The sequence below is a fragment of the Dicentrarchus labrax genome, unplaced genomic scaffold, assembly GCF_905237075.1.
Source record: "Dicentrarchus labrax unplaced genomic scaffold, dlabrax2021, whole genome shotgun sequence".
Taxonomy (NCBI): Eukaryota; Metazoa; Chordata; class Actinopteri; family Moronidae; genus Dicentrarchus; species Dicentrarchus labrax.
The window spans coordinates 4,197,951-4,260,872 of NW_026136707.1; the positions used below are offsets into that span (position 1 = coordinate 4,197,951).

Consider the following 62,922-nt stretch of genomic DNA (forward strand, 5'->3'; position numbering starts at 1 on the left):
AATTGGCTTCTGATGACACACTGTCAACACAGTCTCATAACGCTGCAACAACCCAAAGAGCCCCACTGCACACAGACAACAAATGCATGGAGGCAAACACAGAGGCAACCTAAAGTAAAGAGTAACACCAAACAACGTTACCAGTTTTTTCCTTGATCTCGCACAGGACGCTGAATAATGCAGGTTTCATTCGGTGACAGTTGAGCGCATGTTTCCTGTGCACAAGAGATAAAAGCACACATACAGTGACTTTCAGCTAGCGTTAGAGGGAAGAAGAAGAGACAAAAACAAAAACACACATTTGAGTGACTTACCCAGTTCTCTTTTAGCATGGCTAAACGTAGCGTAACGCCAAGAGCTAAAGAGGCCAGCTGTTCACAGGTATGTAAGCCAGTAGCTGTTGAGTTTGGCAATATATTTGTATTCGTTTATGATATGATTAGGTCTTAACATGTGGAGGAATATACGCTTTTAACGTCTGCGTTAGCTGCACCTGTTAGCTACCTATTGTAGCCTTTGCTAGCTGGCATTAGCAGCCTAGCGAGCTAACAATAGCTAACGTTTTAAAGCCCATGAAAGAAATGCGTGTTTTGTGAATGACAGCGAAGAAAGCATAAGCGCCGGCTAACGCAACAGCACACGAATCTAATTATAACAAAGCAACTTTGTTTTCATTGGCTATCGATTGCTAATTAAGTTAGCTACTGGCTAAATAATCTAAACAATAGATTGAAGTTGAGGAAACTTTGCCGAAGTCGGAGTCGACAAAGCGCCAAAACAAAACAAAAAACAGCTGACATTAAAAACAAAATAACAAAAATCAAACTTATCACTAACTTTGCCTGTGCCTCGTCCAAACTTTGGTCGGTGATGGTCATTATTTGCTGCAGTATGTCGCCAATATCTCTGCGGGTTTCGTGTCCGTTTTCTGTGCCCTCGAGGCCCGAGTCCCCTCCGTCGGACCGACGCTGGGAAGGTTGATGAACCGAGTTCAGCGCATGCATCCCGGGGTGGCCGCTCATGCCGAGTCCCCGGCCGTTGGAGGGCCCGTTGCCCGTCAGAGGCTGCTGCTGCAACATTTTCAGCGACGCACAGTGGCGACGACTGCTGCCCAACTGTGCTCACAGACGCACAACACAGCCTGATCCGAGGCATAGCACACAAAGCAAGGGTCCCCTAGCGATTGACAGGAAACGGTACAAGCCATGTAAACACACTGCAGCATGTGGTAGAGGTAGACTCTCAGGCAGCAGAGGGGTAACACTGCTGGGTAGATGTTAAAAAAAAAAAAACCCACAGTTCATTTGCAGCAACTCCAGAAAGTGGCTTCAGAAAGCAGAAGTGTGTGTGTGTGTGTGTGTGTGTGTGTGTGTGTGTGTGTGAGGAGTCAAACAAAAAGAAACAGATCTAACTAAATAAAATGTAGATTATGTGCTCTTTTGTCAGCCTACAGTAGTAAGCATTAGTTCCAAGCATTAACAGAGACTTTTAGATGAAAGAAGTTGTGTTTCAATTTGGTTTTAACATGTCAATCTCACTTAGACAGCTTCTCTCACTTGTCTGACTCTACTTCTCCTTTTAGCAGCAAGTCAACAGGATGTGTGCCAAAACCACATCAGTGTCAAACCGTGCGCTTGTTTCAACATGTAGCAGTTGAGTCTGCCATAATCAAATGAGCAGCAGTTAAAGCAGCAGCTGCTCACAGCTGCCTTGACATTTTTTAAGTTAATCTCAAGTGATGGGGAAAAAACACCTTTGTTTGGGACCATACCTAGACTGACCCGAAGCATAGCGGGGGTTTCTTCTGCTTCTGACAGTAAGGTTTCATAATACCATGACTTGTCAGATGTGGGCCAAATAAATAGGGGTGGTGGTAAGAGGAACAGGAAGAGAGGAGACGAGAGAGAGAAGGTAGCAAAGGCAGACAGAAAGGGCGAGAGCTTGTCTCGTCGGTATGTGAAACTGTTCATACCAAGTTTTTTTTCTTTTCTACATAAAGATATTGAAAAGACAAGGGACAAGCTAAAATGGTGTGCTCCGTCGGTGGTGACTTCAAGAGATGATGCTTTGAAGAGACAAAGCTCAAAACATAACGGTAAGAATGAAATTACTAAATGTTTACTTACTGTGGTGGTAGACAAGGTAGCTTATGGGGTAGAACAAGAGATTCTATCTGTCCACTAAAGCGAAAGTTTCAGCAAAATACACAACAGAAATCATCAATCTGCAACAAGAAGGTGACATCTCCTCTGAGCATGTTATCACACATCTTGTTATCATACAGCTGACAGGAATATATGACTTAAAGTTGGATTTTCATCTTAAACATGTGTAGTCAACACGCTAGAACCTGCCGAACTGGTTTCACAAACATTTCTTTGCAAGAGAAAGAGACAGCTGTTCTATAGCTGACTTCAGGGTTGATGTGTTATGTTTGTTTAGTATTTTTCTCAGAGAAAATTAACAATGGGGTCTTCAAAGTGTTTGACCTAAGATCTTTGACCTAAGACCTTTTTCTGTGTTTCTTCTTGTCAGGGTTTAACTAAGAGATTAATGGACTGCGCAGAGATCAAAGTTGAAATGGCTGCGGAGGGGCTGCTGGAACCTCTCGTCATCATCGAAGAGGGAGACGTAACCGAGGGCGTCATCGAAAGAGGTGCAGCGAGCAGATCAGTTGTCATCGCACAGAGCAGCAGCGGAGACTCGGCTCTGAAAAAGGAAGAGGAACATACAGGAGAGGACAAGAATGAAGAAGATATAGCGGGTAAAATGTGTTCAGAAGAGCAGAATCGGGAGAAACAACCAGTCAACGCAAAGGACAACCAAACAGGAGGGGTTGTTGTGAATGAAGGAGACAAAAAAGAAGATGATAAACCAGAGGAAACTGAGAACATGAATGATGGACAGAACAGCGGTGCTGGTGAGAGTGAAGGGAAGACTCATGAGGTGATGAGGATTAATGAAAAAACAGAGAAACCCAGTGACACAGAGGATGAAAATGTCACACAAAATAACCCTGAAGTAGACATAAAGAGGTTAAATTCCTCCGAGGAACAACCTGAAGGGACAAAAAACCAAGAAGAGGATCCAAAAAAGGTTTGTTCTTATTTTCCTTTGGCTTATCCTGTGAGGTTACCCACTATAATAAACCAGTCAGCAGGGCAGGCAGTGAACAGAGTGTTTGTTTGTAATGTTCTTGACTTTACCAACCAGCCACCATGTGCCGTACGAGAACAACAATCTCGTGGTGGAAAAAAACAGCAGGTATCATTTCGTTACAGAGCATGTGGGAGTACGTAAGAGTCAAGTGAGTTGTTTTGCTGTGCCAACAAACAGTCTGTGCCACTCACGGAGAAACCTTTCCTCCCTCCCTCGTACTTTTTTCTTCCACCTACCCGCGTGTTTCTCAGGCTCACCGGTTAACCCCTGACTTCCCGGAGGCCCTGTACGAGCTGCTCTGCACCCTTCAGGAGGGGAGGCGGCTCAATGACCAGCGCTGCTCCTTCAGGCTGGAGAGCGGGATCAGGAGGAGGAGGTGCCACTCTGAGCCCAACACCAGCAAGCCAGCCAACAGAGGTGGGAGCGCCTTGAGAAGAATGATGCAGCTGTTGCATTTGTGTGTGATGCTGACTCATATCGATCAAGCTAAATCAACATGAAACTACCCGTACTTTGTGACTGTGCGACTTACGTGTTTTTAAATCTTTCCTTGACCACTGACCACTTAAAGTCTCCTGCCATCTGACCATCAAAGCTCTTTTCTCTCATTTCTCCACAGTCGTTTTTTCCTCCATGACTTCACTGCAGAAAGAGGAGTTTTTTGAGCTGGTGGCCACATCTCAAGCTCGCCGGCTGGATGACCAGAGGGCGCAGCTTGAAAAGTCTCCGCCACCAAAACCAAAAGCCAGGAGCTTCAGAGGCAGCATAAAACAACTCTCTTTTGTGAAAAGGCCTTCACCAGTTCCTGCGCCGGTTCCTGTGCCAGTTCCTGTGCCCAATGAGGATCTGTATAATATGATTCTCACAACACAAGTAAGCAGTCTATCATGAGGAAGTTGTACAGTTATAGCAGAACACATCTTTGCAAAACCGTGCCAACTTTAGTGGAGAATTATTTGACTTTAGTCATTATTTCAGGCATTCATTTTCACACCTACCTTCCACCCACAGGCTCAAGGCAGGCTGGAGGACCAGCGCAGCAGGGCTCCTGGTCCCATGGACGACGAGGACTTCTTCTCCCTGCTCCTGAGAGTCCAGGGCGGGCGCATGGACGAGCAGAGGACTGAACTACCTTGCTTGCTGCAAACCTGAGATGAAAAACAAAAAAACTGTGGGGCTACAGCGGAAGCCAGCCAGTATTGTGGCTTTTTTTTTTTTTTTTTTTGGCCAGATTTCCTTTTAAAATAGGTTTTTTATTTGTTGACCCTGTTGATGCTTTGTTTTAGGGAATTGCTATTCCTCTTGATAGTGTTGGTCAGTGTTGAAGCTCTTGAGTTTGTAGCAAAAAACGCTAATGTTTGAGCAACAGAGCTTTTGATGTGACTTGAGGGAGGTTCCTGATGCGATTGTGACGTTTACTGCTAATTCTTTCATAGTAAATAAGATCAGTAGATGTGCCTTCTTATCTTGCCAAATTTTTGATTTTTACTGAGTGACTGCGACGAGTGATTGAATGATTTTTTTGTGCGTTCTAGTTGTTAATGTGGAGGAGGAAGTCTTCTAATCTCTATTGTTTCTCATTATTTGTACAGAGACATTAAACACACCAAGGAATGTTGGTGTAGAAATAATAGCTCCAAGGCCACACAGTGCTTGACTGTATATGGATTATTCTCCTCCAGAAAATAAACAAAACGTGTATCTGAGGCATTTGCATTTACCCATTTATTCAATTTGTGCAAAATGTTGTCGGGAGAAAAAGAGATTTAAGACTCTAATGAGAATATCATTTGAGTGTGTATCCTTTATTTTATTCCATTTTCACCAATTTATATTTGCATATAAAACACACAGTAGCCTGTAATTGCAAGCATTTGAGCAGTTACGCTAACAAGGAGGTAAAAGAGGTAAAAACCTGTTCTGTTATCTTTATTATTAATCATCATTCCCTTGCTAGGTCACATTCCCACAAGCTTGTGATGGTGTCTAATCGTTTTAAAACAGCACGTTGCACATAAATCAAAACATTCACACAGAAAGAGACAAGGTAGTGATGTCCCATTTAGGGAACAAATGAGACAAAGATAAAGATGTTAATTTTTAACAGAATAAATGGACTGAAAAGGAGTATTATCTCAAAGTACCTGTATTTTGATTTACACTACTGAGTCATTTTTATTGAAGGTCACATCACCACAAAGGCAAAAAGGAGATTTACACATCCAATGTAATGTAGCATTAACTGTGATGTTCAGAAATGCTGTTTGTAATAATTCAGGAACCCTGTGACCTCCTCTGGTGTGTGTTTAGTCCACTCAGCTCTGAGCAAAGCTTTCTGAGGAAGTCCGGGTCGGCCTGCACAAGTGAGGTTAGAGGTGACACTGTGCCACTTCTTCAAACAGCACATTTATGTGACACTGTCAGCAATACTTTGACCAACACTGCTGGTGGAGATCTACATTAAAAGGAGAAAACATATTGTAAAATCAAATAGAAGAACACTAATATTGTACTTTTGTTGGATTATTAACAAATAATAATAAGGAAGATCAATTAACTCATCAAAAAGTTTACATTTCAGATGTGAAGTCAAAGGTCATGAAATATCTCCAGATTATTGATGACACAGGTATTATTCTGTCACACGACCAGCCTCTGCTCCAGCTCATCAAGTGATATATAAAGACGGATAAACATTTTAAATGAAAAGAAGAAGAAGCATGTAACAAAACAAAAACCACACTTTTCACCAAAATTGCGAAAGAGTCGAACAGAAAGAAACAACAGCAGGCCAACTAACAGATTCAAGTTCCACTTTTAAGATAGAAGTGTGCAATACTTATTTACCCAAGGGTTGGCCTGATATACTCTATATATATCTATCTATTTTTCTCTGCTATGGCCTTGGCTTTCTTTCAAAGACCAGATTCTGACCAGGTCAACATGAGCTCGCCGGTTTTTGTTTTCTTGTAGATGGCTGGTTGACAGTTTCTTCTAATGTGGTGTAGTTTGGGAGTGTCTGTGAAATGGTCATTTAATTGTGCGCTCTAACTGTACTCCGGAGGCTTACTGTCTCTCCATGCTGTATAGGGTTTCAGAGAAAATATTAAAAATATAGATATCGAAGACTTAAAGATCAAATTTTATTACCATAGATTCAGTGACTTATTTAATAATATATATGTTGCATTTATATGAATGCTATGAATTCTTAAATGGTTAATGAAAACCTTATGTCTGTGTTTATCTTATGTTTATTAATATCACTCCACACTCAGGACTTCTGTTTTATGTTTTTTATCAAGCTTTTTATTTAAAACATTTAGATACAGCTTTTTCTATATAGCCCCGCCCGCCGGTCGACGTCATCAATCACATGACTGAAACCAAGCCCTTTTAGACAAGGATGAGCCAGGAGCCAGGAAGTTACAGATAACTAAACACCGAGTTTAACCATACTCTCGCACATTTTATTCTTAAACAGCTACTCAGCCTGTGTGTGTGTGTTGTGTCTCTCTTTGACTGCCGTAGTTTTCCCCGTAAGAGCGAAACCTGTCGTGCCTGACGTCACTGTCTCCTCCCGCTGTTGTGGTCCCAGACCCAAACAAGGATGTTAGATGAAGATGAAACCTAAGGATTGGGAACTACTTCATGCTGACAACCAGATGAGAATCCATTGGGGACATAAATGAGGAGACACACACCGAGCCAGAGGTGAGTACAAGTGGTTGCATGAACTTAAACTGTGTAAACATGTGGCTTTACTTTCCCCTTTGCAGTGAGCAAGGTTGCGACTTGCAGTGACTGATGTTCACTTTTGGCTTTAGTTAAGTTTGCGTCAGTTTTCAGATGTGTTAGGTCTGACTTTTTGTAATCTGGAGCTTCAGATTTTATCTTTAATTTAGGGTTTTGTCTGTATCCGGTGTTAGATATAGACTGTGTTAGTGGTGGAATATAACGTGTAGTTACTCAAATACTGTACTCAAGTACACTTTAGAGGGGCTTGTTCTTCACTTCTGTATTTCCATTTCCTCCTACATAGGGAAATATTACATTTTTCTCCACTGCATTTATTTAATAGATTAAGTTACTTTGCAAATTAACATTATTAGTACAAAATTAAGTCAGCAAATTAATTCTGATGTATTGTTATAGCAGTATATGAAACAGTTAAAAGAAGCTCCACTTTTACCAGCTGCAATATTAAAGTGATGCTTAAGCATTAATGCATCAATGATTAATGCAGTTATACCATATACATATATTATTCTGAAATGGGTCACTCTGTATAATGAGTACTTTTGAGTTTGAGTGTAATTAAATGTTTGTCATCAGTGGTTGAAAGGTCCTTTTAGTAAAGCAGTGGAAAACTACCACAGCAACAAATGTGGTTGGATGTATATTTTTAGAGTAGTGTACATTTGTGTACCTTCCACTTCTCTATACACTCATTCACAAAAGCCTCAGTTCCTTGTGCAGGTTTTAAAGGATAATCTGTCTGAAAACAATACTCATGCTGATATGAGCCTATAAGCGTCTGCTGAACATTTTTACACAGAACAAGGGCTGTGGATTTTGTCTCTCATCACTTAAAATGTATCTATGAAGGAATCTCTTTGCAGTCAATGTGAACAGTATGATGGATTACAGCGAAGAATACATAATGTACATATTAGTATGTCTGTAGAAACATGTCAGTTTTTCCTTTAATTTGCCAATATCCTAAATACCTTTTTGTATTTGAAAAAAAATAAAAAATAAATATATATATATATATATATACACATATACGTTCAATGATTAATCTGTCTCTTGTTCTTAGATGTTTCTGTTCTTATCCTTGCTGATCTTCTGTGAGCCACTAGGGGGCGACACCTCACCAATCAGCTGCTACAATGACCAAGGAGATGCAGTTGATTGGTAATTCACTGATAACAGACCTGGACGAAACAAGCATTTAAAGATACAGTTTATGGTTTGTTTTAACCCGTTAAGTTGTCTCAAGAAACCTAACAAGAAAGCTAAAAACAATCATGCACAAATCAGTTTTCCCCAATGGGTTTTATTTACATCTTTACTACTGTCTCATTCTCTGTTAGGTTTTATATCTACAAGCTGCCTAAAGAACATGGCAGGAAATCTCTCCAAGAGGGCGAGATGTATTTACTGCTGGAAAAAGGGAGTGAAGGATGGACTAATGGGAACGGGACAGTGAATGACACCACGGGAGCTCTGGGCAGGACAGTCGGACAACTGTACTCACAAGGAAAGGTCTGCTTCCATTTTTTTGGTCTGTAACACAAATGGAGCAAATACCGAGTCTAAACATTATGAATTCAGTTTTGTCTTACCAAGAGTTCATTTTCTAGGAGGTCACCCAGGTGAAAATCAGCATCCTTCAATTATTATAGTGTTTCAGTTACTTATTTTTCATGGATTATAATATAAGTAATATTTGTATGAGTCATGTGAAATGGCCATGCAAAGTCTAACTTTTTCTTATGACATGATTTATCTTTCCCATGGTGGTTGAAAATCTTCCTGGGTATTAATATGAGATCTATTTGTATTCTGTCCACAATTTAACAAAAGTATATTTTACTCAAGCAGTATCAGCAGTGAAAACAGCAGATGTCATTTATTTTTGTCAGCTTCTGTTTTCATGATACAGTCATAAGACTTCTCAGTTATATGTAATTATATATAGATAGACTTGTTAAATCCTGTGTTATAACCACCTGACATTATTAGATCAGAATGAGAAACTGAGAATAAGAACTGAAATGTACTTGTTCATCTGTATGCATGTGTTGGCCTGTTTTTCCAAACAGCTGCAGGAAAGGTGATTTCAACTGCATTATCACACGTCTGTACACCCAAACTCACTAATGTTATGCTGTTTTATTCTGTTTTCATCTGAAGTGTGTCTTTTTTTTTGTGTGCTTGGTATGTAGTGTGATGGCTTCTCATTTCGATAAAAAAAGCTGTCTCCTCTCCACAGAACACAGAGCTAGCGTATATCCTTTACAATGACCAGAGGCCACCTGTGGAGTTTGGTGACAGATGGGTTGACAACAGTGGAAGCAGAGGGGGGCACACAAAAGGTGAACACCGGAGCAGTCTAATACCTGCAGAGCGCAGGTTGGCTGAAAGAGATTTGACTTCATACTCAGAATCAGCGATTATGAAGAAGTGCATCACGGATCCGACAACAGTGTATGAATTATGTCAAAGCAAAAATGTCAAAGTCAGTCGCTATATAAAATTAAGGATTTCATAAATCAAGCTTCACTATACACTTTATATTGTTGGCTTATATACTACAGCCATACATTACTTCCTGTATGGGGAAGTACCTAAACACATGCTAACATGATTTACATACTTCAAAAGAGTTTAAAAAAACAACTTCAACAAAACTGCTAAAATTCAGAAACTTTGGAGATTTTAAAACCACACAAGTCATGTATAAGGGCCAAATAAATGACTACCTTAAAGTTGTGTAAAAAGGGAGAGAGCCAATATGACTCGTGAGGACTTTTAAAGTTCCATCTAATTACAAAGTGCAAACACTGTGACAGTTTGAAAGGGGTCACCCTGGTAGAGATGAACCTACAGAGAATTAACATGTAAAAAAAAATCACTGTATTTCTGTTTAAATATGTAGAAATAAATGAGCAAAGTTGGGTTTATTTACTTATGATTTGCAGGGAAGGAAACCCTTGATGACAGTTTGAATATCTCTTCCTCAGGTGTTGTCCTGCTGGATAAAAATCAGGGCTTCTGGTTGGTTCACAGCACCCCTCACTTCCCCCCGGTACAACAGGCAGGACAGTATTATTACCCCAGCACCGGTGTGCCCAACGGACAAAACTTTATCTGTGTTACCTACCCGCTCGACCGCTTCCAGACCATCGGTAAGTATATCAATTTGGCCAAATATAGCACAGCCAGAGTTGCTATAAAAATGCAGTTAACACTTTACAATTCTGTTTAATTCAATGAGAGTGTAAGATTACAATAACAGTATGAGAGCTGAAAGCTAATGAAGATTCATACTCTGCCTTCTGTCTGCTAATTAAGAAGGAATTCCTTATCAAACGTATATCTATATTGGTGAAAAAGGTCCGTTTCGCTCAATATATTAAACATTTGTAGCCTCTAAAATGCTGAGAAAGAAAATCTACTGTATTACAAATTAAATTAGGCCAATATATTGGTTTGTTTACGTATTCAGCATCAAGGTTTCATACTATTTACCATATCAGCAAATGAATCAATCTCCTGCCTGTATAATGGAAGTTCGTAAGTGAAGACAGTCTATTCAACCTGTAATGACAGATAAGATATCCAAGAGTTTCCCTGCTATTGATTGGTGTGTTCCTCTGCCTTAAAGAGCTGCTTATTAAAAACAAGTTTCAACATGTTTCAGTAGAGTTTCCCATGAGAATCTAAATGCTTTTTCTAAGGCTTTCCCAAGAATATTATAATACCCCTGAAACCCCAAATATGTGTCACTTTTTGTCATGAAATTGAAAAAAATAGCCAGATTTTGTTCAATAAAAGTATAAAAAACTGCTACTGATATCTGCCTTTGTCAAAAAATAAGTTACTTACTTGGGATATTGAATCACGAGTTGTGCGGTTAGCGTAGGTGGTAAATTATTATTTAAGAGCTGTCTCGTCTTGAAAAGAAAGGAATTTCTCCAGTAATTATTGTCTTGTCGCCACCCAGTACTTAATAATCAAGTCAGGTATTGACACAACAACGATCCTGATCCAAGATAATCAACGTAAACAGGTGTCATCACCATGTCACCGCGCTGCCTGTGCAGTTCCCTGGCAGACCCAGCAGTTGGCACAGTTGCTATGGCAGTGCCGGGGGTAATGTAATTAGATCGAGGTATGTTACCATAGAGATATCAGCGCTCACACTGCGGCATGCATTTGCTCCATCAGATCCTTGCCTCTCCAGCTGGGATGTTGAGAGTGTGACAGTGTCCGGGATGACGTGGACGCACGGCACATAAATGTTTTGTCAAACAGCATAAAGTGATCACAGCCATATCACGTTTTATTTTCAAGCACCTTGCAGCATCAATTTGCATGTTAATGAGGGAAACTGAGATTTGACATTGAGTTAATAAATACTGTCTGTCCAATATGTGACGACTGGTATGTTGTCAGAAATAGTTCCCTGCTTATGTTTTAATTAACCTAATCACTTAGCACAATTAGCACAGTTATCTATTTTATGTGTTTTATGTTTTGTTGCATAGAATTAGTGCTGGAACCAATTTATCAATTGAAAACTATTTTAATGGTCAATTAAAAGTAATTTATTAGGTAACGGTGTTTTGGTCACCATGCTAACATGCTCACAATGACAATACTAACATGCTGATGTTTAGCGGGTATATTTACCATGTTCACCATCATGAGTAGTTAAATAAGTTGATGGCATTCATCCAATATTTGCCGGGACATTTTACTCAAAACTACAATGTCAGACTCATGGTGGCACTAGAAGAAAGTCATCAAGACGGGTCTTCTGGGCACCATGAATGTCTGTACACATGATCCATCTGATAGTTCTTGAGATATTTTCAGCCTGAACCAAAGTGGTGGACTGAGCTGACACTGCTATCTCTGGAGACATGCAGTTATCATGGCTAACATGGGCAACATTCACTTGTTCCAGCTCTGTTTTATATCATTGTAAATTGAATATGTTTGAGTTTTGGACTGTTGGTCAGACGAAACAAGCAGTTAAGATGTCAACTTAGACTCTGAGAAATTGTGATGGTCATTTTTCACAACTAGCTGACTATTTATAGACACAATAAATTAAGCAGAATATAATGGATTGATTAATCAATAATGAAATGTAGTCGTCAGTTGCTGCCCTAATGGAGCTCATGGAAAGACAGTAAGCAGAGGCATGATGTGTTGAGGTTAGAATCAAACACTGTAGTTACTGATAAATTGCATTTTGTTTTTTGTACAAAGGCCAGTTAAAGAAACAACTCGCATATTGTAATTCACCTTTGTGTCAATAAGTTAATGGTTTATTAGCATGTCTGGGAATGTCTTTGTTCTTTCCCCAGATAACAGACCAAATTTAAAAAACAGGAAAATAAGAGCAGTTTGTAAGTTTGCCTGAGTAACCCTTTAACATAAAAAACAAGAAATCAAGTCATGGTGTCTGTCTTCAGGCTTCTTTCTAACAATGCTGTTAAACAAAGAATCATACGCAGAGAAATCTATTGCAGGAGAAGTAAGAGAATTTTGTGAAATGTGGAAAAATTTCTGCCTGAATTTAAATGTAGATAAAATAAGGTTTAAATAAAGGAAGAAAAATGACATATAAGATACAAAAAATATGGTTCTTATGTGTTACGTATGTGTAGTTATATCATCTGTTGCTGTGCACAGTTGCCGCAGTGCCTCTGCACCAATGTCACCAAGACAGTGCTTTTCATTTACTGTACTTAACGAATAGAGTGATTCTTGAGTGCCGTTAGCAGCGTTTGCCCTAAATCAAATTTGTTTTGCACCACAGGAGAGCAGCTTCAGATCAATCAGCCTAATGTGTACGACTGCGACGTCCCTGAGTCCTTGGCTTCTCTGGTTCCTGCGCTGGCCGCTGTCTGTAAGAAAAAACATCTGTCTGGTCACATCTCTCCACATATTAAACCTGTGTCCAATCGCAGCGTGACTCTGACCTCAAAGGATGGCACCAACTTCATCAGCTTTGCCAAAGGAGCCTCTTTTGACAATGGTATGACTTTGGAGGAATAAAAGTAGTTTAAAATTAGTTCTGGCCTCAGTTCATCTGGTGTCAGCTTCACCTTGAGTTTCTTTTTGCAGGTATAAATGGGCCAAAGTGAGCAGGTTCTAAGTTGTGATAATAATTCACACTCCTTACTGAGAACATATCTTTTAGCATAATGCAGACAGGTTACTAGCAAGAAAATAATAAAAATATGTCCTCCCTCTTTGCCTCATCAGACCTGTACCACTCCTGGGTGGCCCCCACCCTCCAGTCAGACCTCCTGGTCCAGTTCTGGGTTCGCTCCACTGGCATCCTCCCCTCTGACTGCTCGCTGGGCTGGAAAGTCTTGGACATCACGCTCATCAACCCGGGAGAGACGTTCACCTTCAAGGCCAGCCAAGACCACTCCAAGTGGGCTGTCAGCCCCAAGGAGGCCGGGTCAAGGGACGGAGGAGGCTGGGTGTGTGTGGGAGACATAAACCGGAACGAGGCGGAGGAGAAGCGAGGCGGTGGCACGGTGTGTCTGCAGGACCCGGTGGTGTGGAAGGCTTACCGGACGGCGGCACTGCAGTGTGAGGCTTGTGGAGGAGGAACGATCCAGTGTTGACACTCTTCTGGAGCCATGTGGACCAACTGGGTTTAAAGAAACGACCATAACATCTGGCATGTGGGTTTGAACACATTTGCTACAGTATAATATTTCTTTTAATCTCCCTCGTAAAATCAAATTGAAGTGACCCAGGAATTCAGCAATATCTTAAATGAAATAACAAAAACTGACCCTATTTTGGCAGAAAATAGTATGTTCATATAGTCCCCCATCGCTCACAGTAAGAAACTGATTGAGAAAATATGTTTTCGGGTCCTTTAAGGCACGAAAACCATTTCACTTGTTCAGAATGATTATCGGCTGTAATCAAGGGCTGTTACATCACCCTCTTCAAACTATATGCATACAGAACAATGCTGGAGGAGTAGAAGTAGTCAGATGTGACAGGGAGCACAGGGTGTTATAGAAAATATGGTGTTCATTTTGAAAAATACAAAAGCCTCAAAGTGGTACTTCAAATGAAAGCATTTGTTCGAGTGTCTTTATAACTACGGGGTTCGCTTTTAATTGAAACTGATGAAACGATGTTGCAAACTGCATAAGTGCTGCCTCGCTAACTTGGACTTTTTCTTTTTAAACCAACATTATCTGGTTTGTAGGTTTGTTCTCAGGGAGCTCGCCAAGCTTGAAAATGTATGAAAACTGATTTTAATGGAATTTTTAATGTATGAACATTGTGGGATTAATTCAGCACACGCACACATTTCACTGACAACATTCAGGTGCAAGGAATGCTTTAATACTTTGTGTTTCATAAAGGTTTGTTATTAACTGGGTTTGTATGTGTGTCTATGAATTTCAAATGTGCTTTTCTGACACATTCAGAACTTTTTTATTTTGTGCTTTAGATTGTTTCACATTTCACATACATTCATTCTGACCTTGATTTTGCTTGACAATAAAGATGCTGGCTATCTTGAATCTGAATAAAGACTAAAACAGGTGTATTTTGTTTTTTTGCTGATGTGTATTCACCTTGCTTTACCTTATCCATGAGAAAAATGGAAATGTCAGTATTTGACATATAGAGACAGCTTTAATTATTTTTACGGGATACTCAGCAGCATGGAAAGTATCTGTCTGTGTTGAACGTGGAATGTGTTACAGCACATCAGTCAAAAGCAATGAAATTCATATAAAAGTAAATTTATTACCACAAAAATAGGACATCCTGTATGTAGTGCATAAATAGCTTTGATGTGAGACTTCACAGCACTGGAGATGACTGCGTTGCCTCTGTGTATACATTCTAATGCAAAAATGGGAAAGATGAGCATCCTGTAGAGAAAGGCACTAAAACAATCAGTAACATAGCAAAAACGCCAGCACACATCATCTGAAGAATCCTCTCCCTGGTCCCACTGTGATTGTGCCTCAGCCAATCAGGAGGCCTCACCAGCACTGAGCGGGTACAACCAGAGGTCACAAGACTTTTTCGAAGTCCAGACTTTTTTTCAAAGAGGTTGTGTGTTTTAAACCTACACCGAAGTCGACATGTTAATTCATAACATGAAACTGGAGCTAAGGCTTTGTACTGCAGGTAAACAGCAGGGAAGGTGCGTCCTGCTGAGCTGCGTTAAGAATCTGCATAAATTAAGTGTAGCTTATGCTCTGTTGAAAAGTTCAGACCTGGAAAACCTTAAACCTAAAAATGGTGGTGTATTGTTTGAATTTTCCTAACTGTCTTCCTCAGTGGTTTTGGTACTACAGTGATAAACTGAAGCAAAGCCACAAGCTTTTTCAAAGTGCTGCAAGGTGTTTTTAAAGCTGCAATAATCAATTTTTAGCTACTAGGGATCAGAAGAACATCAAAATTGAGCTGTATGACATTTTAATGCCTTATGAAGTTGTTACAGCTAACCTGCTGGTGAAAAGCTGCCTAGATACACATCTAGCTGAGGAAGAAATATTTATCTTTAGTTATATTTCCATCCATCTCATGAAATAAGTGCATATGACTCTCATTTGAGTCTAGTTTGGTCTCTTAGAAAAATATTAGGTTTTTATTGGTTAGATGTTTGACATTTTTCACCAGCAAGTCGCTAACTTAGTGTGTCTGCTAGTTTCTGTTGGGCAGGTAGCATAGGCCTACAATGGGTTTGTTTTTTTTTTTTTTGCTGCTGCTGGAAATAGGGTTGATAACAGCTGTGAGAATGAACCCTGAATGGGCCCTGAAACCCAAACAAATTAGGCCAAAAAGCCATCGAACTGCAGAGTTGATCATTATTTTTAGGTTAGTCACTACAAGCAGCCACTTTTACAATATGAATAGTGATTAAATTCATTATTTATATTGTTAATATAAAAATATTGATTAATGCAGCTTTTAGGTGTATGTAAAATGAATATCTGCTTGAGTCAAAGCTAAAATAATGTCTTTAAAGTGGAAATTTTGCAGGTATTGATGGATTTTTCCTTGATGAATTATTTACTGGACAGTTCGGACACATGGACCTAGAGCTCCTTGCCAGTGTAAACACAATGTTGACATCATACAGACATACAAAATATATAAATATATACAAAACATATATGTCTCCAGTGTTTTGCTACAATGATGCACTTGCACTGTATCTTTTGGTCTTTCTCATGTGCTGTTTACCAGAACCAGATCTGACAGGCTCTTAATATTTAGATTTCATTACGCTTCTTCCCCCAAAAAAGTTCTGACCAATTCAATCTTACATTTGGAAACGTCACTGAGGCACACAACCACGAGGGATTTCCTGGCGACTACAGGCAATTACAACAGATCTTATTCATTGAGTTAGAATGAAAATGCATCAAGTGCTACCTGACAGGGACTCAAGAGCCAGCACCAAAATTACTCAGTTAAAGGCTGTCATTGCTCTTCCTCAGGGTATAAATTAGTAATGCATACTGTTTGGAAAAAGAGGAAAAGTGACGCTGTTCTTCAGCAGCACTCTACACACAGCAGGGCGGCTGGAGGTCTGAAATGTTCGACAAAACCTGCAATGTTGTTGTTGATTAAAACACAAGAAGGATTTGGTCTTGGTGTTTTGGTAGAACAAGCTTCGTAGGAGCATGGGAGAAAGGCATATGTTCTTGTTTTGCACAGAGAAGGCCACATTTACTGTTTGTAAGAGCTCAAACTGCATTCACGTCAGAACTGCGTGGAAAAAGTTGGGTTGAGGAAAATCTGGTGTCAAAATAGAGTCCTGACCAGTCTCCTTCCCTTGGCCTTGATTCGAGGAAAAGTGGCGCTCGTCTCTGTGCTGATCGGCTGTGACCCCAAAGGAGTGTTTCCGCCTTTCCTTCTTAACAGGAAGTCAACACTAGATGACGTCATTGCGTAGAAGACATTTCCTGTAGCAGGGATGACCAGTTCTGTGTTAAGAGAGGAAGAGAGACAGAATTCAATAAAGCTTCTCCAAAGTTGCTGGACTGATGGCATCAGTACTCTAAAGCTGACATACATTGGACCCATGGTGGCCCAGAGGTTAATGCCATCGACCATGAACATTAACATCCCCAGAGCATGTCCTAGCGGGGACTTCTGTTGCATGGTGTTCCCACTCTCTTCTCTCTTTCTACTGTCACTAACAAAGATATAAAATGCTCAAATATATACATATATATATTTGAAAAGACATAATCTGTCAAAAAATTCAAGGATATAAAAAAGACAAATGTAGAAAAGGATCTTGTCATCACTTTTTAATAAGCTGCAATATATATTACATAATTAATATTAATATTGACATTTTTGCATAAAAAAAGATTGCAGATTAATTTTCATTCAATCGTCTTATTGACTGTTGGAGCTCATGCAATAATATGATTTTATTCAAGTAAGCGAATCTGTTTGTGTAAAATGTTAAAAAATCGTACAAAATTATAATAAAGATCCCTGGATCTGCACCAAAAAGTAACCATTTGCTCATCTGAGGTTAGATTTACTGTGGAACTTTCATCGAAATGTGTAAAGTTTTATTACCCTGTGATGATTTTCTCCTAGTATGACATTAGATTTATCTCCATTTGGATAACAAAAATACACCACTGGTCAAGAAATACAGTGTACTTTGTGTACTAATAGTGCTGCTATTAACAGTGTTGTGGGCAGAATGAATTAGTTTTTCCTTTTACTGCACTGGTAGCACATCTTTACCTTTTCCTTCAGGCAGAAGTTGGATCAGCTCATATCTGGACGCCTGTTTTGGGTCCTGATTGTGCTTTTCTAAGGCAGAGCTGATCACAGTGGGGGTCTTGTCATTGCTAGTAACCTGAGGGGAGAGGGGAGAATAACAATGACACTAGGACATCTTGAGTTGCACTAATGATATCTTGGGTCCATTGTATCCTGAGGATCTGATTCTGATGACTATCATTATGGGAAAGGCTGTAAGTGCAGCCTGTCGCAGATAATTTGGGACAGAGCATTTTCTACAATCTAGCTGCTGCTTTAAATTATATTCAGATGGTTTGAATTAGTACCAGTATGCTTCGGTACAGGTTGCCGTCATGCAGGTCCATTCGTATCCTGATGATACGCATGTCAGCCCCCGAACCTTGGATGTTATTGGGGGGGTTGTTGCCACAGGAGGCTGATCGGCGGTGCGATTTTGTGGGAGTGGATGGAGTCAACGTGGCCGGGGTAGACTCATTGGTTGGAGGAGACGTGTCAACATCCAGACAGGACACAGACGGAGATCTCATGTGCTGCGATAGAAATAAAAACAACGGTTCTGATGATAATCAAGGAGGTGATTGTTTAATCTAATCAAAGTAAGAGTCACTATCCATCACTACTACAATAAATAACTCACTCCTGCATACAGCGTCTGTGAAAGGAGCTGATATTAATGCAAAGTTGGCCTAGAAGTATAAGATATACCTTTGTGAGTTTTGACAGCAGATTATTGACCGGGGAGGGAAAGTCAAAGAGGCTGTCACTGTCTCCAACCAGGCTGGTCCGGGAGGTACTCAGGCTGTCAACACATGAAAATATATAAAGACATTCAAATTAAGGTTCAAACTAATGATTGTTTTTTTTTATTATCATGGATTCATAATCATTTAGTCAAGAAAGAGACCAAGGTGACACTAACTTGCTTACATTCAAAAATACTCAATTCAGAATGATGTGAAAACACAGAAAAGCTGCAAAAACTGACATTTGAGAAGCTGGAATCAGTAAACGTTTGGCTTTTTTTGTTAAGCAATTAATTTGTCTTGAAATAATTAATTATTAAAATTGTTTGCTGCGGCTAAGTTTTTAAGTGGACTAGGTAATGGACTAAAGGACCAATCATGCCATCACTGATTCAAGTTGGTGATACAGCGATTTAGTACTGAATTTCCATAAAATTGGGGGACTTGTAAGATACATTAAAAAAAGGAATGATCAAAATCGAGATATGCTGACTTATTCCATTGTATAGTCAAGAACATTGCCATAATGCAACTTAATAATATCGTTCATTAGACTCTTCCTGCCTGGTCAATGCCCACATCTGTCACAGGGCTCTCTTTTATCAGAGATACTTTTCAGACTTTAGAAAGCTCCTCACAGAGGTTTTTACAGTCTGACGATTTGCTCATTATGACCAAATTAAATCCTAATTCACATTTTATTATTGCCTGTGTTGTGAACGTGTGTGTATGTGTAAGAGCATTCGATATAGCTTACTCTGAGCATTGTGTGATGATGACTGTTGGAGTAAGGCCACGGGGGCTTGGCTCACCAGGTGCTTCAATTTCATTGGACAGTCTATAGCTAAAATAGACAACCGAAAACAAAACAAATAATTCTTCATTAAAGAGTTAAGAGCAACAAATATGGTTTAGTTTGTGTCTTTAACATATTGAATGCATTTAAGACATTTGTTTAACCAGTAACTGAGCAAAGCTTATTTACCTTTCCTCCTCTCTTAGTGTAGGTACACTCTGATACCACTGCATGAAGGCCTCGTCAGCGGTGAAAACACAGTTTTTGCAGGAAGACTGCAGGAGCCGGATTTGAGCTAAAACCTCAAATTCCTGTTAACAGAGAGGCATATCACCACAAAGTTTCATAATTAAAAAAAAGCACCCATGTTGGCTGATCTAGTATTACTGTGCCAGCTCTTTTTTTCCTCTCATCTTACACCTCACAGCGCCCTCCTCTTAATCATTTCCTCCCTCAGATATTACCCTACCACTGCTCGCTCTAATATGCTCTTATCCCACGTATCTCTCTTCTTTCAATAAGCTTATATACTTTGTTCAGTTCTTCTCTCTAACAGGTTTTTTGTCAGGGTGCTACAGTTCTTACTCATGCACACCTTGCTTGTTATGTGAGCGCTGCAGAATCAGAAGCTTAGTCCACTGCTGATCTTGTTAAAAGCACTCAGTGTGACAGCATCCACTACATGCAATGTCTCTTATTCTAAGTGTTAAAATAGATAACATTTAAACTTTTATCTCTCACACTGATCCATATTGCAACACTCACCCTTCTCCTTTTGTCAAAGTTGATGTAGCCATTCTGCAAAGGAAGTGACAGGATGTGTTATGTCAGTTTTATAATTGTAAAATACTGAGCAACTTTCAGGGGTTGTGACCAGCTTTCCCCTTGATAGAGATGAGAGTAACTTACATCCAATCTGTCTTTGACTGCTGTGTCCAGCATGGTGAGGTCTGTTAGGAAGATACCCAGGTAGGGCACGGTGCCCTGGGCGGTGGACTGTGTGAAAAAAAAAGAAAAAAAGTGTTTCATCCGTTCCCCATAGGGTTCTATTCACATTGTAAAGAGCCCACACAGCGAGGGATTTCAGAGCAGCCGCCTGCAGCTATTTGTCAAATGATCAGGATTCAGCACATCACACACACACACACACACACACACACACACACACACACACACACACACAACTGACAGCCCCTCTGCTCCACTGTTGCTGCTGCATGCTGGTCGATCCCCCTTACAACCCTCCATCAAAGCACTGAATCACCCCCCACCCCCCGCTTAGCAAAAGTGACATCAGTGTTAATGTTTGAATGTAGCCTTTTGTAGGAAATCAGTATTTTCAAGTACTTTAAGTTTGAAATCCATTATTAAGCTCTCAGCAAAACCATAACGATATAAAACTTGATTCTACTCACATGCTTGTGACCCTAACCATACACTGTATATACAATAAGATAAGAATTATAAGCTCTGAATGCAAGTTTAATCACAGATAAATTTGTCCCTTAACTTTTACAATACTAATGAAACTTTTGCAGGGTCTTACATCATTCCTACATTTTCCAAGGTCTCCCATAAAGGCTTCTGGGGGTGTACAACCCCTCAGGCTAAAATGATTGGTATGCACACCAGAAGCGGGCTATAAAGATAGTGAAAATTGCTCTTTTTTTATGTGCTTGAAGATCTGAAGTTTTGCCTCAGTGACAAATATTGAGGTCATTTTAAGTAACTATCTGAAATGTCTTGGTGACCCCAAATGATTTGACACCCCAGAGAGAATAATTTACAAATGTTAAACTGTGCGTGTGAACAAGAGACGTATTCACACAATGTCAGCCATTTACACCTGAGTGCTTTCATCCGAGTCTTTATTTCCAATCTACTTACCCTGTTAAGATGTTTGTTGTTGAGTCTGTTGTCAAGGTTGGCAAACTTTGAGGTGCCCTCCTGCAAGACAAAAGAAAGGACATTTTCAGGTTCAAAGTTCATTTACTGGTTTTAAAGCTGCAATAAGCTGTGAGCACAAATTACTTTTTAGTTTATACGAGTAACGCGCTAGCAAACCGGCAGATATGGAGCCACATTCAACATTCAGGATTCATTTGAAGTCATGTTTGTGGCCACCTGATGAATTTAATTCCAGTATTTATTCTCATTTAGAGATTTGATCTGGTTTACACCAACTCCCACGGGAAATATCTGTCTCTTGACCAGCTAGCTGCTAATTGTGTTTGTCTGTCGTTTGGTGCTGGGTTTGTAGAGTACAGGAGGTTTATTCCTGCCTGTTGTGGCTGAAAATGGCACTGAGCGGTGAGAGTGAATCTAAACAGTGAAACTGTGCACCATAAAACCAAAACAATGAGCTGAAAGACACTCTGGTTAATAATCTTTAATCTTTACATTCAATGCAAGTTATTATTATTTATTTTTTTACTTGGAATATTCCCTCATGAATGTGTGACATTTATAGCCTAAGCTAATTTCCAATGCTTGATTCTAGATTTTATTTTATAATAATATTCAGGGGTGATAAAAATATACCATTATAAATCATAAAAAAGTACCATAAATGTACATTCATTTAGATATAAACCTAATACTGCCACGACAACTGACATGAACATTAATTCATTTTCATAAATGTTTATAACAAAGCAAAGTTGACACTACTCAGGCTAGAGATCTATCATGACAGCTTGACATTAGCCAGGAAGACATAGCCTGTTAATCATCATGATATATGATAAAGTGTTTTGTTACACTGTTAAATGCTTCAGTGACAGTGTTGTGAATAATTTCTCCAAACTTTTATTAGTCTGAATCATTCATCTTACACTCTGTCTGCGAGTCGTAGTCATTTTTAGACAAGCTGAGAGATGAAGGGAAGCAACTGTGCTGAAAAAAAAAAATCAAAGGGCAACAGAAAATGATGGTGTTTTTCTGGAATCAAAGCTCGAAGTGAAGCTTTCAAAATGAAAGCAAATGTTTGGATGAATTCCTTTGGGGGTATCATGGGTAAAATCGCAGCTAATGCAAAAGTATTGATGCCTGCACTGCACCATAACAGCAAATCAAAACACAGCTAATCCTGCCAACTTCCCTAACTCTCTGACACAGTGCAAACTAAATATAATGTACGTCTTTAGATGGGTGTCTCACACTGAAGTGAAAGTGTTGACAGAATAAGGGCAGTTCTACTCAACCAGATGAGACTGGTTTCTGGTCTTTAAAGGAGTCATAAATCTCTACCACTGAATGTTGTTTTCAGCTGAGGATAAGGCTCGACTTCAGTCTGTGCTATTTAACAAATGTGGTCCAGTAGTGGCACTTGACAGACACGTTTATTAACTCTCATATTGCTGTTCAAGCATGGGATGCTCGTCACCAGGATGTGCGATATCAGTCAAAGTGCAGAAGTGTCACATGGTTTTTCAAAGCTGCAGTTAGAGGCTTAACACATATCACTGTATGCTTGCAGTCAGCATGTAAACTATGTTGTTTTTATCCATGATAGCTGTGTGGTTCTAGAGGTAGCAATGTTGGTCAACCCAGACTGAAATATCTCGACAACTATTGATGGATTTAGGTGATTCGGTGGCCTGCCTTTTCCTCTAGTGCCACCACAAGGTTGACTATTGTGGTTTTGAGTTAAATGTCTCAAAATCATTTGGATGAATTGTCAATTTGGTACAAACATGTTTCCCACAGGATGAATTAACAACTTTGGAGATCTTCTGACTTTTCATCGAGGGTTGTCATCAAGTGTTGCTGTCTCCGACCTTCCTGGTCAATGCTTCCCGACTGTAGTCGAGATGGTCCAGGGAATAATAGACTACTTGCTTCTGTTTTTGCAGTAACAAAACTTAAATCCATTTCACTGTGGCTTTTGTTTTATTTATTTTATAATACCCATGTTTCTAGTTGCGTATCTCGCTCGTCACTACCACAATACCCAGAATCACAAATTTGAATTTCAACTTTTTAATTAATAACAGACTATCTGCAAAACTAATGACACACATCCACCTCAGCTGTACCTTATGCTAAATAGCAAACATTAGCACGCCAGTGCAGTTAACAATGGTTAACATGCTGTAGTATTTAGAACATTAGCTTTTAGGTTTCAGACCCCACTCCTTCCATAGAAAAACCAGCTCATCATAAAATCATGAAAACATGATTTTTGTTTTCATGTGATGAAAACACACCTCTTATATTCCAATTCTGCTACTAGATCCTCTTAAATGTTACACACTGGGTCTTTAAACAGTTATTTCTAAAAATCAGGTCTCAAACAGTGTTGACATTGAGTCAAGCAGAGGTAATTAAGTCCAAACCAAGACCTGCAGTGCCTTTCTTTCTGAGTGTAACACAAATGCTTCAGAAGTTTATGCCTCCCCAGTGCACTGTTACATCTGGTACACACAGGTGTTAACTCAAAGTGTTTGTAGTGACAGAGAGAAAGTTAGAGAGAAAAGCATCTTTGAAGATTTTTTTAGCGAGGCGGTAAAAAACATAAGCGGTAAAAGCATCCAACAACAGTCAAGAACAACACAGATCCGAGTAAAAATAGGCCTGAAACGAGTCCAACACATCAGAAAAAAGCTGCTGAAATCTGAATCCAGAAACAAAACTGCACTCAAACACTGCAACCCTGAGCGAGAGTTCAAACTGGCAGCTTTCCAGCACAAGGAACTGCTCCTTCAGCCTCTAAACAACCAGTTAGTTTTATCATTAACCACACACAAGTGATCAAATGACAAGATATCATAAAATTACGTCATTCAGACTCAAACCTTTCACTTTATACTGCACAAAACAGGTTTACTGCAGTGTCAGTAGTAGAACCTAGCTTGCCATAAATAAAAGATCAAATTTCTCACTGAACCTGCTCTGTATAATGTGAATGATCTTAGCATGACTTCCTGTTTTTACCACAAAATATACAGTTTTTTTCACATTTCCATTGTCATTCTGTAGTTTGACAGACACTTACCTCCTTCAGGAGTTCTCTGCTTTGTGAGTAGTTGTCCTTATCTGAGAATATTTCTGACAGCTCCTCGTATCTCCTCACTGCTTCCCTGTCAAGTGACCCAAACAGTGAGTTTACAGTAAAAGATCATTGATATTTACTGTACTGAAGATATTTAGTACGCGCCAGATTTGAAGAGTTTGCAAACTATCATTGGATACTGAGGTTTGAGAGACAGCGACCGATGGGAAAATTGAGTAAAGAATGTCTTTTGAAAGTGCTTTTAAAAAATGTTACAACCTCATCTTGGTCACCCTAAACTTTCTTCTAAACAGGGAAACTTACAAAAACAAGTATTATTTGATCACTAAATGCACATGAAATTTCCTGTTTGTTTTAGGTCTGTTGCTTGCTTCATTTATGATTCAGAGAGGATGCCGTGACTGAAAATGGCTTGGGTTTATGTTGAGGGGACAACACTGCTGAAGTGGCATTTTTTATGTCTAGATTAAGGAAAGAGAGTTTACTTCTGCTTATTTACGAGGTTGACTACAGAGTTATTTACAAGGTTGCCTTGGTGCTTAATAAATAAAGTGTCCCGAGGGTAACAACAGTTGCCTGTAGTGCTGTTTGAAGTTATTAAGAAACTGTCCTCCTGGTCCTAACCACACCTCACATTTACAATTAGAATAATACCTTATGTAGGGTGGCTGAAGAATACATATTTAACGTGCTAACGTGCACAATACCATATTTTTACTTCAAACAAGTTATGACACAGTTAAAGATCTTTCAATATTTTTCCTTGGTCACCAGCAGAGGTCAATAAAAACCGCGTGTTTATATTAATGTTTATTGTCATGTTGCAGCAAACTAGGAATTTCATTGTTCAGTGAAAATGGTTCTCTGTGTATATGGCAATAAAGCCCTGATTACTTTTTATATGCTTTTTTAAAAACTTGTTCAGACCTGTCAGTGTCCTGCCACGTCTTCCTCAGCCGGTGGATGGGGTTACTCTGCAGGGCAGACACGATGGCATACAGCGAGGAGAAGTTCTTCCTGGCTCGGCACTCCTGATGAAAGCACACACACAGATGAATACCCTCATTTGCATGCACACACACACACATACTCACACACACTGTAACTGTCACCTGTGGGTGTGGATCTGGCTGGTGTTAAATTACAGTGTCGGCCTGAGGCGCTGAATAATGTATACTGCTAAAGAGGTTTGTCCCAAAAGAAACCTGGGATGAGCTCAGGACGCCAGCTTGGCAGCAGACCAGTGATACCTGACTTTGCCAAAGAGTGTGTGTGTGTGTATGTGTGTGTGTATGTGTGTGTGTGTGTGTGTGTGTGTGTGTGTGTGTGTGTGTGTGTGTGTGTGAGTGTGCGTTTGTGATGACAAATGCAGCTTTCTACAGCAATACTGGAGAGAATGTGTGTTTTATTCACAGATAAAGAGGCTGGGAAAGGAATGAAACTGCGTGACCATAACAACCAAGGACAGGATCTGTTTATGTGTGTTTGTGTTTGTGTGTTTGAGCTAATCCTGTTGTTGCTGTGAGCTTGTCAATATTTTAAAAGAAACCGATTCATAACAACCATAATGCTGTTACATAACCCAGTTAATCTACATTTCTCTTGTATAATAGCGAAAAATGTTAAGTAGATTCAAGCCTTTGCTGTTTGCCTTGAGGTTGTACATCAATTTTTTTTTGAATCAGCACATTACTGGTATGCACTGTTCATGCAGAGTACATTTCCTATTCCATTTCCTAAAGGTGTACTGGAACTTTAAGTCTACTTTCAGTGTAAAAATATGCTTAACAATCTCTTCAAAAGTGGTTGGCCAGAAAACGCCGTCAAATAGAGGAAGCACAATATTTGCTGCTGCTCTGTCCAGAAAAAGAATCGTAAATCAAGACCTCATTACTGCGTTTAGCTCTCAGCTATTGATTAAAGGGAAATTATGAGTACAGTCACAGCAAAAACCAAGCAGACTGTGAATTTGTGATGGTATGTGCATAGTCAGAGCTCAGAATAGGATTATAGTTAGGGGATTAATGGGGGTTTACTGTAGGAAAATGCACAGTTGAGGGTTTTGGAAGATTTGAAACCCCAACTGACGTACTGTTTTTTCAGTTCTAGCTTAAAGAAATGGCACACAATCCTGCTTGTTTTAGAGCAGTGACCTTTGATTTTTGTATACTGACCTCTGCCACGCTGATCCATTTCTCCAGCAGTCGAGCTCTCTGTTGGGTGCGCAGCTTTGTCGGCCACAGGCAGGATGCTAGAACTGAATTGGCCAACTTGTTGAACTGACGTATGGTGGCCCGGACCGACCAACAAACGCCTTCCCTCCCTTTCTTATCCCTCTGGGACCACAGCGAACCGAGGCAGTGGTACGGGACCAAACGGACAAACAGCTCCTGATAAGTGACAGCATATAGATCCATAAATAACAGCCTTTTTCTTAAAAATAACCAATTAAACCATGCAATGCAAGCATACAAATATATTCTGTAAACCAAATCACAGTCTGATAACTGTATTATATTCAATCATTACTCAATGTTTTGCTTTATGCCACTATCAAAAACATGTTCAGGCTTAAAAGAGAACTCACTGTCTCTATCTTGGTGAGCTGCTCAGCGATGAGTGCCGCAGGGAATCCCAGTATGCTGGTGGGTTCAAACTTGGAGGCGTCAGGAGGAGGGCTGGTGAAACCAGTTTGATCTGCAAAGGGTAAAGCTGTTCAATAAAACACACCTTTGTTTGTAGAGCCGTTATATATTTTCTATCCTTTCGTCGCAGCAATCGGTTTGTCTCAGATCTGTTGCTCTGATTCTTCACTTCACTGTGTCCAGTGTAATAGAGCTGTTTTGTTCCAGGAATGGTGGTCTAGTTATCTCAGAAAATTTCGAATGAGGAAATAAATCTAAATATAATACAGATAACGAGATATTTCACTCACGACCTCAAGATTAGGGGATGTGACAAAACAAGTTTGGAGTCAATGCTAGTGGATCTGAAGCTGTACTAAGACACAGTGGTGCTTTGAGCTAAATGCTAATGCTACTATGGTAACAAGCAGTGACAGCGCTAACATGCTGATGTTTAGCAGGTGTAATGTTTACTATTTTAACCATCTCAGTTTAGTTTAGTTCTGCTGTTTGACATCAGGGAGTAAGGATCATTATGAAATCAACATTAACCACAGAAGAGGTGCAGACTTTGAAATCAGTACTGGCCCACGGGTGAGGCGGGTGAGATAACTACATAAATATGCATTTTTTAATGAAGTATTCTTTATTCCTAACTCCATCCACTCACGAAAGCTGGACAACTATGTCATGCCTTCGCCATCCTGGGGAAAAAATCTCACAGAACGCTACTGAGTGACGCTCATCAGAGGGGATTTAGTGGATATACTTAACTGAAAAATAAGTAGGTATACTCTGTATGTCCTGCACTACAGCATTGATCACCAATGTTATTAGAATTCACCCTGAGGGGGACTTAAATGTCTGTACCAATCCATTTAATAGTTGTTGAGATATTTCATTCTGTACTAAAGTGGTGGGCCGAAGGACAGACAGACCTACATTTTCATCCACAAAGCAACAAGCAAAATTTATTTCAACCATGACCGCCTTTGGCTTTAATAACAGAGAAGCTGTAGTGTCCAGACTATTTCAGTAAAATGATTAAATTTTCAAGGATTTTAAACAACCTTCCACGTGCTCCCGGGTACAGAAGAAAACTGTTCTGAAAAATAGCATTCTAAAGGAGTTTTGTTCCATTTCTCTAATAAAGGAAGCCACAACCGTGTTATATTTTTCCGTCTTTTGCAGCCCCAGTTTGTGATTTATACTAAGAAGACGAGTTTACTTCTACATGAAAACCTCATCTGGCAAGGCCTTAACTGTGTCATTTAAATCCCAGTTAAAATACAGACCTTTGTGGGCGTCAGGGAGCAGGGCTTTCTCGCTGAGCTCCTCGGCTATCCTGAGGAGGCGAGCGCGGAGGTCAGCTGCAGATGAGGAGTCCTGGGGGAGGAGCGGAGCTAGGCGCAGCAGGCGAGAGGGCTCCCCCAAACTATTAAAATCTTCGGGATACTCAGAGAGCCACGTGCTGAACACTGTACACACCGCTCTGCAAAAAGGAGGACAAATGGTAAAGAGATAAATTAATTTTCCTCCCTGATGTTCATACTGATTCAGCATTAAAGGGCTTTGGGCGATGTTGATCTAAACTTTATGGGTCACAACATCAGAAACATGATAATCGTTTTTTAGGCTTGAGTGCCAGATAGTTCTGAGAAGAAAAGATTTCTTTGTAGTGCTATGTAGGTACATCAGGGCATCAGAAACCAACTTATGCCTTGTAGAAGAATAATTTGCAAATCAATCATGAGATTTTCATCGGATCCAGTGAAGGTAAGTGTGAGACTGTGGGACTTAGCATCTGGGGCATCTGTTTCTGGTATAAACCCTGAGCCGATGCAGGTTGCCGTAAGCAGATAAACAAGCTGCAGATTGGAATTGATTGAATATATTGATATTTTCAAACACATCTAAAAAGTTGCTAAGAAATCACGATCTTGAGGGATTTAGACAAGAAAAGCAGCTTAGAGATGAGTCTATAAGAAAAAGAACAAGATTGTTTTATTTGAACAGAGGTTGAATGTTAGCCTGTTTGCAATGAGTCATAAAAAATCCTGGCCAACAGCGAAGTGCAGGAAACGATAGCTGACATCTTCATATTTCTTGAACAAGAAGCAGGTCGTCACATTATACTAACAATTTGTCAGGTGGACAAAAATTCCACAGTCTACATTTAAAATCTGAACAGTAGTTAAAGCTTAGTACAGTGTTTTCTGTTGAGGTTCACTTGTTTAATGACCTTGTTTTAGAAGATGTAGCTATTCCCCACAGCTACACACATATATTTCAGTACACACACACACACACACACACACACACACACACACACACACACACACACACAACCACATCACATGTCACACTAAGTTCTGCTGAAATATTGGGTGCCATTTTCAAAAAACTCACTTGTTGAAAGATTGTCTCGTCTGGCTCCTCTCGCCGTCCCCAGGCGGGTGCTCCAATCTGTTAGCGGAGCAGAAAAAAACCAGAAACATCAGTATCATTCAGCTTCAACTGTGTGCATCTACTGTGTCATAAAAATACTTGAGCTTTTTATTTATGGCCTGGTTTTTCTCAAGATGCTTTTTAGCAAAACTGTTTTCCTAATGTTTACGTGTAAACTGAGCATGTTGCCAGGAGTCTAAACTCACTCTCCTTAGTGTTGCTTCTTTGGAGGAACTTTCCAAACAGGTGTTTGATATAAATGCCTCCATTATTTAATAGAGACTTTATAACAGAACTAAGAACCTGCACAAGCAAGTATTTTTGCTGAATTATGCTGCAGTTATTCAAAAATAGGCACACAGGTGCTTCCTGTATTATGCAAGTGTCTCTAAATTAAGCTATGTAATTAATCTAGAAACTTCTGTTTAAATTACACTAGCTTGAAGACAAATGGCAAAAGCAAAACTAACACCTGTTTATCTTGTGAAAATGAAAATTAGGTGTACAGTAAATTGATTAACCAGTTTTGCTGACTCTAATGTAACCATTTAATTGCACTTTAGTATTTAGTACACAAGCAGTGTGGCTCCATTACTACTGGATGACATTTGGTACAGATATGCACAGTGTTCCCTTGTGCACACTTTTCATTTAGTGCCATCTGAATTTTCAAGTTTTTTTTACATCTAGTGAAATATCTCAACGTCTACAAAATGGATCGGCACAACATTTTGTACAGGCATTAACAGTTCAATGAATCCTACTAACTTTTCTCTAGTGCTGCCATGAGGTTGACATTTGTGGTGTTGAGTAAAATGTCATTCATGTCATGTTTAATGGATTGCCATCAAAATGTGTTCAGACATTTATGTTCCCCTCAGGATGAATTGCAATCAGTCTAGTGATCCACCTTACTTTTCATCCAGCACCATCATCAGGTCAAAATTTGACTTTGTCCAAATACCTTCAGAACTAATGACATTCCCATCATCCTCAGCTGTACTAATGCTAATGTGTTAGCATACTAACACACTAAACCATAAAGGATGAACATGTTAAACATTATACCTGCTAAACAAAAGCATGTTAGCAGTTAATTGTCACAGAGCTGCTAGCATGGCTGGCTTTTTGTCTTCCTCCACCCAAGCTCTCACAGGATAGGATCAGTCTGAGATTTCAACGCTTCACACAGCACAAACCCAGCCAGACAGGATACTGACAGCTGCTGTGGTTGCTGTGCATCATTGCCGCTGGAGCTGCTATCATACCAGTTTTTAAACTTCTGTTTTTTTCTGTCTTAAAAAAACCCTGTCTGGAAAATACCAGACAAAAACTACAAATATAATTGCACTGATCAGATAAACCTCTCCTACCTGTCAGTGAGGATGTCCAGCACTCTCTTCGTGGTGGTGAAGGATCGATAGGTAGAGAGGAAGATGGTAATGAAGGAGGAGTCGCCCAAAGAAAATGAGTGGAGGAGGTGGAGCACCAGCTTCTCTTCTGTCCCTGCTTTCAGGCACTGTGAGCGGGAAATCGCTGACTGGAAGAAGACAGGAAGGAAAAGAGAGAGTTAATGTTACTGGAAACAGGAGGCCTTTTCACTCATCTCAAGCACTGTGTCCAGTCAGTCAGACACGACTTACCATCGGACTGTTGGGGGCACTATGCTGCTGTTTGACCACCACTGTGTAGATCACTCCATCCTCCTCCTCCTCCACCACAGTGGACTTTAGAGCACAGAAATCAGATTAAGACAAATTTCAAGTGTTGAAGAATGCATGAAAATCAGTATGAACTTCAGATTCTTTAAAAGATACTTGACACTGGGAGGAATAATCTGTTTCAATCTGTGAGCCAAGAATTTGGTCAAAAGAAAGGTGATTACTGCTGATTCCAAGTACTAAATTTAACCTTATCCTTTTACTGAACTAAACAGACTTACATCATTAGACAGCCTCATTAAAATATTCTGAGATATACTGTTCTACTAGAGAAACCCAATATCCATGTATGTGTAAAAAAAGGCTTAAAATCAAGTTTGAACTCATTTCTCACAGCTACATGGAGCTGTAACGATCCAGTTTTAGCCTCAGGGAAAGTCCCTGACACAGTTACCCTATTTTATACTGGTACTGACTCACAGGCACATTATCCCCTGCATGTTACAATGTTTAACACAGCTGGCCTTACCAGATCCAAAGGACAGTACCACGTAGTCTTCATTGGTGAGGGGTCTGCCTGAAGAAGAGCAGCAAACAAAACAGGCGTTAAGACAAAAATTGCTTGTTTGTCTTATTAGAAAAGGGCATTATACCACATGAGTAAATCAGCAGTATTATTCTGAGGCAGTCAGTGTCAGTATCTTTAGTCTGTGTGACCTCCATATGGAAGCAAACATGAAAAATGAAATCTGAGAAAACTTCTTAACAGAAATCAGCAAAGACATTAACAAATTTGAAAAGTGAAGATAGTTTTATTTTTGTGTCCCACAGGCAATCTCGCAACTCTATTTAAAAATCTTGCGGCTCTGTTTCCGTACATCTTTGCCTTGAACTTGAATTTGGCTGACATGCATCGCTAATGTTATTCAAGATGAACAATTCAGCTGCGTAATACGGGGCCCTGAAAGTCCAGAAAGATAACTTTTTCTTTTATCGTGTGCAAGAAGAAAAATAGATGAAAATGAAGCCTTCATGCAGCCTTAAAACCACTTAAACTGCCTATGACCAAGTACAATCAATGTGTAAGAATTTGTCTTGGCAGCATTAGTGCTCAGTCTTATCAATAAGCGCACACATGGCTCTAAAATAGCATAATTCCACAGCCCAAGTCATGTTTGCTAACATTATAAGCTACACATATTTTTTAATGTGTATTGTATGCATTTAATGCGTGTAAAGAGCAGTGGTGAAAAGTAAGTAATAACACAGATTATTTCCATTCTATAAAACGTCACACAGACATCAGACAGCTGTAGTTACTAGTTATTTTACAGACTGAGATTTTACATCGCTTGAGAGCCAAAAAGGTAAAGTTATGCAATATTTCACAAAAAGCAAAGATGTGTGTAGCAGAAATTTGTGTTTTTACTTCTATTCTACCCCATTAATCATCTCACAACCCCTCAGATTTATCTTGTGACTCTTTTTTTAGGGGTCTAAACCCTAGGTTAGGAACCACTGAACTAAGTTACCTTAGTTGCTCTCCCAAGTTTCCTGTCTATCTTCAAGCTACCATTATCCAAATAAAGGCCTACAAAGCCCCCTAAAACGTTAAGGATCTGAGACCCTTTCCACCACTGTTCACATGTTTACTTGTTTTTTAGGCATACTCACATCTATACCTGTACAGTTAAAGAGTTTCACTTATATAAGCATGGTTTACTGATGTAAACAAATCTCTGACAGCATTAAAAAAAAACATGAATAACTTAGTTAGTTGCTGTCTAATGTTAGTTACTCAGAGTAAAGGATTTTATCAACCAATTTGAGAGTGACAATCTTGTGTTGTGAATTGTTGGTGGTGGGTGGGGCCTGCCCTTTATTTACATCTAGACCCCAGTTTGAGCATTTAAGTACTATACTGATCAATATAACTTTACATGGCTCTTGACACTGATAGTTTCGCAACTGTGACTTTCCATGATAAAAAATGCATGAGCAAAACACTGTGTGAAGTCATCCTGCTTGTCTGGCGAAATCCCTAGACCATTTTAGACGTTTGTACTTGCTGTGAGTCAAGAGTTTGTATCTAAAAAAAACATGAGCAACACCTTGGAAACACAATCAGAACAAATACACCAAAAACACAACATCTTTTAAGCCCTTTTGACTGTTAATAGCGTCCGAAAAAAGATAAACTAATGACATGTTTTACATTTGAATTCATTTTGCACTTAATGACTTGTTAGCTTTCTCATATGCAAATGCCTAGACCACATATGACTCAAGAAACATATTCATACAGACAGGAGAAGTGCCTGATGAGTCCTGTTATTCCCCCTGTTTAACCTATGGTGTAATTAGTCGTAATACACATATGGTAGCCTCTGTTAGCCTCTTTCAAAATTACCTTGACTGGACTTGGCCGAAGGTCAACACTGCAAGCAGGCACTCCTTGCATTTAAAAAGGATCCTACAGCACTGAATTACATAGTGTGTGTATTTGAACCTGTTATTCTACGTGCTATCTCCTCTTGCTTTAAGAGAGATCTGTCTGTGATTCTTATCTTTCCCATGAAACCAGTCCAAGCTCACATACACACACGAAAAAAGGAAGAAAATGGTCACACAAATTACCTTGTCTTCAGCAAGTCCAGACAGGTAGCGATCCCTAAGCTTCCTGGAAATCTTCAGGATAAAGGTACTAATAGCATTTTCATTTTCTCCATTTTCTTTCATCTGTCGCTCTCTCTTTAGTCTCTCTCTCTCTCTACTCTTGATCAGCTCTTATTTCACCGTCAGTCAACCGAGATCTGTGTGTTTACGTCTTTCTTGTTTGCCTCTCTACGTCTTGTGGCTATGTATCACAAAGACACACCTGAAGCAGGAGCTAAGTCCGGCCCCGTAAGCCTGCATCACCTGGACACACCCATTACACACACACACACACACACACACACTCAGTACAAACACAGGGATAGGCATATGTTAAAGCTGATAGCACAACACTCATTTTGAGTGAGTCAGTTTTTTTTAGTTACCCATAGACAAACATACAGTGTGCGCTTGAAAAAGAAAATCACACACAGACACACTGCTTACACAAATCCAACCCTCATCAATGGGCACTTGCCTGCATACATATACACACACACACACACAAACACACTCACACTGAGAGACACAGCCCTGAAGCTATTTCCAGAACAATACCCCCTCTTTCAGTCTCTCCTCTCCTGCTCTCTTTGTCTTTGTATATGACCTTCCCATGCAGATAAACCAGTTTAACTGAGTATCCTGTTTAATACAACCCAAAGCAAAACAACAATCATAATATCTAATAACAGGTAGAAGTTGGACAGCCTTCATACTGTATTTTACCTGGCCTGCCATGCTGTTTGAGCAGTAAGAAGCCTGCAGTCTCGTAAAGAGAGGTAATAAATGTTCAGACAGCCACTAAACCAGGAAGCAAGCTGTGTTTATTTAAGGGGCTAATGACATCGCAGAGTGAAGCCATGTTAACTAGGTGGAGACTTTCACAGTTGTGTGTGTGTGTGAGGGCAGTTCGCTTATTAGTCTGTCAGCTAACACACAGCCCACACTGTAAGGTCAGTGATTAAAGGAGTATTTATTGATTTCTTTTTGGCCACTGGGGCAGTGGAACAGGCTGCAAATACAATATTTATCATATCTCTTTATGAAGTTGTTATGGTTAATGTTTTATCTAGCAGTTGCCTATTTCTATAACAGCAGACACAGAGCACCATTAGCTTGGCATTAGCATTTATTGCTACTCTCAGTCCTGCCTGGTGCAGCTGGAGATGAGGTTGAAGGTAAAAGGTGAAACATCTAAAACAATAAAGTTGTGGGCCGTGAAACCAAAACAATGAGCTAAAAGATGCAAAAATGCTATCTTCTACAATTCTTATTTCAGGTGTTTTTACACTAATGAATACATATCTGTGAATATTATATTCCATTTCTGCCAATACATCTTCCTAAATATGACACATTGGATCCTTTAAGTATACAGAGAATACAATTTCATCCTTAAGTCAGGTCCTCAGACTTGAAACTACAAGGAATGTGCTTACAGAAAAAAACTGAAAGTTTGCAAAAAAACATGTTAATTGCAAAATGTTACTCAAACTACTCTAGGACTGGAGCTGTTAATGGTGTCATAATGATGCTAATGAGCATTAGTCATCCTAAAAAGCCAGACCACACACAAAGTAAACTGTATTTACTCTGACTGAAAGCCTTGCATCACCTATCATTAGGCCCTGCTAGACACAATGTGTAAAAGCTTTATTTATTTTGAGTCTTGAGGTGTAAATATTGAAACCCACTGATACAATCCACAATTTACATTTTACACTTTACACCTTGGTTCATGAAATATTATAGATGTGCTGATAAAACAAATATACTAAATTACAATCTCAGTCTTAGCTTGTTTATTTATGTGATAGTAAAATGTCCCCACCAGGGCAAAGTCTTACTGCTTATAAAAGAATAAAAGTGATTTAGAATTCTTATGCTAGTCACTTGTCTGGCCTTAGCATAGTGAGCCTGTGGGCCTTTATCACAGACACAAAGAAATCTAGCCCTTTCCTCTGTTTCCTTATTCCAGACAGCGCTGGTATATTGCGATACTTGAGATAGAAGTGTATCCAGTGGAGCGTCAATTGGGTTTGCTTCCTGAATCCAGGCTGAATCTGGGTCAGAGAAACCAGCCTTTTCTTCTGAGAAACTTTTCAAAGTAATAGGTGTGTGTAATTTGGAGTTTAGCTGCTTCAAAGGCTGGTGGATAAGCATCATGATGGGACACGGTGGTGGGTGGCATGAGTTGGTTCTGGTTTACAAAAATGACTCTGCAGCTGGTATTTGGGAATGTAAAATACAGATTTTCCCTTATGTACTATTGTTGGTGCCATATATGACACTTTGTTTATATTCTTATGAAAAATTGGGATGTTCTCTAAGGGCCCTCCAGCCATCCTTTTTCTTAAAGCCCCCCCTCCCCCAGCTGCATGCAGGAAGTACATAATAAGTGGAGACAAACACAGGAAGCAGGACGTGCTGTCGTGTTGCGAAGCTATTTTTCTTCCCCTCTCCTTCCATCGCAAATCCAGGCAGCTTTAACCTCTCCTCCTGAACAACTACGTCAGCTATTGGACGGCACCAGAAAAGCAACGGGCAGGAAGTCAACTCTCCATTTTCACCCCTCAGTCTCAAAAAACAACCAGTTCCAACCTTTTTCTTTAAACAAATCCAAGTAGTTGGACTTCCTCTGTGCCAAAAAGCTTTGACTTTGAACAAATACACACAACCACTGACGCACTTATTTACAACCAAGTCTTTCCACCGAACAGGGGGTCATAAATACATCTTCTAAAGCTTTATTTAAAGATAACCATTGTTTTTTGAGTGGCCCACAACCCCGACCCCTTCCTTCCTATCTTTCTCTCTGCTCCTCTTCTCACGCTTTCATCTATGTATCCCTTGGTGCCCGTTATCTACTCTCTTTCAAGTAAAACTCTGTGGCATTTAAGTCAAAGCTGTTCTATTCGCTTTAAAGGGAAGAAATCCTCCTGTGGATACGATTACTCCGTTACTGTAGATATCATCAGTCTGTGATGTTAGTTTGTAGGGAATAGTTGACTTTTCAGTGTGAAAACCTTGCATTAACCTGTCTAATTCAAATTCAGACTCAGAGAAACAGAAGGAAATTCTACTTTAGTGAGTGATTTCCAGAAAAATTTCCAGAAAAACAGATATTACCATGTTCCTGTCAGTCAAAAGTGGATTATGGGTGTATACAGTAACTAGGTAGCCAGCCAAGCAATGTTTAAACATATGGGGGTAAAATATATGGCAAAAAGCATGTGGACACCTGAACATTACATGCATTTGTGATTGTTAAACATGTTATTCCAAAACCATGGGCAGTAATTTGCTGTTATAACCATCTCCACTCTTTCAGGTTCAGGCTTTCCACAAGATTTTGTGAATCTGGCTGCAGGCCTTGCTTCCATTCAGCCACAAGAACATTAGTGTCACTGATGTTAGGCAATAAAACCTGGCTCAAGGTGCCGCTGAAGCACTGCCCCCCCCTCCACACACACATCTTTCTGCTGTCACAATTGAGGGGGCTGTGCAAATTCTGTAACTTTTCGAAACCGACAATTTGACATTCACGCCCACTTCACATCATGATGGCCAGCTAAGCAGAGGTGAAAAAGGAGTCAGGGTTTGCAATTCTCTCAATAGCTCTCTTTTTTCATTCTTGAAACAAATATTTCTGTCACATTTCGTGCGTATAATGAAGTACAACACTATAAACGACTTCCAGGAGAGACTGTCTGAGGATGTGCTCCATTAAACAACACTGCGTCTCCCTGCTTTCTATGATGGCTGGATTTCCACCCCACCTTCGAGTGCTACCGTTCGGGGCGACTATAAATGCTTTTGCGTTACAAACCAACAGCCCAGTCTCACGCCAAAGCGTATAATAGACCCGTCAATCCACTAGAAGATTCTGTGTCACACTTTGCCTCACCTTGAAAAATACATGTTTGTATAAAGGTCCAGTACCAGCAGTAGTATTAAGAGTGACAAAGTTTGTGCTTAGATGAAATTGGGTGGATAGATGCATCAAACAAACACAGGACTTTTACCCAGGAGACCACTGTTCAAGTACTGTGAAACCAAAAGTCAGTATTGACTTGTCAGGTACGACTTTTTCCTAAACCTAATCAAACTGTGAACTCAACAAGCTACTAATTCTTTTCGAGCATAACCTGACGATCACAGTCGGTGTTCCAGTTAAACCCAAATGTGTCAGAGGTCAGGGCTCTGTGCAAGACGGTCATGTTCTTCCACACCAAAATGGGGAAAGTTGGAAGCACACTCTTGTCTAAAAAAGTAAAAGTATCTGTTAAGACTGACCTTTTTTAATTGAATTTAATATAGCCCCAGCCCAAGCGATGCAAACACCCTTAGATCAAAAGGACACAAAAGTATGTGTCTACATACTTTTGGCCAGCTAGTGTATCTATTGGTGCCGTAAGTGGAACGCACGAGGGTATAGTTTTGTCATGGGAAGTGAAGTACACAACACAATGCCTTGTTCTCTTTGGGAAAGGGTGAATGATTTGCTGCTTGCATTTCTATGTCATGTGTTAAGGATAGAGAAAAGAGTAATGGAAAAAGTCAATGGGATCAAAACATTTTTTAAGAACATGTCACAAATTGCCTGTTCTGACCTATCTTATAAAGTTACGAATGCCACATCAGTGAATCATTCCAACTGACTCTGCTCATGAAATCTGACCCCATTTGAGTTACCAGTTTATAACAGCTCGGCCCCTTATTCAAAATATCTTGTAGCTCTATCTGCATTCTGGTCTCTTGAGGCTGTATTCAGTACAGAAACATGCCTTTTCTATGATACATTTCTTGCTGTGTAATTGTTGAATATCCATAAATAGTGAGTTTAGAGAGGAGATTTTTAGTTTGAAAACAGACTTCATATTTATATATTAATTATTATATCTCAGCTGTCTAATCTTTTGTATCTGCATTTGTTTTTTTGTTACCATTTGGCAAATTATCATCCACCAAGCAAGAAAATAGGCTCAAAAATAGTATCTATTTTCTATTACCATGCTTTGTGTTTCAGGCTTGATTTTCATCTCAATTAATGAAACTGAATTTGAAAACCTTATTTGTTTCTTTCACCTACAAGCTTCATTGTTCACTCGAGGTTGCCACTTCATGCATTCTGACTCACACATTCAAGTTTCCCTCATTAAAGAATGAGCAAGTGGCCATATTGGATTTCACTCGACAGACTGTCCTTGGAGACGGCCTGTGATACTGGATACTGTTTATAGGGAGAGCAGGTGTACACCACATCGACTGGCCGAACCGCCACATGCATTATTTACTGCGAGGTCGAGCAGCCGCTATGTGACACGAGCACGGAGGAAGTCTGCTCATACGGAAAGAGAGTCAGTGCAACTTCTTTTTTTAGCTGTGAGGAGTTTCTTGAGGGCTGGTGTGAAGTAAAACCAAAGAGCCATATGCAGATCATGGGTGACGAGGGCAAGAAAGTTGGTCAATAGATCATCATGACTCAGGAAAAATGTATTAAAAAAAATATAGCTATTCTTGAGGTTTTCACCACCCACATCTGTCTGTGGATATCAAAAACTAAACGAATGATACTTCGCGATAAGAAGTCTCACAGTTCTCAAAAAGAAAACCTCAAAATAATGCCCTAACTATGTGTAAAGTTAACACAGCAACCATCTGAAAAGCTTCTGATAAGGCTCAACGAACCTCACCTATCAAGTCTCTAAACATTAACCGAGGTTAAAGGTCGTGGGAAATGAGACCTGTGCCACGAACCTCTCAACTTCCTCAATTTTAGTTCAACTTTTGTCCATATTACCAATGTTAGCCTGGAGTAATTCCAGTTATAAAAGGCACACAAAAGTTGAGGAGCTTTCCCAAAACAAGAAGCAAAGAAGTGCAGGAAAAAGCTTATTAAATTTAAACAAGGCCAATGTTGTGTTCAGACCAAATGTGAGGTAAAATACGGAGTGCTTTTTGGATTATCTCACAGCCCTCTAATATTCAGCCTTAACAGCAAGTGGTAGTGGTTTGTAGTAAAGTATAACTGATAGCTGGAAACCTGGATGTGACATCCTGACTTTGGCTCTCTATAAGCATCCTGTTATTACAAGCAATCACGATCACTAAAACACTTAATACTACAGTGTTATCACACTGTTTCCAGTCTGTGTACCAATATTCCTTTGAAAAAAAAAATGGTTTAATGTCCTCTATGTAGCTGGTTGAATTTATACATTTTATGGAAACTAACAGCATTTGGGTTGCCCTGGTGGAAAAGCTGTAAATACAAACACATGCCAACTTCATCTTCCTTTCTGTCTGTATCACACTGACTTTATTCCCTAAGGGTTTTCGGAAAACCAGCCGACTGCATCTGCTGTTTATTCAAGGAACCGATGGTCCAACGCAGCTTGTACAGTTTCACAGAGGATTGCTCTAAATGCTGTTAGCTGTGTCGGCCAGAAGAGCCATGACAAATAAAAAGTTCCCCTAATCCCCTAGAAGCTCCGTCATATCACTTCATTGTGCGAACAGAAGAAAAACTAATAAAGTAGCTAGTATGAGACTGTCAATACTCAAATAACACCACACAGAATTTCAAAGCTGTGAGAAATATAGTACAACTTTATATCACTCTGTAACGTGCTCCAGTGACAAAATAATAGATGTGTTTTAATGGGGTCAAACAAAAAAAACCTCACCTGTGAAGAGTCCAGTTCATCGCTGCCGCTCCCCCTCCTGGATTGGTTGCTCGGGATGATGCTGTCAGGCAGTAAGGGCCGGTAGCCAATGAGAGGCACATCGCTCGACTCCACCCCAGGCAGGTCACAACCACCTGTTCGCATGTTACGGGGCAGCATGGTGCCAGCTGCCACAGACAGGATGAACATAAGAAAAGAAGTGTTTCACGGTCTCTTTGGCAGTCGTTCAGGCAAACATCTTGAGAGTTGTTAGGATTAAATAAGTGATAACATGTTCATTAGTGCTCAAAATAACACAATATAATATTCTCCTTATAAATCCCTCCAGAAAGGTTAAGTAGTATAGAGTCCTCACTAAGACCAGGAAAGCGTTGTCTTACTATTGGCACTGATTGATATAGGGCTAAAATACATCTCTGATCCGCTGCTGGACAATATGAACCAACTAGACCTCTCAGATCGTCTGGGACAGGTCCGCTTCTGTTCTTACAGCCAAAACAAAACATAGGAAAGCTCAGTTTCTGTGCACCACATTTCTGAAACAAAGTTCCAGAAACCTTGGGGTCTGTTTCAGCTTTCAATTCTTTAAAATTGAGGCTTATAACTTCTGTGTTTGTCACTGCCTTTTATTACATTCACACTTTTTACTAATTCATACCCTACACTGCACTGTATTTTTTATTATCCTGTTTATTTTCTAATATTCAGTTATAGCGTATTTTTATCTTCTATTTTATTTTCATATTCTTAAATGCTATTTATATGTATTTCTTTTATACCTCATCTTAAGAACTAGGTTTAACATTTTTCAAGTCTCTCTTAGTAGACTTAATAGCCAGATACCCATATGAACATTGGTTTTGCCTGCTATAATCATTCCTCCTGTTCATACTGACCAATAAAAGATCTCTTTCTAATGGACAAAAGTCCTCGTTCTGTGCAACATTGTATTCAAAAGTTTATCAGAAGTTAATATGCCATCCTTAAATGCCTGTTTATGGCTCATGTAAAGCACTTTGAACTGCCCTGAATGCACATTTCTGAACTTTGACATTTATTGTAGGTAGATAAAAGATGGATACACTGAACTCTCTGCGATCACATTACAGTCTAATTAGAACAGAAATATATTCCAATAAATGTATAACCACATTAATTTCAGTGTTTGAGCCTCTGTTTGTAAGTAAATACTCCGAACCTGCTGAAGATCATCATTAGACAGTGTATCAGGCATCGTTTGACTTCCAAAAACAGTGCAGCAACCTTTGAGTGCAAATTCAAGTCATTTTAAAAGAAAGGCACACACTACAGTAAGCTTGGAGGCCATTTCGTGGTTAATTTGTTTAACACATTCACTGTGCCCCACAGCAGGTCAGGATTTGCATAGTAACCCCTCCTTCCATTTCCCTTTCCCCTTCTTGGTATTTGGATTGCCATGTAGATAGACATCTAGTAAACAGTGTTTCAGGAAGAGAGGTGTAGGAGGGAAAAAGATGCGGAGGTTGATACAGTGTAAGCACTATTATGGAAATGTGAACTCTTACACAGTGATGCAAGCCTGAACCTAATAATGAAACAGCTGTTTGAGCGTGCAGTGCATTACATGTGGATAAATAATGTGTGCATTGCAGTTTCTTTTGACTCTGTGAGCACAACCTGCAGAATGGCTGTCTAAATGCTGTATCTGAAAATCCACAGAATCAATCCCCTGAAGACCCCCTGTCGACTCTCACAGCCCTGGATAAGAAAGAGCGGGAGCTAAAATGCCTCGAGTGTGATATAAAAATGTGCTGGCACTCCCAACTTTCCATTGTGCTTTTGTGTTGGACTCCTGCATTGTTGTAGCACTTGTGCAAGGCTCACTTTCTCTTATTTATCATTGCTGTAGGTTTCTAATTTTGCTCATTATAATCTTGCTTAAGAAACCAGTTTGCAGTCTCCACAAGAGGAAAAGACACACGCAGGCCTGCAGGGAAAACAAGTCATATAAACAGTGCAGTTTATGCTCTGACCAACGGCTATGTAGAAGTCTGAATGCCTGCCATTCACTGACTCTGACCAAAGCAAACAGCACATATGACTGAGGTGTACACACACATACAGCTGTAACTAGGTTACAGTTAAGTCACACCCCATAATACTCCTTTTCTGCACAAAAAATGCAGCCATAGGGTGGTGCTACAGTTATGTTCAGTCCTAATGGCAGCTTCTGTCACAATGTAGGCTGCATGATGAGAATAAAGCCTGACAGTATGAGGGCTGTAAAAGTTTGTGCGTGCTGACACTCCTCTTACAACACGCTCGAGTGACAGATGATGACATTTGCTTCCTACTGTGAGTGACTCAATGACATGAAGGCCCTGGCAATTTAAAAATAGGCTATAAAATGAACAAAATAGTTGAAGAGAAACGAGGGAAGCTGTAATTCAACTTACTAATAGCCAGGTGTCATTCGCAGGATGCGGGCTATCCAACTGTGCTCAGCCGGATTCAGGCAGCATTGGGTGACCGCTGGTGCTGCTGGATCGGTGGCCGGCTCAGCTGAGGAGAGTCGCACCCATCTGTACCACCGTCACCGACGACTACGACTAGGGAGCTCCGTCCTCCGCCTCGGCCCCCTCCACCCTCTCTCTTTCTTCTCTCTCTCTCTCTCTCTCCCCCCTATATCTGTGTCCCCACACCGCTCGTCTGTCCAGACTTCAGCGGCTGATAGCGCACTTTGGACAAGCTGTAAACTCCCTCTCCTCTCCTCTCCTCTCCTCTCCTCCCCTCTCCCTCTCCCCTCTCTCTCTCTCTCTCTCTGGGGCGTCGCAGTTCCTGTATGTTGTGCACTCAGCGCTTAGGCAACAGCTCCGTGTCTCTGGGTGGCACACAGTGTGAGGATACTGTACAACACACACCGGCTTCCCAGCTCCTCCGGGGAAATGTCACTTCAGGGACCGGAGAGACGTCCCGCGCACGACCGCATTTCCGCACAGCCGGCTCGCGCGCACGCACGCACCCCTGCAGGCATGCATACACCGGCGCCGTTGCCAATGACAGTGCTATAACCTCTTCACCCCAAATTCACTACACTTTACATGCAAATATTATACTTTTACTCCTTTAAATGTATTTAACAGCCGTACAGTAATCACTAGTCAGTTTGCAGAAAAGCATCTTATGCATAAAAAAAGATAATAATCATTAAATAGGCTATGATGCATTGTTATAGATTAGATGTACCAATAACAGTATATAAATTAAAATGAGCTCCACCAATAACAGTATATAAATTAAAATGAGCTCCACCTTAACCAGTTACACTAAAATGCTGCATAAATGCTTACTTGTAAGGTACATTTTGCATGCAGGACATTTACTTGTAATGGAGTATGCTTACACTGTGGTATTGGTGTCTTTACTAGGATGCCAAACTAACATTAGACATGTTGCTGTTGTTGCCTGCTTCAGCTGCTGCAAGGATGAACACATGGAAAATGACCAGAAACAATGCAAAGGCACAATGCATGACTACATATACCTGATATAATGGACATACATCTCATCACACAATTTCAAGGTTGATATCTTACTGCTTTCCAGCCTGTTCTGCTTGGGACACTTTAATGCCTGTTCTACTTCTGACCTTTCATTATATTTGCATGAGCTGTGAAAGTTCAACCAAAGAGGGAATTTCTGTTTCATATCAGACTCCTGAGGAGACACAACTGTCCAGGATAAAGAGGGGGAAAAACGCAACATTTTGAGAATTTATTTATTATTTATTTATCTTGCAAAATCACATCATCCCCTGTATCAGAATCAAGAGAATGGCCTTTACTTCAGACTGAACTTAATGACCCTGAACGTACCTCAGACTGGCTGACTGATTGCAGCAGTTGTAGTCCTTGTGTTTGCTCGCCACCTAGCGGGAACAGTTGGAAATTGGCACTTTAACACTTTTTAATCTGCCAGGGGCCATTTTGATCCGCACGGCGGTGTTACCACACGGCTGACTGGTGTGAGTAATGTGTAAGACATCAATAAACAAGAAAAGACACAAACATGGGAGAATAAACAAACAGCACCTTGAATTGGGCACGGGTGGTTGCAGCCAGAGCGCCCCCCCCCCAAAGCAACTTAACTGTGAGTATGATCTATGTTTAATTAAGCATTGCTATAATTTAATAACGTGTGTGAGACTCTCTTTAAACAAATCTGGCCTCATGTGTGTCTTTGTTTAAAAGAAGCAAACATGTTTTCTGTAATTTGATCCATATTCAAATGTGCATTTTTTTGGGTTTGTTTCTGGGTCTTACTGAGAAAAACAGTCTGCATTGTTTGTTTTCTTAGACGTATGACTGTAATCAGAGCCATGCTTGCTTTGCGTGAACAATAGTTTCCATCACACATTAAATTACATCCCGGATGTAAGAGGAGATGGCCCTCTGGATGTCACATCTGTCCTGCAGATGTGGTAGGCTATTTGTCCACTTTGGAGTTGGCTTCCAGTATTTTCAGCAAAGAGTATTGGAGACGTTATTTCCCAAATGTTCTAATTGTGTAATTTGTTGCAAGAAAATGTATGAATTTGTTTAGGAGGCGGAATTTGTATAGCACCCGCAGTGATATGTTATTCTAAAGAGGATTTATTTTTCAGAAGAGATGGTGTAATGTCCAATCCCCCCCCTCAGCAAACACACCACCAAAATTCTGTTAAGTTTGGTAAGGCAGAGACTAATAATCAATACAGATAAAGACAAGTTTAAGTGTTCGGCGCTGCTTTCTCGGGTTTGAAAAGTTTCCTCCACGGGTTTTCCTAAACTCGGCTGGTCCCTCTTGTTTGAGACCAATTAATGAGGCGGCTAAACTCATTAATTGGCCACTTAATTGGCCCCTGTAGCTGAGCGCGCTGCTTCCGCTGTCTTTTAGCGCACCGCCATCCCACCCTCCCTCCCTCCCTCCTCCCGCCAGACATCACAATCCCACCTTGTCACAGCGGTTTAGGGTCAGTCCCTCAGACGGGAAGGTGCTCTCGCCGTGGACCCCCGCTCCGCCACCTCTGGATCCACCTCTATCAGTATCTCCCTCCCACTCTATCTCGGTGTTTTATGTCTGCGTCACAACAAGTCGGTCGAGAGCGAGAGGCAGGGATGATGGCGTCTCTGGCGGCTTGATTCCGGTGCTGCTCTGACAAACCCGCCTTAATAGCATCAATAGGTGGTGGCGGAGAGGAGGAGGGGGGTGGGGGGGGATGATAGGGGAGCAAAAGCGACGGGGACATGACGAAACGGCATAACGGAGGACGGACAAACTAAGCAGAGAGACGGACGGACAGCCAGTCGCCTTCCCCCCCTCACCACCACCTCCTCCTCCTCCTCCTCCTCCTCCTCTCTGACGGCTTGACTGACACACACAGGCTCTTGGCACAGACAGGGACATACATGCACATCATCCACTTTTTGCAAACACGCAGGCTGCGCATCGGAGCAGGCAGTAATTGGGCAGCGGAGATCCACAGCAGATGAGAGCATTTCATGTCCAGCCTGCCCAGGAATCACTGTGACCCCGACGGAAAGGAGTTCGACTTGACAGGTACCCTTCACCGGCAAGCTTTACTGTACAATTTGCCTTTTTGATTCACAAAAGGCTACGTACACTGTTATGTCTCCTGCGTCTGTCTTGACTTGAGTGCATGCACTAGAACAAATGCTCAACGTGCAGAGATAATGCCTGCACAGTCATTTCATGCATCTATTCAAGTTTTTCAAGATGTTGGGAGAAGAAGAAGAAAACAGCAAAGTGCCTGGCAGATGCTTCAAGAAGCTGCACAGTGATCTTTGCTCATTCAATCAAACTGTATTGCAGCAGTCATCATGCAGTGTTTTAGTGTGTGTGTGTGTGTGTGTGTGTGTGTGTGTGTGTGTGTGTGTGTGGTTTCATGTGTGCAGTAATCATTTGTCTTGCTCTCTGGTTGTGTACTCACTCTCATCTTTCACTGTGGTGGATACAGGCTGTCGTTATGCTCTGGTCTAAAAGGAGGAGGAGGGTGGGTGGCGGGGGGGAGTAGGGGGGATTTTAACCCCTTTGCACCGAAGCCCGCCTGTCTGAGAGCCAGCCGAAACGCCGGGGCCATAAACCCCTCTGTCAGCAATGGCAGCAAAGTATTCAGCGAATAAATCGGATTTCCATTTCACATGAGCCCTGCTCTCTCTCTTCACTCCCCTCTCTGTCTCTCTCCTCAGGATGGGGGGAGTAAGTGAAGGAGATGATGTGTTGGCTCGATGGAGTGATGGACTACTGTACCTCGGCAATGTGAAAAGAGTAAGTGCATGTGGGAGTGTGTGTGTGACAGAAAGAGACTTGTGAGTGTGTGTGTGTGTGTGTGTGTGTGTGTATGTGTTCACTTGGATTTGAAAAGACTTCCATTTAGTTTTGTCAATCATTCTGCTCACCTGCTATCTCCCTCTCAGGTAGACGGAGTCAAGCAATGTTGTCTGGTGAGATTTGAGGACAACTCGGAGTTCTGGGTACTGAGAAAGGACATCCACTCATGTAAGAAAAACTCCTTTTTCTCTCTCTCTCTCTCTTTCCCCTCAGCTAGAAGAGTAAATAGCTTCCTGAGCACTTTGTATTTCTTGGGTTAAGAAAATGCTCATAGCTTGAGTTTTTGAATCCACAAATGCTCAGCTGAACTCAAACTAAAAGGTGTTTGTCTCCACTTTGAAACTTTGCTCGAGGAGCTGAAGGATGAGTTTTCTGATTCTTTCCCCTTGTGAGCTTAAAACTTTAAATTTTTTTGCACCTTTTTTCCTCAGGATCTGTGAATTGTCATCCAAGAATAAAGCAGAGACGAAATTATTATCACGTTCAAGGTTATGATGCTGAGTGCTCAGAGTATTCTGATCGGGGCACGTTGAGATGTAATTGGTATATTAGAGTCTATTTATGAATTTATTAGACTAATGACTCCAGGGAAATGGCACCCCCACTCCACCTTACATCAAGCAAAGGGGGAAGTTGGACGCTTGTTAGGACCAGGCTGAATATCCGCCCGTCAAATGAAGTGAAATCTAAAAGGGTGCAGGAGACACTGAAATCAATGAGGTGGCAAGGATGTGAATCAATATACATAAATTAATGCTGTTGACTGCTCTCTCTTTCTCTCTCTCTGTCTTCCTCTTTCACATTAACTTCCTCCCCTCCCCTGCCTCTCTCTGTCTTTCTGTGTTTGCCTCAGTCGCTGCTGGAGTGGAAGAAGTTTGCTGTATTTGTGACGCTCCGCCTCTTAAAGAACCCCTCATAAATTGTCTTAAATGTCGCCACGGTAAGGAAGCACGCCTGATCATATGCTGTCAAGCGGTGGCTCACCACCACCTCTTGCACTGACCTTGAAGATTTGACACAGTATGGTAAATAACAGTGTTGCTCTTAAAATAACAACGGCACAGAAAACCCTATCATAAATGATAGATATGAGTTGTTGCACCTGCATCCTGACTAGAATGAAAATGAGATAACCTTAGACATGGAACTTTCTTCATAGACTTAAATGCCACATGAGAGGTTTGCTTGGGCTAATTTGAAGATCACCTCCAGAGATATATTAAGAGATAAAAAAAAAATACTCTGCAATGCATTATAATTTATGTTTTTGTTTTTTCCACCAAAAAAAAGTTGAATTACGTAATTCAAAATCACACCTACTCCCTATCCCTCATTAAAAACACCCAACCTCTATGAATATGAAACTATTGTCGATTTGAAAAGTTTAACTTCTGAACGCAATATGTCTCCTACTTAACTGTAAAGTCCACTTTCAGTGTTTGTGCACTGGCTTCTAAACATGTTAATCATGCTCTAATGTGCACACATTCAAAACCTCATTTAAAGTGAGCACAAAGAAACTTTCCTCCGCCAGCAGATGGATGTGCAAACAGCCTTTTGGCGTCGAACTCTTCACATACAACATTAAACGAAAGTGCAAGTGCGTAGAAGTTTCACAAACACTCAGCACCAGGATGCACAAGCAGGAAAGAGCAACAGATTTTACCATCATGTCTTCACAGCTCAAACCGGGTTGCTGACAGCTTGTTTCGAGGGAAAAAGCAGAAAAAACATACTAGATGCAAATAGTATAGTAAAATGTTTTGCATGCTGCTGAAACAAACCAGCAGAGCACTAAACGTGGAGCTGCTCTGCCATTATTGTCACTCCGGCTGTCTGTCTTGAAAACACGAATTAAACGCTCTGCCTCCTCCTCCCATTACAGGTTATCATCCAGAGTGCCACACGCCAACCATCGAACCGGAAGCTGACAGCGATTCGTGGATATGTCGGCAATGTGTCTTTGCAGTCTCAACCAAGGTCAGGCTGCTAATCTCTCTGTCTCACACTCCGGGGAAAAAACATTCAGTGTGTAATATGGAAGAACTCCAGTGGAATACATCAGGCTTTACTGCCACTATACTGTTGTGTACAGCAGAAAATGGGTTTACTCGAGGCAAAAGCGCACTAATTCCCTCAGTATTGAGTTCAATATTAGATGTTCTACATTGTGTCCGAGAAATCATGAAGAATCAATAGTTATGAAGCTGAAAAATTACGCTGAAGTTGAGAGAAGTACATTTAAAGTCAATCAATCGCATGTGCTCCAGTTCTGTAGATATGAGATGAGAAAGGACCCAGTTAATTGTCAATCGGTCAATGTCCATATCTCATTGTCCAGACTTCCGCCGCTTCGGACAATATCTCTCACAGCTGACCTACAATAAAATGAGACGAATTGCTTTCTCCCCACCAAATGTGATCCGTCTCCCTCGCTGTTCTGACATGACAGTGATTTGAGGGGTCACCAGCCAATCAGTTCTGTCCTAAAATTGTGTTTTCAGAGAGGCGGGGCCCTCAAACGGGGACGCTTCGCCCGGCTCATGCAATTTATGAAACTCCGGCTTCCCTACCAGCTGTCGTCTTTAGACTGGGACCCGCAGCATCTGACCAATCAGCAACAGTGTTACTGCTACTGTGCCGGACCTGGAGAGTGAGTGACACTGCAGAGGCCAGTTTAAGTTTGAATGTACTGTTTGTGTATGCTCTTTAATATTAGGCATTTTCTCTCAAAGTCATCTTGCGGATTGTTTGCAAATTGCATGCAGCAAATGAGACGTGTCAGACAGTATTAGCGGTTTGAGCTTGCTCTTCTTGGAATGATATATGAGTGATGTTTACTGCATCATTTCAGATACTGTCAGGTGAGTTGTCAATAAAAAAAATGGTACATCAAACTATGTTTTAATCTTTTAATGCATTTGCTGTGTTTTCCATGCTTTACTGCTTTACTTGTGTTGCACTCTTTTGCTTAAAACAAACTGCCTATTACCGCAGCATCTTTAGTAAGGAGTTTACACCTGAAGACACATTTCATCTCAGAAAATGTGAACTGGCACACAGCATTCAGTCTTCCCTCAATAAAGCATAAATAGTCTGGTGACAAATGTTAGACACATGTATTCGTTCACGTATTTAAAGTCTCTTGATGTTTTCATGTCGGACTGCAGGTGGAACCTGAAGATGTTGCAGTGTGGAAGCTGTGGTCAGTGGTTCCACGAGGCCTGCACACAGTGTCTAACCAAGCCATTACTGTATGGAGACAGGTGCGTTACTGAGCATTGTTGTAAAAAGCTCTGGAGTCTTTATATTCACAATTATATTTTTGTCATTACAAATATAAAAGAAGTCTGGTAGGAATTTGGTATAGGTGACACACATTCTGACACCAAAACTCAGTGTATCTTAATATTTGGTAGAACTAGAGTGTGTCTGGATTTTGAAGCAGATATCAATATTTGAGAGTAAAAATAAATACATGCTACTCCAAATATATTGACTGATATCAGCTTTTTTACAGCACCATTTAAGATTTTTGGCACTGATCTCTCACATTTGGTCATTTAAGATTTATGGGTAATGATACTTATACTTTTAATCTTTTAATCTTTTACCAAGACAATGTTAAAAGCAAAGTAAATAAGTAAATATAAGATATAAGTACATTTTGAACACTAAATCATTCTAAATAATCCCCTTAAGAATTTGATGAACAACAATTCATTGTCTTTTTATACAGTAATCATACAGTGCATACAAACCTCACATCTTTACTCTCAAAGATATTCAGTTTACAATCATATAAAACAGAAAAACTGCTAATTTAAGAAGCTGGTACCAGTCAATGTCAATAAAAACAAACTATTATTCTATTATCAAAATTGTTGTTGATACATTTTCTGTCAATTGACTAAGAGATTAATCTACAAGTAGAAGATTCCAGTTTGATTAAGATAATCAGATGAAGACATCTACATGACAGCTTCACTTGTCAGAGAATTACCTTAATTAGCTTAAGACTAAATCATTAGTGCGCATGTTAATGTACTCACTGACTTGTGTTACAAGGACAATCAGCGCCTCACACACTCAGAGCGAAGGGACAGAGACAGACAACAGAGCAGACATATCGCCTCTCTGCTAGGAGTTCAGATATGATGTTGGGAGGATACGCAAGCTGCTGATCACAGTGCAGTCTGATAGGCTGCTTCTCACGCGTGTAATAAAATGTATCCATCCATTAAGTTATTATTGTCATTAACCATCTGTGTTAGCCGACTGAGTTCTACTCCCACCCTGACACCGTGTTATTGCCGAACCTGTCTGAAAAAAAAGGAGGGATTAGATTTAGATTGACAGTCTGGGAGAGTGAGGCCGGATTGGTACAACATCTGCTGAGCAGGTGATGGAGGAAGAGTGAAGACTGACTTCACAGTTGGAATAGCAAGCATGTGCCGCCGTCATACTGTGTCTGCTCTTCATCTTTTTCAATGACCTTCAGCGAACACAAGCATATAGAAGGACAGATGCACGTAATGTTGTTGTGGTGTGAGTTTCAGGGTCACCCAGAACACAATCTTACGAGGAAACAGATACACCTGTCTGTTTATTTCCAATTCAGATTGATTTGTATGATGAAATGTCTAGAGAAGAGAGACTGCAAGTAAAGGGGGGGGCACAGTGTGTATGATACAATTGGACTAAATGATAAGTGTGCAAGGTGGAAAATAAACTTGGACAAAATGCTAATATGCTTTAAAAGAAGAGATTGTGCAAGTGAGGATGAAAATGAAAGACATTTAAGATGTTTTTGAAACTAAATGACAAATGATAACTCATCAAGGAAGAGAAAAATACACTTTTATTCAGAGTAAATGACTTCACAGTCACATGATGCCTTTCTGAATTTTTCTCCCATGTGTTTGTTTATAGGTTTTATCAGTTCCAGTGCTCAGTATGTACAAAGGGGCCAGAGACCATCCAAAGACTACCCATGACCTGGTGATGTTTACAGCAAAACCTTTTAACCACTTAAAGTTTACACAGTGGTTATAGAAATAACATCAGGCGTTAACGCTAATTTCTTGTTTTTCTTCTTCAATCAGATTTTAAGAAAAAAGTCATTTTTCAGTACATACAGTCCAATTCTAGTAAGAGACACAACACAGACTGATATTGCAAAATGTAATTAAAAAAATGTGGTATATCAAACTAGACACACAAATGTTGGAAAACATTCGGAAATATGTAAAAGTATATGTTTTATGTCTTCTTTACCTGTTTCTTATCATCTAATTTGTGCTATATTTTAATTTTAAATGCAGGGTGGATTTGGCTCATTTAGTGCTCTACCATCTCTCGCTGTGCTGCAAGAGGAAATACTTTGATTTTGACCATGAAATCCTGTCCTTCACCAATGAGAATTGGGAGTCGTTGCTCCTAGGCGCGGTATTGATATTTCCTCGTTTTAAGCACCATGATGAAATGATGTGAAATGCTGCCAGCCCTTTTGCATTTGAGACTTAAAGCCTATTAACCACCATTAAAGTTAAATTTAATGTTTAAAAAAAAGTATGACCTTTACGTAAGCTTAAAGGGGAACACCACTAAGTTAAATAATTGCAGATGACATTGTGCGTTTTTATGATCTAGACAATGGTTCCCAACCTTTTTTGGCTGACGTACCCCCACAGGCCTACCTGATGAGACCAAGCACCAATCACCATCCGTCATGTTCCATCAAATGTGGTCATTTTAGTTAGTGTTTAGTTTTAAATTGGATGTAATTACTGTTACTTACGGTTGTATAAAAATTTATACTGTTACAATATTGTTTCATATAATTGATTAGGTTGGTCTGGTCTGCATTCGTACTGCCACTACTCTACTATTTATCCATCTTTTAGCTATTTCTTTTAGTTAACGGTTTCAACTGCTTATCAATTAAAGCTGGAGTGCGCAACTTTTACACTGTTCAAGCCCTTGGCAAACAAGTTCAAACAATACTGATTAAGCTTATCACTGCCAGGTAAATCGCTCTGAATTTCACACTATGCAGGAGTTTTTAAATCTGGAATCTGTGGCGACATTCCCGCACTGGTGCACTCGTACTAATGCGTTTTACACCAACCAGCACTGATTGGTTTGTAGGGACACAGTAGGGGTATGGTGGAGGTGTATGTCGTAAGCATACGCAAATAGTGTTAGTGTTATTACTGTCACTGCCAGAAGGGGGAGCCAAAAGTTCCTTACTGTAGCTTTACTGTCTATTTCAGCTATTTATGCAATATTTTTAGCTCAGCTATTCCACAATCTCTGGTGATTGAAGTACCACCTGTGGGACAAGCACACCTGGTTGGGAATCATGATCTAGGACACTCTCAGCAGCATTTATAAACATGAATGAGTTTTGACAAATCCTCAAACTAGAGTGCTATGGCTCAAAGTTGTGACACCATCTGGTTTAAAGTCTAAAGTTGCTCCACAGAGAATAAACAGGAAGATAAAAGTGGAGGTGACTGAGAGAGACACCAGGGGGATTTTTTTGAGCATTTCCTGTACATCTATCTGAGGTTTTGGGTTCTCCTTTAAGCTGCTTTTAAAAGACATTTTGAAATGTTTGTCCTGTCATAACATGACAGCGGGGGGATTTTAAGCCATGTAGCTGCAACAAGTAGTTTTCTGTATTAACACTATTGCTGTCAGCCACTGTAAAAGAAAATTATTGTATGCATTAAAGGTTTTCTGTCTGATGGCCGTCCACTGTGTAAACACAGCTTTGATTTTTCATTCCTGTCTGTCCTCTAGCTCTCTGACACGCCAAGGCAAGACCGCTGTCACAATCTCCTCAACGCTCTGAACTCCCACAAGGACAGGTAAGTCATCGCATATGATGAGAAGAATAAACACCGACCACACATGACTGGATTGATGAGTAGTGCTCCATGAATAGATGGGTCTTCTTAGTGCTCTTTAGTTCTGTAAATTCTTTTTTTTTTAAAGAGAACTCAGAATTTCTCTAGGCCAGGTCTGCTCTAATTATATATACTTAATTACACAGTCACTACCTTGAAACTAACTACCTGAAATGTTCCTGAGTCTACTTTTCCATCAGGAGAAAGAGTACATTTTGTTGCACAATGTTGAATTCATTATTAGCATCAAAGAGGAGTAATAAAAAAATACACCTACAGAAGGGGATGATACATTTTAAGAACCAACACCAGGCTGTACAAGCTGTTTCTTTGATGTCCCACCAGGTTTGTCTCTGGCAAGGAGATCAAGAAGAAGAAGTGTCTTTTTGGACTTCAGGTCCGGGCCCCACCTCCGCTGACGTCCGATTCGTCGCCCCTCATCACCGACCCACCTATCAACATCACGCACCGGAGAAGGTCAGAGTAAGGACAACGTCTCTCTTCTCAGCCCTTATCTCAATAAGAGCTCTGGGACTCCCACAGGGCATATAGTCATTATGCATGAACAATTAACTTTAGGAATCAAAGGACTGCAATTTTCATATGCCAGCAAAAGTATCAGTGTCTTAATAATCTCCTAAAAGAGTATAAAACCCCCCTGTGTGCTTACGTTTGTACATCTGTAAGTGTGTGTGTGTGTGTGTGTGTGTGCACGTGTCGTGTAGTCTGCAGATTTCATAGACACGCTTTTCATTTTAAAGCATTTGTAGCATTTAGCTGGTGCTTATTCAGACTAAATGACAATGAAATAATTTGCAGAGGAGCAGTCTTAGGGAAGTGAAGTGATTGGGGGTGGTGGGTTTTACAAAGAAATCTGATTATTTGACTGAAACAAAAGTATATACATATATATATATATATGATAAATATATATATGACAAGTCATTCATATCTACAAGCTGCAAAGAGACACTGATCTTATTGGCTGGAATCACTTCACTGCTCTTTCTGAGTTGTTCGATGAATAGAGTGAAGTCAGTTTGCTTCCTACCAAATGGACAGTGTTCAAACGATCACATCAGAGGCAATAAGTATTAGTTTATCCAATTCCAGAGATATCCGCAGTCCAAATGTATAGTTTCTATATACTGACACTGTCTTCTATGACCCAGACTAAACCCAGAGTTCTAAAATTAATGGGCAGGATTATCATTAAAATAGCTGTAGATATTCACAGTCCACAGAGGCTGAACACTCAGTGAGCTTTCCTCTAGCTTTCCTCAAATCAAATGATCATCTTTGAATGCAAAATACTACAAACGGGTCTTCAATGAATTCCCATTTGCACACAAGAAATGTCCAAGTCTACTGTAAATGGCAGATTGTAACAGAATGTAATGCTCTCCAGAGGGTAAACATTTTCCATCTCAGACACCACCTTATCTTTTGCATCACCCTCAGGCCAAAATGTCAACTTTATACACAAGATGTCTCACACTCAAGTGGCCAGATTGTCCTGCAATTTGCTGAACACGTTCACTTATGAGGAAAAATCCTTTTGATCTTAAAGACTCTTTTCTTCAGCATCGCCCCCAGGACAAAATATACATTTAAATTCCTACTACCCGTACGGCTCCAATTATAGCAGAATGAAGAGTATGTTGTTCATTCCACTCAGCATTATCGAATTTTGTGTTGTGATGGACATTTCAGCCTCTAGGGGTTACTTTGTGGGTTTTAGACCTCCAGTCTTCTTTATATAAACAAGTCGGAAGACAAGCTGCGGAAGACAAGTTCAGTTTCAAGCATAGCAGAGTAGATAGTGAATGAGGGAAATCTGGGGAGAACAAGATATACAGTGTTTATGTTATTTTTTCCCTGCTAATGATGTTTGGGCTCATGTATATGTAAAATCTGTTACTAATATAAAACATCTAAATCATTCAGTATATCATCTCACCGCTCTCATCCTCTTGTATTTTACACCTCTCAGTAGGCTTTTATGGAAGCAAACTAATAAACTCAGCATTGCACACTGGGACTGTATCTGTGTGTTTATGCTTGTATATTAATTTTTGTGTGTTTTTGTTCTTTTCAGCCCGTTGTCACTACCCTGCCAGAGGAGAGTGGGGGGGACAGATTCGCGTAAATCAAAGCGTCGCATCATGGAGACACAGGTCAGTGCCTCTGTCTCCAACTCAGGGTGAGGAGGGAGGTCTGGGCCACAAAACCTCTTTGATTATTTTTTTCCTTTTTTTCTTTTCTTATGCAGCCAGGTAAACAGCTCTCTGCGATCCAAATAACCTGTCAGTCAGACGCTGTGATGAAGGTTCATTTCGCAGTCTAGATCAGTCTGCGTGTCTTTTAACACCCAGTGCAGCTCAGTGCCTCAGTATTTTTTCTTTCCCCTTTTTGCTGTATGTTTAATGCCTGCTGATGCTTTAGAGTCTATGGTTAGAGTAAAGGTAGCGTGTGAGAGATGAAGTGTCGCGTGTTTGGCTCAGTTAAAATGTATAATTCAAATGCAAACTTGGCTGCACAAAAAACCCGCTCATGTATTTCATCAGCATCTGCAGTTCAGCACCGCATTTATCATGATCATCAAACCCAATTCCCAGGGGATCGCATTGAAACAGGCAACATCACATGTGGCAGTTACTATTTTTACACAGCATTCTTAACCGAGAATGCTCATTGTAGTGTGTCCTCCTACACAACACTCTGATCTGTGTACGTGCACATACAGTAATCCTGGAACAATACGCTCCACAGAGCACTCGTTTTCACTCTGGCACATCCAGGGCCCATTGTGCCCCTCTGATTGATGCTAATCTCCATCCGTCTTGGAGGAGCAGGTTTGTTGTAGTGGGGAAAGTGAGATGGGAAGGAATGCTGATATGCATAGCCTGGGATCACTTCCAAGTGCACTTTGCAGTCGATTACAGTTTGGCCAGGTGGCGCTGGCACCTTGACAGTGCAGCATTGACAGAGCACATCCATTTAAAGGCACAGACGTCGACTAAGGCCACTGAATAATAATCTCCCATCCTAATAGTAATGCTAGAGAAGGGAATGATAATGGCCCAAGCGTGGTGCCATATGTCACAGTCCCGTGATGAGAAATGCAAAAACCTTTAGGTGGCAGCCCCCCAGATGACGTTTCCAGTGATTGATTGTTCTGATGATGCTCTGATGTTTTTACTTTTCATGGATTCTGAGTCGGAGAGCTGCCTCGCTTAACCAGCCAGCTCCATGAGATGTGAGGTGATACATTTAAGCGGGACATCCTACGGCTGTGTCTGATGAGCCTTGATGATGTGACTCACATCCATTAATGCTAGTAGTGTGGATTTATAGACATATCTGCCCACATCTGTCCTCGGGCAAATGAGAAACATGGAATTCGAGCGCCTGTGTGTTTTGTTTTATTTTAAAAATGCAGAAATATACAAAATGTATATCAACTCAGTTTAAAATGTTTTCATTATGTAAAACCTTCTAGACGTATTTATTACGAAACTGTGCATTCCGTGTGTAGCATTAACTTCATGCATGTCTGAGCACAGAGGTATCAGAGCTTGATTGACTCCTGTGATGTTATTGGCATCCAGACAAGTTGATCTGTGTGTGTCTCCTGTGCCCAGGCTTGTCCACCCCCAGTTGCTGCCAACCCCATTGAGCTACTGCCATGTTGCCATGGCTACATGGGAGGGGCCAGCCTTTACAACTCCAGGAAGTCAGAGGAGGAGCTTAGTTTGAGGTAAGGGGTGTAGTACCATTGTGGTTTCTGTACTGGTATATTATTGAGAGGTATGAGAAGAGTGAAAGGATGACCTGTAACGTATAGCTGTAATGCGTTGAGTGGGGGGCAATGCACTTTCAACCAAACCGCTGACATTTTTTTTAAAACTGCCTTTGAATTTTAGTATTTTGTTCATGCACAGGATGTCTAAGTTTTGTCCCTGACCTTGACTTTCCCGCAGATCTTACAGTGCTTCTGATAATAGATTATAGTGTGATGTGACAAAAAAGCACCATCAGCACCCTGTCTTGCATATGAAGTAATATGCTGCAGATATTGTAGGTTTTGAGATATCCACCTCAGATACATTTTTCAATCACGTGATCAGTTATTGGGGTGATATCAGAGGTCTTATCAGAAGATATCTGGAAACTTAAGTAAATAAACTCAAAATCAAAACTCAAAATGACTAGGTATCACAGGGGGAAAGTTGAAAAACATGTTTTTTTTATACTGTTATGAAACAGAGCTAGATGGAAATATATTTAATTTTACATAAAAGTTGTAAATCAACCAAGTGTGTCTCGTCCACAGCTCTCCACCCAAGCGGATGTATGCCCTGTACCACACCTCGTACAATGGAAATACTGCACTCTCCAGGAGCCTCCATCACTACAACAGGTTTTACTCATCTATCATCCTCATTTCTAGTAACTCCTGCTGGACATTTATATAGTCACATGTGGAAGCTGCTCTGTTCAACCACAATATTTTACTGTCGGCAGCTGTGTGGCTCCATTGAGTTCCCCTGCTTTTTTGCGATTGTACTGTTCCAGAAACAAGTTAAACAGACAGAATTATTTAACGTATCAGATGCTCTGCGGTTGCTTGTAGCACCAACTGACCCTTCAGTTGCTGTCTTTGAGCCCTAGCTCTTGAAGACGTTTTTCACCAGGACATTTCGACAGTTAAACAGCTCATTTTCTTCAGTTTTTATATTTTCCTCCACATTACCTAAAGTATCATTGGCTGTAAAAAAGAATATATTTTTTGGAGATATATCTTTAGCATTAAACACTTTGAGTTGCAAGCAGATTTGTGAGTCCTTAAAAACACTTATCACCATTACAGTCATTGCTACATATTAGTAATATATAATTTATATTCTGATTCTGATTTGGCAAACTTCTACAAACAGTACACTGTGTGTCCCTGTTGATGAGGTCCAACATTAGATCACTGTATGCAATCAAAACATGTTATCAGAAGATGATTTTGGCCTCGTTTGGACCTTCTTGAGTTGTCTTGTGATTGTGTTTTTCAGAAGTCATATATTGAAATGCTGATCAACTGTCAAGCCCTACTAATTGTTATTCAGGAATATAACTCACCTTGGGAGTAGTACTTACTATTGGGATTGATGACTTTGTGTTCAACCTGCATTAATTGACTTTTTGGGCCACTTGGGGGCAGCGTAAACACAGTATTGATTTATTATCACCTTATAAAGGTGATATGGGGAACATGTTAGCAAAGATTTACCTATTTACACATCCAGCAGACATGGATGCAAAATTAGCATTCATTTGGATTTGTGTGTCTGGACAACCGACAAACGCAAGTCCAATATCCACTCTCCATTTAGCTCTGTCTTAGTCCAGCTCTTGAAGGAAATATTCTGCCTCTTTAGCTACGTTCACCAGCAAGCATTAATTTTGTCCGTCTGCTGTTTGGTGCTGGGCAGGTAGTGGACCGCGGGTTTTTATCGCTTTGTGCTGAAAACGGCAGGAAACGAGATTGATGATAGCAGTGCGAGTGAACCAAAACAGTTAAGTTGCAGCCGTGAAACCAAAACAATGTCCCAAAAGATGCTAAAATGCGTTGTAGACCTGAGAGGCACTGCAGAGTTCGATGATTTTATGTGGTTTCATCACTACGAGTGAACCCTTTCACCTTACACATAGTCATTTGATACATAAAAACATCGATTAGAGCACCTTTAAAGGTCCAGTGTGTAACATTTTGCAGGCTCTATTGGCAGAAATGGAATATAATATGGACAACTGTGTTTTCATTATAGTGTATAATCACCTGAGTATAGAAATAATTATGTTTTTAAGTATGCTGTTACCTTAGAATGAGATGTTTGTATCTAATGACACTACGTTGCGGCCACCATAGTTTCTCCTTCGTACTTGGAAGGGGAGGGTGAAGCCATAGAGCTGCAATAACAACACTAGATTCGACTAATTCCCACTTAAGTCCACTTTGGTAGAAGAAGCAGTGGTAGAAACTGTATGTTAATGTATGTTTCTTCATAAATAAAACCTTTATATATACATTTACAAATAATACATTTGAATGAGATGGTTCCTGACTCCTGTGCTTGTCTCTATCTCTTTTCCTAGCGTGGAGGACACCTGCAGATTACCACCACCTTGCTTCCCATACCCCCTCAACTCCAATGGCAGCCATCACCACCAGCACCTCCACCAGCACCATCACAGCCACCAACATAACCACCAACATAACCACCAACACAACCACCAACACAACCACCAACATAACCACCAACACAACCACCAACACAACCACCAACACCAGCAGGGGCAAAAACAGCTGGAGCCCCTCATCCTGCGGGATCTGCCCCCTTACCAGGCCGGCATGGGCGGAGGAGGTGGTGCAGGTGGAGGAGGCGGAGGGGGAGGAGGTGGCGGCGGCGGTGGAGGTGTGGTAGTTGGAGGTGGGGATGGGACAGTGGCCAGGAGCTGGGGAGGAGGGGAGGCGGTGAGGATCTTGGCGAGACGTGTCACGCCAGACGGGAAGGTGCAGTACCTTGTGGAGTGGGAAAATGTGAGTTTATACTGACACAAAGAGAGTAAACACGAGACGCAATGACTGTTTTGCAGTTGCCACAGGAATACTGTGTATGTAATATGTGGCAGTGTTTAAAGTACAAACAAAACAGAAAGAAAAAAAAATTCCTACACGTTGCAAATCCAGGTTGCTCTCATAGTATCACCTCTATTCTACATCATTATAGCTCACTACTCGTTACTAAATGTCCCTCTTTGCTAGTGTTTCTCTGATATTTGTACTGTTAACTTTGGAATATGCCTTTGCATTTATCATGTTTTACAGTGATGAGGGAAGATATTTAAACCTCCTTATTACTTGTAAATCTTTGGGCCACATCAAGAAGAACGTGTCTTTGATTGTACTCATATCTGGAACAGTGTAGTACTTAAGAAAAGATAGATTACTGCTTTTTCATTGCAAAAGTAAGAACAGAAAAAAGAAATACTGAGAAGGTTTAAAGTGTTATTTAATCTGTTACTTTGATTTGTTATGTTATTCTACATGAATACAAATTTTTAGTTTGTCATTCAGACTACATGCGGCTAATTTAAAGTAATAGGTTGACATTTTAGGAAACACTCTTGTTTATTTTCTTTCCGAGAGTAAGATTAGAAGACTGATACCTCTCTCATGTCTGTATGGTAAATATGGAGAGTCAGTTTAGTATAAAGACTGGAAGCAGGGGGAAACAGCTACCCTGGCTCTGTACAAAGGCCTTTCAGTACTTCTAAAGCTCACAAATAAACAGTGATTTGTTTTGTGATCATGCCCTGGATAAGACAACAGGAAGTCACTGCAAGAAATAGTCCTACCTGTTTCCTCCTGCTTAGTCTTGATGCTAAGCTAAGCTAACCATCTCCTGGCTGTATCTTCATATGTAATGGACAGACATGAAAGTGGTCTTGATCTTCTTTGACAACTTTGTACAAGAAAGCAAATAAGCATATTTTCCCAAAATGTGGAACCATTTCTTTAAGAAAAAAGATAAATAAGTCAGCTTGATATGAGTTACCTTTTTTCAAATTAAAATAATTTACATTTATTTTAATGTTTTTCCAGCATTTCAATGACTACATTTTAATGTGTAGTTTGACCTTACTTTGTATTGAATTATAATCATTCAAATGTTGTTGAAACACTGATTGTCTGAGTGTCTGAGTGTCAAAAATTGTTCACTTTTCAAACCAAATTCAGCCCAGTTATAGTCTAGAGCAAGGGTTGACAATCTTTACTATCAAACAAGCCATTTCTGACCCAAAACATTATAATAATCTGCCACAAAACTTGATTATAATGTTCATTTCTCACCACAGATCAAGCACATCGGTAAAGTGGCAGTGCTGATGGTGAGAGCAAATGAATCTGCCCATGCACTATGAAATTCTCTATTTTACTTTTCTTTTTTGGATTTGGAATCTATTGCTAGCTTATCTAGGGAGACTGAAGACTAGGAGCCACCTCTATTGAGGAAAAGGCACCACGGTGTAATGGCATTTTTACAATTGGAGAATGTAAGAATCACCTTAGGCCTACAACAATGATAAAAGAGAGTAAAAATGTTAAAAAATAATTTATTTTATTAATTTCCACATAATTTTTTGCTAAAGCCGCAGGGAGCCTCGGGAGATCGGCAAAAGGCCGCTGCAGGTGGCCCTAGTGTCTAGACATCTAGACATTTAATTGTGGGTACTTCAAAAAGTAACGTTTCCCAGCATTTGATACCCAAGGGGTGAGTAAGCAAAACAGCCGGTAGCCAACACCACACTTCCATCATCCTTCACTGTAATAATTGCTCATTCATCAACTGACGGTTAATGTTCACGTGGAGTTCAGTGAGAAAATTAGCCCAGAAATTAACAGTGATGAATGGTCCCTCATCAGAGAGAGGCATGACGACAGCTGGGTGGTGGCTACTGGCTGCTCATGAAAAAGCAGTAACCTTTTATTGGCAAGGAAGAGACAGAGCAGTGCAGCATGTCTTATACAATATTTTGTACGCCACACAGATGGTGGTTTAATGCCCTGCTTAAGGGCACTTTGACAGTAGTGGTTGAGAGATTCCAGCTAAAGGCTCCCAGCGCTTTCATCTACTCAGACACCAGCTTGTCTGAGTTTGGCTTCATGAAAAAATAAATTCTCTGGAGGTTTTCATATTTTTTCCTCATCGCAGTATGTTAATAAGAGATTGTATACATGTTATTACGGGGTTACTTATTTGTTATGTTAGATTTTGTCATAATTTACATTTAGACTACTGTATGTATTAGAAATAGGAGCCACAAGAGGGCTTTTGTTTTATAGATAGAATTATATATTCACAATATATTGCTATGATCAAATAACTTTATTTTATTTTTTTGACGTGGTTGCATAGTGCCTATATGGGTTGCGTACCTGCTGATTGGTCTGCTGACCCGAGTCGACCAATCAGACCACAGACAGATGAGCGAGGCCATATTGCCACTAAATAAGAGTATGGCTTTTTATCAAGTTGACAGATACTGTACAACTACATGGGTAAACAAGGACCACTTATAATGTTGAGTAGAGTTTTTTTTAATCAGAAACAGACTGTGATGTTACTGTACATTCCAAACAAACAACAAAAAAGAAATATATATGTTACTGAAATGTCTGTTTGAAGTCATCAGAATGGAAATTACGTTGAAAGAACGGGTTTTTTTTCTTTTGTTTTTCGATGAGTGTTAAAT

At 40.3% G+C, this 62,922-nt stretch overlaps 5 protein-coding genes across 10 annotated transcripts in view; 3 read left to right on the forward strand and 2 right to left on the reverse strand.

Moving 5' to 3' along the window:
* The window catches only part of pbx2 (pre-B-cell leukemia homeobox 2), a 6,885-nt gene extending 5,661 nt beyond the window's left edge, over positions 1-1,224 (reverse strand). The window contains exons 1-2 of the mRNA XM_051407729.1: positions 838-1,224; positions 142-215 (exon numbers count right to left, since the gene is read on the reverse strand). Coding sequence (XP_051263689.1) covers positions 142-215; positions 838-1,079 — 316 coding nt within the window. The 5' untranslated portion in view covers positions 1,080-1,224. The remainder of the gene's footprint in view (positions 1-141; positions 216-837) is intronic.
* On the forward strand, positions 232-4,865 carry LOC127367687 (G-protein-signaling modulator 2). Of its 2 annotated transcripts, none has more exons than XM_051407732.1 (6): positions 232-381; positions 2,000-2,095; positions 2,536-3,096; positions 3,411-3,576; positions 3,779-4,032; positions 4,171-4,865. In XM_051407732.1, exons 3-6 carry the CDS (start codon positions 2,554-2,556, stop codon positions 4,309-4,311), a joined length of 1,104 nt encoding a protein of 367 aa, XP_051263692.1. In that variant the 5' UTR covers positions 232-381; positions 2,000-2,095; positions 2,536-2,553; the 3' UTR covers positions 4,312-4,865. The 2 variants fall into 2 exon arrangements, with proteins under 2 accessions (XP_051263692.1, XP_051263693.1); XM_051407733.1 differs by lacking the exon at positions 232-381 and adding an exon at positions 1,653-1,816.
* Positions 4,866-6,556: 1,691 nt separating this feature from the next.
* dnase2 (deoxyribonuclease II, lysosomal) lies at positions 6,557-14,487 on the forward strand. 2 transcript variants are annotated; one of them, XM_051407730.1, is made up of 7 exons: positions 6,557-6,873; positions 7,982-8,079; positions 8,259-8,430; positions 9,161-9,263; positions 9,912-10,076; positions 12,722-12,940; positions 13,171-14,487. In XM_051407730.1, exons 2-7 carry the CDS (start codon positions 7,982-7,984, stop codon positions 13,539-13,541), a joined length of 1,128 nt encoding a protein of 375 aa, XP_051263690.1. In that variant the 5' UTR covers positions 6,557-6,873; the 3' UTR covers positions 13,542-14,487. The 2 variants fall into 2 exon arrangements, with proteins under 2 accessions (XP_051263690.1, XP_051263691.1); XM_051407731.1 differs by lacking the exon at positions 6,557-6,873 and having other exon boundaries at positions 7,997-8,134.
* Positions 14,488-14,674: 187 nt separating this feature from the next.
* rgl2 (ral guanine nucleotide dissociation stimulator-like 2) lies at positions 14,675-43,094 on the reverse strand. Of its 2 annotated transcripts, XM_051407723.1 has the most exons (20): positions 42,763-43,094; positions 40,328-40,494; positions 31,513-31,560; positions 30,966-31,049; positions 30,696-30,862; positions 29,284-29,340; positions 28,170-28,366; positions 26,838-26,947; positions 26,425-26,640; positions 25,178-25,281; positions 24,233-24,317; positions 21,124-21,183; positions 20,146-20,232; positions 20,002-20,034; positions 19,426-19,547; positions 19,198-19,284; positions 18,403-18,496; positions 18,003-18,227; positions 17,677-17,791; positions 14,675-16,892 (listed from the first exon to the last, which is right to left on the reverse strand). In XM_051407723.1, exons 2-20 carry the CDS (start codon positions 40,484-40,486, stop codon positions 16,711-16,713), a joined length of 2,232 nt encoding a protein of 743 aa, XP_051263683.1. In that variant the 5' UTR covers positions 40,487-40,494; positions 42,763-43,094; the 3' UTR covers positions 14,675-16,710. The 2 variants fall into 2 exon arrangements, with proteins under 2 accessions (XP_051263683.1, XP_051263684.1); XM_051407724.1 differs by lacking the exons at positions 40,328-40,494; positions 42,763-43,094 and adding an exon at positions 33,621-33,850.
* A 1,085-nt stretch (positions 43,095-44,179) lies between these two features.
* Positions 44,180-62,922, forward strand: part of phf1 (PHD finger protein 1) — a 19,703-nt gene continuing 960 nt past the window's right edge. Inside the window, exons 1-16 of one of the 3 annotated variants that reach the window (XM_051407725.1) lie at positions 44,181-44,455; positions 45,786-45,904; positions 46,555-46,633; positions 46,783-46,864; positions 47,550-47,636; positions 48,582-48,676; positions 49,201-49,349; positions 49,867-49,962; positions 51,629-51,697; positions 52,021-52,144; positions 53,504-53,571; positions 53,956-54,093; positions 55,709-55,787; positions 57,255-57,370; positions 57,947-58,033; positions 59,761-62,922. The exon at positions 59,761-62,922 is cut by the window's right edge and continues 960 nt beyond it. In XM_051407725.1, the coding sequence (XP_051263685.1) occupies positions 46,556-46,633; positions 46,783-46,864; positions 47,550-47,636; positions 48,582-48,676; positions 49,201-49,349; positions 49,867-49,962; positions 51,629-51,697; positions 52,021-52,144; positions 53,504-53,571; positions 53,956-54,093; positions 55,709-55,787; positions 57,255-57,370; positions 57,947-58,033; positions 59,761-60,220 (1,728 nt within the window). In that variant the 5' untranslated portion in view covers positions 44,181-44,455; positions 45,786-45,904; position 46,555 and the 3' untranslated portion in view covers positions 60,221-62,922. Of the gene's footprint in view, positions 44,456-45,549; positions 45,905-46,554; positions 46,634-46,782; positions 46,865-47,549; positions 47,637-48,581; positions 48,677-49,200; positions 49,350-49,866; positions 49,963-51,628; positions 51,698-52,020; positions 52,145-53,503; positions 53,572-53,955; positions 54,094-55,708; positions 55,788-57,254; positions 57,371-57,946; positions 58,034-59,760 lie in introns of those variants that run through there. The other 2 variants (XM_051407726.1, XM_051407728.1) reach the window with 2 other exon arrangements.

Coding starts and splice junctions, on each gene's coding strand:
- LOC127367687 (XM_051407732.1), top strand. CDS start 2,554: ATGGACTGCGCAGAGATCAAAGTTGAAATGGCTGCGGAGGGGCTGCTG. Junction 3,577..3,778: donor CAGCAAGCCAGCCAACAGAG/GTGGGAGCGCCT, acceptor ATTTCTCCACAG/TCGTTTTTTCCTCCATGACT. Junction 4,033..4,170: donor ATATGATTCTCACAACACAA/GTAAGCAGTCTA, acceptor TTCCACCCACAG/GCTCAAGGCAGGCTGGAGGA.
- dnase2 (XM_051407730.1), top strand. CDS start 7,982: ATGTTTCTGTTCTTATCCTTGCTGATCTTCTGTGAGCCACTAGGGGGC. Junction 9,264..9,911: donor CAGAGGGGGGCACACAAAAG/GTGAACACCGGA, acceptor TCTCTTCCTCAG/GTGTTGTCCTGCTGGATAAA. Junction 12,941..13,170: donor AGGAGCCTCTTTTGACAATG/GTATGACTTTGG, acceptor TTGCCTCATCAG/ACCTGTACCACTCCTGGGTG.
- rgl2 (XM_051407723.1), bottom strand. CDS start 40,486: ATGCTGCCCCGTAACATGCGAACAGGTGGTTGTGACCTGCCTGGGGTG. Junction 29,341..30,695: donor CTGGACATCCTCACTGACAG/GTAGGAGAGGTT, acceptor CTCCGCTAACAG/ATTGGAGCACCCGCCTGGGG. Junction 20,035..20,145: donor CAGTCAAAGACAGATTGGAT/GTAAGTTACTCT, acceptor CTTCCTTTGCAG/AATGGCTACATCAACTTTGA.